This window comes from Leucopleurus acutus (genome assembly GCF_964270905.1).
Source record: "Leucopleurus acutus genome assembly, chromosome: X".
NCBI lineage: Eukaryota > Metazoa > Chordata > Mammalia > Artiodactyla > Delphinidae > Leucopleurus > Leucopleurus acutus.
Window position 1 is genome coordinate 44,450,141 of NC_139148.1, and position 72,089 is coordinate 44,522,229.

Consider the following 72,089-nt stretch of genomic DNA (forward strand, 5'->3'; position numbering starts at 1 on the left):
TCGCAAAGAGGCAGCACTCCTTGATTTCTCCTGCTTCTTTGATCACTCCCTCTGGTCCCCTGACTGCTGTATCCCTGCTCTTCACTGATACTGTCCTCTGTACAGACCTCTAATTCAGCAACTAAACCCTTCCTAGCGCTGTTCCGTTCATGGCTCAGAGTCAAATGCGAAACCCTCAGAAAGGTGTACGAGGCCCTACAAGATCTGGCCCCATTTCCTCTCTGACTTTACCCCACCAGCCTCCCTTCAGTCACTCAGGTCCAGGACTCTGCAGTTTCTGGATCTTGTCAGCCAGGCTCCCTCCTCAGGGTCTTTGCTCTAGCTCTTCCCTTTGCCCGGATGCTCCTCACCCACATCTGCCTGGCTGACTTCCTCATTTCCCTGGAGGCCTTGCTCAGTTCTCGCCTTCTCAGTGAGGGCTAACCAGGCCACAGAACAGCATATTGCCAAGTGCACCCGTCTTTCCCACCCTCCACCCTATCCCTGATCCCCTTTGCCTTGGCCTAAATTGTCCTTTTGTTATAACACTTATCAACTAACAGACTCTGTTATTTACTTCTTTGTTATGTTTGTTGCTTATCTCTGTCCTCCCCCAGAGCTCCCAGCTGTGAGGTCCTTGGTCTTAGGGATCTTTGTCTCTTGCTCACTGGTCAATCTCCAGCAGCCCAGAACTTTGCTGAGCACACATTGTAGTCATGCAGAGGATATCTGTTGATGTAATGAGTGTGTCTGCCTCCCTTGGTACATTGTGATACCCTTGAGGGCAAGGGCCATGTTTCATTGGTCTTTGTCAGTCCATGATCCAGGACACTTTCTGATACAACTGGGAAGGCACTACGGAATATTCATTGAATTAATCAATCCGTTAATTAATTAATTTGTGAAAGCGATACTAACAGGGAAAACATTCTGTTTACAAACTGCAGTTATTCCAGTAGGTGCCATCTGTGTGAGCACCATGTCTGTATCAGCTGCCATGCAAACTCTGCTGGTCGGCGCGGCCAGATGTCTGACTCATTTTCCGTGGATCCCTCCTAGGCCAGCCCTGTGCTTACTACACAGCATGACTTAGGGTGGCGTTTCCAGACCTCAGGCCTTCGTCACCTAAATAGACTTTGCTTTATCTGCGCAGAACATGTACTAATTTACATAATATATTTTCTTCAAATAAGAGTGTATCTTTGAGAATAAAAGGTAATCATACAGTTAAACGTGGTGAACGCAAAAGAATGTAATGAGCTAGTTGAAATGAAAGTTGAGATTAATGTGAAGTAATAGTACATGCAGCGATGGGCACCAAGCTAGGCTCTTCATTGATCTTCTGTAGTTGAATCCTAGGACTACAGGATTTGTAGTTGAATTCCTTCAGAGGAAATATTGTCATTCCCACTTCGTAAGGGAGACTGTTGAGATGACGGACATTCTGTAAGTTGCCCACGATCTGGCAGTAGATAGCCCAAATGAGAGGGAAACTCGGGGCTCACCGATGATAACACCCCAGAAAGAGTGCAGCATAGGCAGACCCCCGCTTAATTTGCTCCCAGCAGTCCTGTCCGGTTCCCTTCCTTTTTTCACTGATCCGGCTCTCCAAAGCTTTCATCCCATCTCCTAACACTTGCAGAAGCTCTTCATCCCAGAGATCTCGCCCCAGCTGCTTTGGCCAAATGTTGGTATATTCAACACTGATTCCTGCTGCGGCAGATGGAAGGTGACTATTCTGAGTCCTTGTGAAGGAACAAAGTAATTGTTGTTTACACTCCTTCATGACTTTTGATGATTGTGGATCCTGGGGAGGGTCCTTTGTTGCAGAGCTAGTTTCCTTGTGTGAGAATCCTGTTCTTGGCAGGATGCCCTTTTCTTCCACAAAGACATCCAACTGGCCCAGGAGGGAAGATCAGGAGTTTACTGATCAATGCTGCTGTGCACCCACAGGCCCAGGCACCGTGAGACCAGTTCCCTCAGAAGCAATACTACAGATTTCTCAGGGTTACCAAGCTGTTCTGCACATTTCGCAGGCTCCTTTGATGAAGACCACAAGCGAGGTATAGAATCAAAATTGGGATCAGGAAAACGGCCACATTCTCCCGGTACCCCCAGTAAAATCCACCTGTTCTGGTAAGGTGCACCATTAGTGAGCAGCATGGTAGGGTGGCTCTGACCAGGGGTTCTGAGCCGGGCATCATCCTCTGGAATTCGAGATTAGTAGGAAAACGGCTTTTCCTTTACTCTTTTCCCCCCATCTTCTCCTCGGGTGTTTATTATTTCAGGGCACATTGGAAAATAGGTGGTTTTCTTAGCAGTTTTCCCCAAATACGAGATCTCCTAGGAGAGGACACCAATTAGACTCTTAGTTTCTGAGCTTCGCTTTAACTTTGATCAGATAGCTTTTAGTACCAGCCTACGTCTCAAAGGAGGTATCCTTGATTTGTTGCTTCGGATGAACTTTCTGCTGTGTGTAATTCCCAAAATTCTTGTAAAGGAACCCTGTTTTTCTGTTGTTGCTTTTTCCTAACTACATATCAGAAGAGATGATAAAATCTCTTTGAGGGCCTACCATGTGTCAGGTATTTACATATCTCACTGACAATTTTCATAAAATCCCTGTGGCATAAGTACCATTATTCCAGTTTCACAAATGAGGAAACCAAGGCCCAGGAGGGTAGATACCTTGCTCATCACAGAGCTAGGAAGTGGCAGAGCTGGGATTTAGGAGAACTGCTGTCACAATCCATTGTCTGCATATCTCCACATTTTTTAAAAGTTTTTGAAAAAAATTCCTGTGTTCTTGAGAGTCACCAATGTAAATTTTAAAATTCCACACCGTTGCTATGTCATCATTCTATTTATTTTTCGAGTTTTTCTCATGACAAATAGTACCTTCCTTTACAGAAAACATTAAGCTTATAACATTAGAGTTGGGGGTGGCAGACATGGAAAGGCTTACACATGGCTAAGTTCTGGGAATTGTTGCTTTTAGCCATATTGTGGGCTAAAGACCGTGCCACGTGCTGTGTAGAGGCACATGGACAAATGAACCAGATCTCGTCCTCCAACACCTCCTAGGTTCTAGAAGAGTTTGCATGATACTCAAAAACCACACACATGCTACCTATATAGAATGCATCTACTGTCCTACTCCCAGATTGCAAGTGGATGCTTTTGCTGTCAGAGTTTCAGTATGAAAGAAATGCCTTCAGCAAACCTTCAGCAATGCCTACCATGTTTCATGCAGTGTACGTCGTACAGGATAAGCAAAGAGCAAAGAAAATATGGTACCAGCCCTTAAGGATCTCACAGGAAAACAAACATAAAAAAGAATGTAATTTCTGAATTAGAAGTATCCACGGAGTACATTTACAGTGCAAGAGAGGAAAAGAGGAAGAGGAGACACAGACTTGGGTGATAAAAAACAAATAGAGGCAATAGGATCAGGAGTCAGATCAGGGGAACTGAGACCTTGTGACTGTGAACATGAAGGCCTCTATCTGAAAATTCGACTGTTTGGGGGCTCATGGATGTGATTCCTTAATCCCGAATATTTGTGATTTTCAGCAAAACAAATAATCAAATTACCAGTCTTATATTCACTAATTAATTTCTGCAGTTAAATTTCTTTAAATGATTTTTATGCTTCAGTCACTTTTCACTTGCAAAGCCTAGGGGTGAGGACATTTCAGAAACTGAGAGATTGTTAGAAAGGCCAACACTGATCACGAAGCCAGGAAGTCAGCAGTGCACTGGTACTAGAAGCTGCTGAATACAGGGAGCTGGTGTAAAAGTCAGAAAATGCGTATGTTCCACGTGCCGTGGTAGGCTCTGGGGTTAGAGGGATCAGGCAAGCTGATCCAGCTGTCTTCGTACAGAAAATCACGCAGGCAGATCTTAAACCCAGTGGTCTGTAAAGATTTGTCAGGATTATCGAGGAGGCCTCTCACCTCCGCACACACGCGCGCACACACATACACACACTCACACACAGTTAATAACTTAGAATTCTGAAACACAGCTAGGATCACAGAGTGTTGGAGCCAGTCTGTCTACCTCTAAAGCCTCAAAGAATGTCTATGGCACCAAACCCTTTTTCATAAAACTTTATTTCCATTTAATTCAGAGCCACTACCTGCAGTTCCCCTGACTGTGCTTGCCTGCTGTTGCCCTGTAGGGAGCCTGGGAACTGAGTGTTCTGCTTTATCTGAAGTGCAGGGACTGAGTGGGCAGCTCCAGTGTCCAAGCCCTTCACACTGAGTATGGCCCTATCTTACCAGGACGTGCCCTCATGTTGCTGTCACACTGCAGGCTGTCTGTTCTTGCCTCTGTATTGCAGTTAATCTTCCACTACACCAGCGTTAGAATTCTCTGCCCTGCGACTTTGGTGGCGCTTATTTTAATTTGCACCTTAGAGGTTCATGTGGTTATGGCTGGGCCAGAAATGATTCCTCACCCTCCCCAGTAGGTTGGATACTACAGAGAATTACCTTACGCACAACAGATTCAATATGCTAATGACCTGAATACCGGTATGTCAGCTTTCTAGTGCTGCGTAACAAATTGCCGCAAATTTGGCAGCTTAAACCAGCACGTATTTATTATTTCACGGTTTCCACAGGTAACACGTGTGGCATGCATCAAGTGAGTTCTCTGGTTAGGGTCTCACAAGGCTGAAATCAAGGTGTCAGTGGGCCTGGGACCTTACCTGGAGGCTCCGGGGAAAAAGCAGCTGCCAAGCTCATTCATCCAGGTGAGTGGCAGAATCCAGCTCCTGTGGTGGCAGGACTGAACTATGTCCTTGCAGGATGTCGTCGGGGCTGCTCTCAGATCCTAGAGGCTGCCTGTGTGTGGTTCCCTCCATCTTTAAGCAAACAGTGGTGTGTCAGATCCTCCTTGGGCTTCAGATCTCTGTTGCTTCCCTCTGCTGCAAGCCAGAGAGAACGGTCTGCTTTTAAAGGGCTCCTGTGGTTAGATTAGGCCCTTTTGGATAATCCAGGATAATCTCCTTATTTTAAGGTCAGGGGTTTAATAACCTCAATTACAACTGCAAAATCCTGTTAGCCATGCAGCATAGTGCAAATGTGCACGTGATTCCTCCTCTAATTCGCAATACCTGGGATTATGGTGGGATATGTTGGGAGACCAGTTTTAGAATTCTGCCTACCACAGCCTTTACTAACCATCAGATGATTATTTGTTAAAACCCTGTTTTGCGACCCTGATGGGGTATCTGTAATTCCTGTGATCATACTGCCCACTCTTTACTGAGTTCCATCATGTCATCATGTAGTTTTACTTGCACCAGGTGCTTGTGCCTTCCCAAGTGTATTGGTCAGGGTTCCAGAGGAACAGGACCAATAGGATATTTAGAGAGAGAGAGAGAGAGAGAGAGAGAGAGAGAGAGATTTTTTTTATTAGGAATTGGCTCCCATGTTTGTGGAGGCTGACAAGACCCAAGACCTGCACTTGGCAAGGTGGAGACCCAGGAGAGCTGATGGTGTAGTTCCAGTCCGAGTCCAAAGGCCTGAGAACCAGGAGAGCCAGTGGTGTAAGTTCCAGTCCCGAAGTTGCTGGCATCGTCTCAAGAAGATGCGCTTTTTCAGTTCAAGTCCGCAGGCAGGGAAAGACCAGTGTCCCCCCTCAAGCAGTCAGGCTTGAGTCCCTCCTGCTTGAGGGAAGGTCAGCTTTTTTTTGTCCTATTCAGGCTTTCGAGTGATTGCCATGGGACACTCCCACTAGAGGGCCACCTGCTTTACTCAGTCTACCTATCCAAATGGTGATCTCATCTAAAACTCCCTCACAGACACACTCACAATAATGGTCGACCTAATATCTGGGCATCCTCCGTGGGCCAGTCACGTCGACACATAATATCACACATCACTCCAGGCACCTTGACACAGTCCATAATTTAACATTTATTTAAAAATTCCTATTCTATCTCAATTAACTGTTCGGTTTCCCAGCTTCGTCGCCTATAAGACGGAGTTGTGAATAATTTCACTTTGTTCGTTGCATTTAAACTAATTACCTTTAAGGTTATATGTGTGAAAGGGAAAAACGGATCAGGAAGCAGCTTACATTCTTTACCGTATAGGAGAATTCTGCATCATGTGGCATGCAGATTTAATAATACCTAATATTTATGAAATATTTACCATATTTAGCAAGTCCTTTTGTAAGCTCTTTAAATGCTTTACCTCATTTGTTCAACAAAACACCATGAGATACATGCCATTGTTAGTCCCCTTTCCGTATGAAGAAACTGAAGCACAGAAGTTAAGTAATTTGTCCAAGATGACAGCTGGTAAGTGGCAGGCCCAGGATTGGAATCTATGGCTTCAGAACCAATGTCCCTAACTAATTAATGTGACCATATAATTTGTCATCCACACCAGCATGAGAGCACTATTAAAAATTATACCTCAGTGGGCATAAAACAGGAAAGACTTACACGTATGAAGACACTGCTCACTCTGTTAGTGAACATTCTTTGGGTTGCAAGTAGCAGAAAATTCTTTCCTAGATTGGCTCAATTCAAAAGGAAGTTCATGATCTCAGAGTATTTGCAACATCAGCATCACTTTTCCTCCCTCTGCTCGATTATTCCTGTCAGCATACAAACTGGTGTTGTTATTTTTATTATTATTATTATTAAAAAACAAACACAAAACGACGTTCTTTTTGCCTCACTCCCTCTTACCTCCTATGGGGCCTTTTCTCCTCCCCTTGGTAGCAGACCTCCCATAAGGAGCGTCTACCCTCGCTGTCTCCAGTTCCCCTCCTCCCATTCTGTCTTAATCTCACTCTGATCGAACAAGTACACCTTTACCTAAACTGCAACTGTTGCGGTCAACGTAAGAATGACATTGATATTTCTAAGTCAATGGCTGTGTCACAGTCCCCTCCTTAAGTGACCCGTCCATAATTTTGGACCCAGTTGATCCCTCCCTCCACCTGGAACTACTTTCTCCTCTGATGTATTATTCAGCATTCTCTAGAGACGTGGAAACAATAGGATATGTATATGGGAAGTGATTTATTAAAAGGAATTGTCTCACGCAGTTGTGGAGGCTGAGAAGTCTCCCAGTCTGGTGCCTGCAAGCTGGAGACCCAGAAGAGCTGGTGGCCTAATTCAGTTTGACAGTGGCCCGAGGACCAAGAGAACCAACGATGTAGATTCCAGTCGGGGTCTGAAGACCTGAGAAACTGTAGTGCCGAGGACAGAAGAAGATCAATGTCCCAGTTCATTCAGTCAGGCAGGAAAGACTCAGTTTTTCCTTCCTCCACGTTTTGGTTCTGTTCAGGCCTCGAGGGATTGTTTGATGTCCACGTGTGCAGGGAAGGGCACACTGCTTTCCTGAGTCCACAGATTCAAATGTTAGTTTCACCTGGAAAGAGCCTTATGGACATACCCAGAGATGACGTTTAGCCAAATATTTGGACACCCCGTTATCCAGTCAAGTTGACACATACACACCTGCGTTCCAGGACAGTACTTTCCTGGTTGTTCTCTGATGTCATGCAGCTGTAGCTCCTCAGTCTTCTTGGCTGTTTCTCCTCCTGTTCCTGTGACCTCTTGATACCGACAAACCTCAGAACTGAATCCTTGTCCTCTTCTCCTCTCTACCTACACTCATTCCTTTCGTGATCTCATCCAGTACTGTGGCTTTCTATGCCATCTGGACCCTCTTCTTTCCCCAGTTTAGATATCCAACTTAGACTCCAGCGTCTGTTGCCACTGTCCACTTGGAAGTCCACGTGGATGTCTAATAGACATTAGATTTTAGCCCTGTAAAAACTGAACTTATTTCAAACAGTCGAGTTCTGTTCTTTGTCATCTCAGTTAACATTATCCTTCTAACGACAGCCTCTTCAATAAGTGGTGCTGGGAAAACTGGACAGCCACATGGAAAAGAATGAAATGAGAACACTCCCTAAGACCATACACAAAAATAAACTCAAAATGGATTGAAGACCTAAATGTAAGGCCAGACACTATAAAACTCTTAGAGGAAAGCCTAGGCAGAACACTCTATGACATCAATCACAGCAGGATCCTTTTTGACCCACCTCCTAGAGGAATGGAAATAAAAACAAAAATAAACACATGGGACCTAACGAAACTTAAAAGCTTTTGCACGGCAAAGGAAACCATAAACAAGACGAAAAGACAACCCTCAGAATAGGAGAAAATATTTGCAAACAAAGCAACGGACAAAGGATTAATCTCTAAAACATACACGCAGCTCATGCAGCTCAATATCAAAAAAAAACAAACAACCCAATCCAAAAAATGGGAGGAAGACCTAAATAGACATTTCTCCAAAGAAGACATACAGATTGCCAACAAACACATGAAAGGATGCTCACCATCACTAATCGTTAGAGAAATGTGAGTGAAAACTACAATGAGGTATCACCTCACACCAGTCAGAATGGCCATCATCAAAATATCTACAAATGGGCTTCCCTGGTGGCGCAGTGGTTGAGAGTCCGCCTGCCAATGCTGGGGACACGGGTTCGTGCCCCGGTCCGGGAAGATCCCACATGCCACGGAGTGGCTGGGCCCGTGAGCCATGGCCGCTGAGCCTGTGCGTCCGGAGCCTGTGCTCCGCAACGGGAGAGGCCACAACAGTGACAGGCCCGTGTACCGCAAAAAAAAAAAAAAAAAAAAAAATTTACAAAAAATAAATGCTGGAAAGGGTGTGGAGAAAAGGGAACCCTCTTGCACTGTTGGTGGGAATGTAAACTGATACAGCCACTATGGAGAACAGTATGGAGGTTCCTTAAAAAACTAAAAATAGAACTACCATACGACCTAGCAATCCCACTCCTGGGCGTATACCCTGAGAAAACCATAATTCAAAAAGAGTCATGGCCCACAATGTTCATTGCAGCTCTATTTACAATAGCCAGGACATGGAAGCAGCCTAAGTGTCCATCGACAGATGAATGGATAAAGAAGATGTGGCACATATATACAATGGAATATTAGCCATAAAAAGAAGCGAAACTGAGTTATTTGTAGTGAGGTGCATGGACCTAGAGACTGTCATACAGAGTGAAGTAAGTCAGAAAGAGAAAAAAAAAATACCGTAGGCTAACACATATATATGGAATCTCCAAAAAAAAAAAAAAGAAGTGGTTCTGAAGAACCTATGGGCCAGAAAGGAATAAAGACACAGACGTAGAGCATGGACTTGAGGACACAGGGAAGGGGAAGCTGGGACGAAGTGAGAGAGTAGCACTGACATATGCACACTACCACATGTAAAATAGATAGCTAGTGGGAAGCAGCCGCATAGCACAGGGAGATCAGCTCGGTGTTTTGTGACCACCTAGAGGGGATGGATAGGGAGGATGGGAGGGAGACGGAAGAGGGAGGAGATATGGGGATAGATGTATTATGTATAGCCGATTCACTTTGTTATACAGCAGAAACTAACACACCATCGTAAAGCAATTATACTCCTATAAAGATGTTGAGAACAAGCAACAGCAACAAAACAAGCAAACAGAAAAACACGTTATCCTTCTAGATGCTCACTTAGAAAGATTGGGGTCAGTCTTGCCATTATATCCATCCAGAAATCCTGTTGCTTCCATGGTCTAATGCCTCCTCCTGTGCTACCACTTGATTCTAAGCCACTACACTTTATTGCCTTAGAACAACAACAACTTGCAACACCTTTGAAGTATTTACGTGGTCTACCATTTTCTACAAGATTTGCTCTTGTGTTACTTCTCTGAAATCCAACTACACTACCACTAGATCCCTCCACACCTACCTTAACCCTAGTAGTTACACTTTAACTGAAGCCTCTTGCACTGGCTGTTCTCTGTGTTGCAAAGGTTCTTCCTCCACATATTTAACAGCTCGCCCCGTCAACTCCTTCAAGACTTTACTCAAATATCACTTTCTGAGGAAGGCCTATCCTGACCGCTTCACAAAATTTCCAGTTTCTCAGCATTCCAGACCTAGTTTGCTTTTCATAACAGTGTAATCTTCCTACGTACAGTATAATTTAATCATTTATTTTATTTATTGTTTATACAGTTACCCCAAAATATGAGTTCTATGAGGGCAGAGACAGATGTCTGTTTTGTTGACTACAGTATCTTCAGGGTCAACAGGAGTGCCTGGCAGTTAGCTGGCAGTCACTACCGTTTGGTCCATTTCCCAAATAGACTGGAAGTGCAAAGTAGGGTGGGTTCTAGACATGGCGAAGTCTAGCTCAGGGATGTCATCAAGGGTTCAGATACTTCCCCTCTCTTTTTCTCAGCCACCTCAGTGTCCTCATCATTCTGGTCCCCAGATGTCTGTAGCAGTTCAGGGCTCGTATCTAGGCATGGTAATATTTAGGCAAAAAGGGAAAATATCTTCCAGTGTTCCTTTTCAAAGAGAAAGAAAACTGACATGATACTTTCCAGAAGATATCCACCCGCATCGACCCAAACATATGAGACTGAATCTGGTCACATGACCAACCTAAAATCAGAGATTGTCAAGGATATTGGATGCATCGTGACCGGCTTAGATGAACATGAGATGATGAGGAGTTTATCACAGTGTTCCCTGAAACACATCTGTGCACTGGTGTGATAAGATGAGAGCGAGGTCAGGGGCGGGGCGGGGAGAGAGAGGAGAGAGAGAGAGAGAGAGGTTGTGTGTGTGTACTTGATAGGGGGCGGAATTCTGGTACTCAGTGGTTTCAGATTGTAAAGAAACAGATTATGGTAATTCAGGAGGCAGAAGATGGGGGAAAGTTGACGTCTTGCATACAAACTCCTGGTCTGTTAATGGCATGAGGCTAACATCATCTGATATGTCCATCTCATACTAGGTAATGCTTTGACAGAGGCACCAGAAATGCTCACAGTCAAGTTGGTAGAGACACTTTTACCCACACAGTGTTTAGATAGGCATTAAAAGTGTTTTATTTCATGGATGAGTAACCAACCCTTTCTGACTGATAACATCTTCACGTAGCCATGTTAATACCTTTATTCAAATCTCAAGGCTTCCCTGTCTTGGGACCTTCCTATTCTCTTTTGTTGGGTTCAGTTTTGAAATAATATATACGTGCATACAAGAGAAGCGTAAAACATATATACAGAGATTTATAATGAGCAATTATAACGTGAAAACCTATGTGACCACCACCCAGGACAATGAGTCAGATAGTATGAAAACCCCAGAGCCCCTGAGGCTTCCCTCCCTGACCACAACCGTGTGTCTCCTCAGTAGAGAAATCTGCCATCCTAATCGTTGTTCAGTATCTCTCTTCTTTTAATTAATTAATTCATTCATTCATTTTGGGCTGCGTTGGGTCTTCGTTGCTGCGTGCACGCTTTCTCTAGTTGTGGCGAGCGGGGGCCACTCTTCGTTGCGGTGCGCGGGCCTCTCATTGCGGTGGCTTCTCTTGTTGCAGAGCACGGGCTCTGGGCCCACGGGCTTCAGTAATTGTGGCACGCGGGCTCAGTAGTTGTGGCTCACGGGCTCTAGAGTGGAGGCTCCGTAGTTGTGGCATGCGGGCTTAGTTGCTCCGCGGCGTGTGAGATCTTCCCGGAACAGGGCTCAAACCCGTGTCCCCTGCCTTGACAGGCAGATTCTTAACCACTGCACCACCAGGGAAGTCCCCAGTATCTCTTCTTGTTGCTCATTGTAGCTTCACCTACCACCTATGTAAACTACACTAAACTATCTAGTTTCATTAAAGAACAAAAACAAAAAGCCCTTATGGCATCAGGCATCCCATGTCTGCTTTGAGTTTTTAGTGTACACTCAGAAAACCACCTCATGTAACTTGTGTCTAGAGGCTCCTTGAAATGTATAAAGAAATCCCTCTTCCCAGGTTAAAGGGACAAACCCTCTTCCCAAATATGTGCTTGGGGGTGAATTCAATGCCAGGGTATACATGAGAGCTAAACGGTGTTCTCTACCTCCAGTGAGTCTATAGTCTAGGTAGGAGGATGGTGCTTACCGACGCTGTGCACTGGCAGAGCTGAAGACAGCTCAGGTTAGCAGCAAGGCCATGGGTGAGATATTCTCTGTGCCACCTCTCCCTAGTTTGTGATTTGGGGCGAGGCTCTCTACCTCTCTGAGCCTGTGTACTTACTTCTTAAAGAGAGATTTAAAACCTGCTCCCCAGGGTTGCCATGTGTGGAAGTTTGTAGCTCTCTGCTGTAACCCACTGCACTGCTCCGAAGGAAGGGTGAACAATATTTCGGTTCTCCCTGAACAGTCTACACGGCATACATACGAGCCTAGTGACTTTAGTACCTACTAGGTGTTAATGTGAGGATTTCTGTGGCCCCAGGAACACACCAAGGCAGCTAAGTGGAGTGGTAGGAGGCTGGACATTAAGATCAGAAATATCGGGCTTAATGATGATAATCATGGTGAAAGCTAACTTGTATTGTTCACTGTAAGCCCCCACAGGCACAGGGAGTGTGCCTCGTAGCGGGCACCTCAGTGACACAGTAAGATCTGAGTACTGAGACTAGAAGCGTCTAGGTTAATGATGTACTTTACTTTTTAAAGAATCAAAAACGTTAGAGAGGCTTAAGTTCTGTTGAGTATTCCCTGCATCCAATCTATTGCTCAAAACATATTATATGCACCATCTCATTTAATCCTTACCATGGCCTGAGGAGGTAGGTATGCTCAGTGATTACCCCTATTTACCAGTCAAAAACCTTGAATTCAGAGATTAAATAACTTTTCTGTGATCACACAGTTAATAATGAAGGACACAGGAAATGATCCCAGTCGGTATCTAGAACCCACATTACTTTTTGTGAGGGAGATACTTTTGGGGGGAAATAATTTCAAACTTAGAGAAAAGTTTCAAAAATAGTGCAAGGAACTCCCATTTCTACTTCACCCAAATTCCACAATAGGTAATAGTTTCCATATTTGTTCTCTCTCTCCTCCACCTTTCTCTTTCTGTCTGTCTCACTGTCTTGTTTTCCTGTCGATACACACACCACACGCAGGCGCACATATGTACAAACTTTTTCTAAATCGTTTGAGAGTAAGCTGCAGACATGTCCTTTGACCCCTAAATACTGCAGTGTTACTTCCTGAGAACTAGGGCATCCTTTGGGGTAAGCACTGTACAATTATCAAAGTCAGGAAGCTAACATTGATACAGTACTATTATGTATCTCATCACAGACCTTATTCAAATGTGGCAATTATCTCAACAATGTCATTTATAGAAAGTTTTATAATTTTCTCTTCTCCTCTTCAGTCTAGAATGACGCTTGTATGTATTTGTTGTTTCACTTTAGTCTTCTTCAGTCTGGGACAAGTCCTCAGACTTGCTGTCTTGAACGACCATAAAAGTTTTGAAAGTATGAACCATGCCCCTCAATTTGGGTTTGCCTGATTTTCGATTCTCATGACTAGATTCAGCTTGTGTATCTTTGCCAGGGAAACGACAAAAGTGATAGTATATCCTTCTCAGTGCATTATATCAGTCGGCACATGCTATTTATTTATTCTGTACTGGTGAGGTTAAAGTTGATCACTTGGTTAAGGTTGTATTCACCAGGTTACCCCAAAGTAAAGTGATTATTTTCCCTTTGTCCACTTAAATATATTGTGGGGGGATACTTGGAGACTATGGAAATATCCTGTTCTACCATCATTGATGATTCTTCCCTAAACCCACTAATGAATGGTGGTTGAAAAATCATGCATTTCCAACTCCATCATTTCCCCCCCATTTACTAGTTGGGATTCTTCTGCAATGAAGAGCTTTTCTCTGACCCTCATTTGTGAATTATTCATGTCTTCATTGATATCCTATGAGCTCATGGACATATATTTTATTCACTGGCTATATAAACCCATTACCGTCGCGATTCAGTTTGATGCTCCAATTTGCCCAGATTTGGTCAGTGGAACAATGGAAGCCCCGTAAATCTTGTTCCTGTATCCTTTTAGGTGTACCCCTATTTTTCTTTGAAAATTTCTTTTGGTACAGCAAGGTATTCCTGGCTCTTCTTGTACTTTCCCTGTTCCGGCCCTGGAATCAGCCATTTCCCAAGGAGCTCTGGTTTCTTTTGTGTAGAATGGTATTTAGAATCAAGTCTGTGCTTTTAACTATTGTTCTCTTACTGGCAGTATGAATTTACACCCCCCTACATTTCCCTTAACTTCATTACCCAATATGTGGAATTGGCATAAAAATAGGAATTTTTTTTTTTTTTGGCCGTGTTGCGCAGCTTGTGGGATCTCAGTTCCCTGACCAGGGGTCAAACCCAGGCCCCAGCAGTGAAAGCACTGAGTCCTAACCAATGGACCGCCGGGGAATTCCTAAAAACAGGGGTTTTGTTATTGGTATGTTGTAAGGTTTAGATACAGTAATGAAGCATGTAGTACAGTGCCTGGCACACAGGTAGTTTTTAAAAAATAGCATAATTTCGGCATCAGAAAGAATAACAACAATAATAATAATAATGGTTTATCACCCAGTGAATAAAATAAGAATCTATAAGTCCATTTGAAAATAAGTGGTAGCTATTTTCATCATCATTTTTGTTACTACCAAGTACTTCTGACTGTCAATAAGAGATACCTCTGGGAAAACCCTCAGGTTTACAATAGTAGCCTTGTCAAGTCAAGGCCAACTCAACAGCATCACAGAGCTTGCAAAAACAGAAACATGAAGAATGATCGCAGAAGCAGGCCTCAGGCCTTGGTGACTGACACCACTTCAGTATTAGAAACAAAGGACATGAAGTGAAGAGCACCAGCTAGTCCTACAGCCTGCTTCTGGCACCCAGGACCTCCCTTATCATGGCCCTAAGAGCACTGTGCTGTGAACAGTTGTTTGTCTGCTTCATTCATTAGACTGTGAGCTGATGGATGTAACTTGTTTATGACTTATTCTCGGCACCTAAAACAGTACCTGTCCGATAGGAGACATTCGACAAATGTTTGCCGACTGAATGAATGGAAGTGTTGAGCAGTTTCAAATATCTCATTAGGATAACTAAGGAGAGGAGGAAACTAAGGCTCAAAAAGGTAGAAAAGCGTCCCCAAGGTCATACAACTAGTAAGAGATAGAGGTGGAATTCCATCCTGGTCTGACTCTAGAAGCCTGAAGTCTTAAGTTGTATTGGCCTCTTTGGACAGTGGGCCTTCCCAGAAAGATTAACTTGTCCAGTTTCCATGTTTCCCAGAGTCAGGTGGGAGACCTGTAGGCACCAGATTGCATATCCGAGACTGCTTCAAGGATCAGGCATTTAATTCAACAAATATTTATGGATCACTTACTATAGGCCTTTCCATCTCGGGGGACAGAGCTCTGAGCACAATAGTCAGATCCCCTGTGTTCATCAATATTTCATTGTAGTGTGAAAAGACAGACAGTGAAGAAAGGGATAGATAAGATTTAATATGGTGGAAAAGTTATAGCTTGATTATCAAATAGGTAATCATCCATCATGTGTGTGTGCAGAAGAGAGAGTGGATGTGGAGGTGAGAGAGAGCTTGCTGGGTTCAGGGAAGTAGGAGTAGTTTGTAATGGCTGGAGGTAGAATGAGATGTAGACTGGGGACTGAGGTGGGAAATTGGAAAGCAGAATCCACAAGAAGGTGAGTCACTTAACTTCCCTGAGATGAAGTGTTCTTTTCAAGAAAATGGGGATTTGAATATCTGAGAAAATGCATGGAAATGTCTAAGGCTGAAATCTAAAAACAGTAATTTTATTGTTATGAAGTAATGTACATTTAAGATTCTTTCATGTCTTTTCATATCTTGAGAGTTCATTTCCTTTTAGCTCTGAATAATGTTTCATTGTCTGGATGGACCACAGTTTATGCATTCACCTACTGAAGACCATTTATTGCTTCCAGGTTTTGACAATTGTGAATTAAGTTGTTATAAACATTTGTATGCAGATGTTTATGTGTTTATAAGTTTTCAATTCAGTTGGGTAAATACCAAGGAGCATGATTGCTGGATCATATGGTAAGAGTATGTTTAGTTTTTTAAGAAGTGCGAAACTGTTTTCCAAACTGACTGCACCGTTTTGCGTACCCACCAGTAATGAATGAGAGTTCCTGTTGTTTGACATCCTCGCCAGCATTTGGTGTTGTCAGTATTTCGATTCGGCCATCCTAATAGGTGTGTAATAGTATTGCATTGTTGTTGAACATCTTTTCATATGCTTATTTACCATTTGTACATCTTCTTTGGTAAGGTGTCTCTTCATATCTTTTTTTTTATATTAGGCTATTTTTTAAGCTTTATTGAGGTATAATTTGTATACAAAAAATTGCACATGTTTAATGTATATATTTTGATGAGTTTGGTCATGCGTATACACCTGTGATATCATATCTGCAATCAAGGTATTAAACATATCCATCACACCCCAAAATTTCCTTGTGCTCTTTTGTGTATTTTTTATCGTTTTGTGTGGGGTAAGAACACTTAACATAAGATGTATCCTCTTAACATATTTTAAAGCACACAATATTATATTGTTAACTATAGGTACTGTGTTGTACAACAGATCTCTTCTTGTTGAGTTTTAAGAATGCTTTGTATATTTTGGATAACAATTCTTTATCAGATGAGTCTTTTGCAAATATTTTCCCCAGGCTGTGGCTTGTGTTCTCATTCTCTTGACATTGTCTTTTGCAGAGCAGAAGTTTTTTATTTTAATGAAATCTAGCTTATCAGTTATTTATTTCATGGATCGTGCCTTTGGTGTTGCTAGCTACCATGTAGGGCTGCTAAAATTTTTTTGTTGATGAGATTCTCCCAGAAAGGCTCACAGTTGCAGAGTGGTCTGCTTGGAACCTGATCTCAGAAGTCGTAGAAATAGTGTGCAAAAATAACATCTACTGTATCAAGTCCCTATTGGAAGTGGGTATCTTTCCAATCTGTGGTCTCTATAAAATATTAATTTGTTATGACAGCAAATACTCAGTTATTCCCACCATATTTCCAGAAGTGTTCTGTACCCTGGATATGCAAAGACCAATGAAATATGGTATATCATAATCATGGATTTCACCATCTTGTGTGGGAAACAGACAGACAAATGATAAAAGAAGGAACTGTAGACTCTGAGATATAAATCTGTACATACTACAGTGGAAATACTAAGGAGGGACACAGGAAAAGTGGACCGGAGAAATGGGCAGAGAAGGAGTATCCCAAAATAAGGGCAGGAGATAAGGGCAGGAGAGCTGTCTCTTCCTTGTTAAGGTCAGAGACTTCACCTTTACATGACCATTGATTTCTTCATTGAATTCACATCCTTGTTTTTATCTGTATAAACCTGAATGAAATATATCTTTATTATGTGAAATTAAATAATTTAATTATCAGACACGTATTTGTTCAACTGTTTCTCCATCCAAAAAGTAAAAACTACTTGAGAAGCTATGTTAAAAATTAATCAGTTTATATTTGATAAGTTTTTGGAGAATTACCAAATCAAGTCCAACTGTAAGTTCAGATCAGACGGTCAGAAAATAACAGACTGTCCCAAGTACATTGTGAAATCATACGTTAAGAAGTTCAGAATGTGCTGGTACTAGATATTTCTCAAAACAGAGCAATGATCAAGTACATAAACTTTCTCTAAGTGAGGGTAAACTGAGTACAGTGATATCCTGTATTCAGTAATTTATCATGGATTTTCCCCAATGAACAAATGGCTCATAAAAAATAGCCATGTTTTATTGGGTGATTATCAGATCATGTGTCATCCACATTTATACCACGAATGTTTATTGAGCACCTGCTGGACACATTTCCAGGCTATGTGCCAAATTCTGTGAACACGTGTGACATGGACTGAGTCCCATTTTTCAGCGACTTCTCAGATTAATGAACATAAAAACACAGAAACAGATAATTTCTGGATTATTATCAAGACAACATGACAGAAGTAAGCACAGTGGACATTAAAAACAGAGAATGTGATGCTAATTCAAAATTTCTAAACTGCTTCTCATTCTTTATTAGATAGTTGCTATTATTATCATTCCCATTGTTCAGATAGGGAAACCTAGGAACAGAGAGAATGGTGCCAGGAAGATAGCAGACACTCATAATCTGTGGAATGCATGAAAGTATTTGACCAACATTTCAGAGACAGATACTGTATGGAAGTAACTTTTTATATTAAAAAATTAATAATCTTTTTAGAGCAGTTTTAGGTTTATGAAATATGAACAGAAATTACAGAGTCTCCATATAACCCCTCACAACCCCCTTCCCCTGTTATTAGCATCTTGAGTTAATGTGGTACATTTGTAACAATTGTTGAGCCAATATTAATATACTATTAATAACTAAAGTCTCTAATTTTTTTTTTTTTTTTTTTGGTGGTACGCGGGCCTCTCACTGCCGTGGCCTCTCCCGCCGCGGAGCACAGGCTCCGGACGCGCAGGCCCAGCGGCCATAGCCCACCGGACCAACCGCTCCGCGGCATGTGGGACCCTCCCGGACCGGGGCACGAACCCGCGTCCCCTGCATCGGCAGGCGGACTCCCAACCACTGCGCCACCAGGGAAGCCCTAAAGTCTCTAATTTATATAAAGTTTCACTCTTTGCATTATACTGTTCTCTGGGTTTTTGTAAATGTATTAGATTTTTCTACCATTACAGCATCATACAGAGTAGTTTCACTGCCTGAAAATCCTCTGTGCTCCACCTGTTTTAGCCCTTCCTCCCTCCCCCCTACAACCCAAACCCCTTGCTGCCACTGATTTTTTTACTCTCTCCATAATTTTGTCTTTTCTACAGTGTCACATAGTTGGGATCATACAATATGCAGTCATTTCAGATTGGCTTCTTTAACTTAGCAATTAGGGATCCTCCATGTCTTTTTATGGCTTGATAGCTCTTTTCTATCATTGAATAATATTCCATTTTATAGATGTACCACAATTTATCCATTCACCTTTGAAGGATATTTTGGTTATTTCCAAGGTTTGGCAGTTATGAATAAAGCTAGTATAAACATCTGTGTGCAGATTTTTGTGTGGATATAATTTTCAATTCATTTGGGTAAATACTAAGGGGTTTTGTAAGAAACTGCCAAACTGTCTTCCAAATTGGCTGTACTATTTTTCATTTCCACCAGCAATGAATGAGAGTTCCTTTTGCTCCATATCCTTGCCAGCATTTGGCAGTGTTTTGGATTTTAGCCATTCGAATAGATTTATAGCGGTTTCCCGTTGTTTTAATTTGCAATTTCCTCAATAAATATGATGTTGAGCATCTTTTCACATGCCTACTTTCCATTTGCATATCTTGTTTGGTGAGATATTTGTTCATATCTCTTGTCCATATTTAATTGGGTTGTTTTCTTATTGTTGAGTATTTTCTTTGTATATTTTGGATATCAGCCTTTTATTGGATCTATGTGTTTTGCAAAGATATTTTTCCCAGTCTTCAGCTTATCTTTTCATTCTCTTAAGAGTGTATTTTGCAGAGCACAGTTTTTAATTTTAATTAAGTCTAAGTTATCAGTTTTTTCTTTCATGGATCATACATTTGGTATTGTATCTAAAATGTAATCGCCAGGGACTTCCCTGGTGGTCCAGTGGCTAAGACTCCATGCTCCCAATGCAGGGGGCCCAGGTTCAATCCCTGGTCAGGGAACTAGATCCCACATGCCACAACTAAAGATCCTGCATGTGGCAACGAAGATCCTGCATGCCACAACTTAGACCCAGCACAGCCTAACTAAATAAATAAATGTATGTATGTATGTATGTAATCGCCAAACCCAAGGTCACCTAGATTTTCTCCTATGGTTTCTTCTAGGTGTTTTATAGTTTCATGTTTTACATTTAGATCTGTGATCCATTTTGAGTTAATTTTTGTGAAAGATATAAAGTCTGTGTCTCCACTCATTTATTTTGCACGTGGATGTCCAGTTGTTCCAGCATCATTTGTTGAGAAGACTTCCTTTGTCCATCAAATCGCCTTTGATTTTTTTGTCAAAGATCAATTGACTTGGGCGTCCCTGGTGGCGCAGTGGTTAATAGTCCGCCTGTCGATGCAGGGGACACGGGTTTGTGCCCCGGTCTGGGAAGATCCCACATGCCACGGAGCGGCTAGGCCCGTGAGCCATGGCCGCTGAACCTGCGCGTCCGGAGCCTGTGCTCCGCAATGGGAGAGGCCACAACAGTGAGAGGCCTGCGTACCGCAAAAAAAAAAAAAAAAAAAAAAAAGATCAATTGACTATATTTGTATGGGTCTGTTTTTGGGCTCTCTATTCTGTTCCATTGATCTATTTGTTTATTATTTTGCCAATATGACAAGGTGTTGATTATTGTAGGTTTATAGTAAGTCTTGAACTTGGGTAAAGTCAGCTACCAACTTTGTTCTTCTTCAGTATTGTGTTGACAATTTTGGTATTTTGTCTTTCCATATAAACTTTAGAATCAGTTTGTCAATATCCACAAAATAACTTGCTGTTACTTTGATTGATCTATAGCTAACATCTTGACAATGTTGAGTCTTCCTATACGTGTACATGGAATATTTCTCCATTTATTTAGCGCTTTTCTGATCTTTCATCAGAGTTTTATAGTTTTCCTCATATAGATCTTGTGCTTATTTTGTTAGATTTTTTACTTAGGCACTTCATTTTGAGGGAAATGTTACTGTATATGGTGCTGTGTTTTTAACTTCCAGTTCAAATTGTTCATTGTCTGTACATAAGAAAGCAGTTGAATTTTGTAAATTAGCATTGTGTCCTGAAACTTTGTTATAATTACTTATTCCAGTTTTTTTTGTTGTTGTTGTTGATTCTTTGGAATTTTCTATATAGACAATCATGTCATCTGTGACCAAAGATAGTTTTATTTCTTCTGTCCCAATCTATATACCTTTTATTTCCTTTTATGTCTTATTCCATTAGCTAGATCTTCCAATATAAAGTTGAATAAGAGTGGTGATAGTGGACATCCTATCTTAGGGGGAAAGCATCTAGTTTCTTGTCATTGATGTTAACTGTAGGATTTTGTAGTTATTCTTTATCAAGTTGAGGAAGTTCCACTCTCTTCCTTGTTTGCTGAAGTTTTTAATCATGAATGGGTATTGGATTGTTTCAAATACTTTTTCTTTATCTACTGATATGAGAATATTATTTTTCTTCTTTACCTTCTTGATGTGATGGATTACATTAACAGATTAGTAAATATTGAACCAGCTTTGCATACCCGGAATAAGTCTCACTTGGCTGTTGTGTGTAATTTCTTTATACTTGTTGGATTCAATTTTGTAATATTTTGTTGAGGATTTTTGCATCTATGCTCATGAGAGATATTGACCTGTATTTCCATTTCCTATAATATCTTTGGTTTTGGTGTTAACGTAATGGCTGGACTCATAGAGTAAGTTAGGGAGTGTTCACTTTGCTTCTATTTTCTGTGAGAGATTATGGAGAATTGGTATAATTTCTTTCTTAAATGCTTGGTAAAATTCACCAGTGAACCAGTCTGTGTTTGGTGCTTTCTGTTTTGGAAAGCTCTTAATTGTTTATTCAATTGCTTTAATAGATGTAGGCCTATTCAGTTTATCTAATTATCCTTATGTGAATTTTGGTAGATTGTGTCTTACAAAGAATTGGTCCATTTCACCTGTGTTATCAAATTTGTGGGCATAGAGTTCTTCATAATATTCCTTTATTTTCCTTTTAGTGTCCATGGGATCAGTAGTAATGGCCCCTCTTTCATTTCTGATACTAGCGATTTGTGTCTTCTCTCTTTTTTTCTTAGTTAACCTGGATAGAGGTTTAACCAGGTCAATTATTTTGGCCTTTTCAAATAACAGATTTTGGTTTTGTTGATTTTCTGTATTGATATCCTGTTTTCAATTTCACTGATTTCTACTCTAAGTTTTATTATTTTTCTTTTTATTTTGAATATAATTTGCTCTTCTTTTTCTAATTCCCTAAGGTGGAGACTTAGATTATTGATTTTAGGTTTTTCTTCTTTCTAATATATGCATTCAATAGTATGAATTTCTCTCTAAGCACTGCTTCCACTGCATCGCACAAATTTTGATAAGTTATAGTTTCATTTCATTTAGTTCAAAATGATTTAAAATCTGTCTTGATATATCTTCTTTGACTCAGTATTTATTTAGAAGTGTGTTGAAGAAGTGTGTTTAGAAGAAGTGATCTCCAAGTATTTTGGGATATTCCAGGTATCTTTCTGTTATTAATTTTTAGTTTAATACCATTGTGGTCATTTTCGTTTAATTCCATTGTGGTCTTTGTATGATTTCTATTTGTTAAAATTTGTTAAGGTGTGTTTTAGGGTACATAATGTGGTCTGTCTTGGTGAATGTTCCATGTGAACTTGAAAATAATTTGTATTCTGTATTCTGGTTTTGGATAAAATATTATATAAATGTCAGTTCATTCCAGTTGATTGATGGTGCTGTTCAGTTTAACTAAGTCCTTACTCATATTTTGCCTGTTGGATCTGTCAGTTATATGGTCTCCAACTATAATAGTGGATTCATCTATTTCTTCTTACAATTCTGTCAGTTTTTGCCTCACATATTTGATGCTTTGTTGTTAGGCACATACACATTAAAGACTGTTATGTCTTCTTTGAGGATTGACCCCTTTATCATTAGGTAATGACCCTCTTTATCCCTGATAATTTTCCTTGATCTGAAGCCTGCTTCCTTTGAAATTAATATAGCTGTTAATATAGCTATTAATATAGCTATTAATATAGCTACTTAAGCTTTCTTGATTAGTTGTAGTTTGGTAGACCTTTTCCCACCACTTTACTTTTAACCTGTGTCTCTATATTTAAAGTGGGTTTCTTGTAGACAATATATAGTTGTGTCTTGTTTTTTATCCACTCTTTTTATTGGTATATTTAAACCATTGACATTTCAAATGATTATTGATATAGTTGGATTAATAGCTACCATAAGTGCTACTATTTTCAAAACCAGGTTTTTATCTTATTTTTTTAAAGAATGAATACTCTTAATCATTTCATCTCCTTTACTGCACAGATACTAGCTACATTTCCTTGGCTTTGCTTACCTATAAATTTGAAAACTAAATTTGCTCAGGATAGTATAAAATTGACCAGGAGAAAACGTTCAAGGCAAAACAGCTAAAAATCTCTGTTTTTGCCTGATGCCTAACTTAATCTTCATGGGAACATTATGAACTATTTTCTGACATATGGTATGTGCAATGATTTTCCTAATTCCACAATAGAGGAAGCAGAGGCACTTGAGGCATCTCAGGTCACTTGCTGAAGGTCCCACTGCCAACAATGGCTGAAGCTGGAATTTGAACCCAAGTGGTCTGGCTCATTACCCATGTTCTTTAACTTATTCACATTAAGCAGTTGGGGCCCTGATAATTTTGAAGGGGGGTGCGCAGCTGCATACACCAATATCTTCTGTCATCTGCTACTGGGGCTAGTGAAGAAGATTGCTCCTTCAGTGCTCTCTCTGTCCCCCAGGATCTCATTCATGCTGTTCCCTGCCTGGACAACTCACCACCCACTCTCCACTGGGCTACCTCCTACTCATCCTTTAAATCTGAACTTACTGGTCACTTGGGGAGACTTATACCCTTAAGCAGCATTATAGTCCCCTGCCATATGCTGCTAGAGCTCACCGAATTCTGCTCATCACAAAGTGCACTTATCACAGTTGAAGATTATTTGTGGTCTGCCTCCCCTCAGCTGACTGTGAATTCCCTAAAAGCAGAGTCTATGTCTGCCTTTCTCAGCCGAGAAGCCCCAAATCCTCACTATACAGGAATGTGAGGTCCATAGATCTTAGAGGAATTCTATTCCTGCTGGGACCAAATGATTGGTTGAGGGTGGGTGCTAGCATATATATGAATAATTCAACATCTTTTTCCTATTCAACCAGGAAAAATTTTAAAATGGATAAAAAGATGCAGCTAAAGATTGACATTTTGATGGAATGCAAAATGATGGATTTCTAGGGAAGAGACTGGTTAGGTTATTTTATTATAACATACTTATGTGTGTAATACACACATGAGATTATATATTTGAACCATTAATGTATTAACAAAACAAAATGCTCAAAGTATTTCCTATATATTATATGTAGTATATAACATATATAATATGTTAATGCAGTATATATATAGGCAGATACCTAGATAAAGGGAAATATTCACTTTACACAGTAATTAGTACTAGAACAGCCATTTAGGGTTTACAAAAGTGAACAATCTAGTACACTAAGTGAATGAAGCAGAAATTAGTAACTGAAATTAAAGTGTCTCTAACAGAGTGCCTGTTATATACTGGGTGCTCAGTAAGTATTTGTTGTGTAAATGAATCTGTGCATCCTTTTCCCTTATAGTTGGCATTCATGGAGCACTTCTTATGCGCTTCACCTAAATGCCGCCTGGAAGGCCTTCTGCTTTTCTGTAGTAAGTACTCTCTTCCATCCTGCACATAGCTTTTCAAAACTTCTCACCTCTCATCAGACCTTTCCTTTCACTAATCACCTCCACCTAAATCGTAACATATAAGCCTGACTACTTAATCAAGGAAGGAGGAAAAAAATCTAGTAATTTTTTAAACAGTTCTACTGCATTATAGTTAATATACCAAAAAATTTACCCGTTGTAACTCTAAATTTAGAGAACTTATAGGAAACGTTTACAGTTGTACAAACATTACCACCCACAATCCAGTTCAAAAACACTTACATTATGGATAAAATTCCCTCATACTTATTTTTTAACAGCTTTATTGTGGTATAATTTTCATATACAAATCAAATATACAATTTGATCTTTTTACATATGTATATACTTTTGCAACAATTACCACAATCAAGATAGTGAATATATTCATGTCTCTTTCTCACTCCTCCCACCACTCCTTATCCCCATGCAACCATTGATCTGATTTCTATTATTTTTTATTAGTTTATATTTCCTAGTTTTATATAAATGGAATGACACATGCAATTTCTTTCTGGGTTCTTTCACTCAGATAATTATTTTGAGATTCATCCTTGTTGAAATATTTTGAGTTATTTCTTTGTGGTTGCTTTGAGGATTACAATATGCATTTTAATTAAACCAATCTACTACAGATTAATACTAATCTAAATGCAGTAGTGTATAGAAAGTTTGCTCCAGTATAGCACCCTTTTGTCCTATTATTTCATATGTATTACCTTTATGTTATAAACCCAAAAATACAACGTTGTAATTTTTCATTAAACAGTCTTATATTTTCAAAGAAACTAAGAAAAAAAATATATAATATATGTATAAATACTATGTATAGTATTTACTCATATATTTACTATTTCTGGTGCTTCTCATTGCATCTTATGTTTTCAAGCTAATGCCTGATATAATTTCCTTTCAGTTTATAGGACTCCCCTTAGGATTTCATATAGGGCAGGTGTGCTAGCAATAAATCCTCTTAGTTTTCATTTATCTGGGAATGTCATTATTTCCATTTATTTTTAAAGGATAGTTTCACTGGATATAGAATTTTGGTTGACTTTTTTTTTTCCTTTTAGTACTTTGAACATGTCATTGTACTATCTTCTGGCCTCCATGGTTTCTGGTGTGAAGTCAGCTATTATTGTATTGTTATTCCACTATAAGTGGTCATTTTTCTCTTGTTCCTTTTAAGATTTTCTCCTTGTATTTTAGACTTCGACTATGATGTGTCTAGGTAGGGATACCTTTCTGTTTATCCTACTCATGGTTGGTTGGGCTTCTTAGATCTATATATATTGTTTCTATTAAATTTCAAAAATGTTGGCCATTATTTCCTCAAATGTTTTTCCACCTTTCTCTCTCCTCCCCTTCTGGCATTCCCATTAAATATATATTTAGGTGTATAACATGTTGGTTCAAAACTCTCTGAGGCTCTGTTAATTTTTCTTCATTTTTTATTCTCTCTGCTCTTATTTTAAATTTTTTATTGACGTATAATTGACATACAACATTGTATTAGTCTCAGATGTATAGCATAATGATTCAATATTTGTATATATTGTGAAATGATCACCACAATGTCTAGTTAGCATCTGTCACCATATATAGTTACAGAATATTTTTTTCTTTGTGATGAGAACTTTTAAGATCTACTTTCTTAGCAACTTTCAAATATAGAATACAGTATTCTTAACTACAGTTGCCATGCTATAAATTATATCCCCAGGGCTTATTTTATAACTGGACTCCCTTCACTCATTTTGCCACCAACCAAGCCATGCCCCAACAACCAGCAATCTGTTCTCTGTACCTATAAGCTTTTTTTTTTTAAACATCTTTACTGGAGTATAATTGCTTTACAATGGTGTGTTAGTTTCTGCTTTATAACAAAGTCAATCAGCTATACATATACATATAATCCCGTATCCCCTCCCTCTTGCATCTCCCTCCCACCCTCCCTATCCCACCCCTCTAGGTGGTCACAAAGCACTGAGCTGATCTCCCTGTGCTATGCGGCTGCTTCCCACTAGCTATCTATTTTACATTTGGTAGTGTATATATGTCCATGACACTCTCTCACTTCGTCCCAGCTTATCCTTCCCCCTCCCTGTGTCCTCAGGTCCATTCTCTATGTCTGTGTCTTTATTCCTGTCCTGCCCCTAGGTTCTTCAGAAACTTTTTTTTTTTAGATTCCATATATATGTATTAGCATATGGTATTTGTCTTTCTCTTTCTGACTTACTTCACTCTGTATGACAGTCTCTAGGTCCATCCACCTCACTACAAATAACTCAATTTTGTTTCTCTTTATGGCTGAGTAATATTCCATTGTATATATGTGCCACATATTCTTTATCCACTCATCTGTTGATGGACACTTAGGTTGCTTCCATGTCCTGGCTATTGTAAATAGTGCTGCAGTGAACATTGTGGTACATGACTCTTTTTGAATTATGGTTTTCTCAGGGTATATGCCCAGTAGTGGGATTGCTAGGTTGTATGGTAGTTCTATTTTTAGTTTTTTAAGGAACCTCCATACTGTTCTCCATAGTGGCTGTATCAATTTACATTCCCACCAACGGTGCAAGAGGGTTCCCTTTTCTCCACACCCTCTCCAGCATTTATTGTTTGTAGATTTTTTGATGATGGCCATTCTGACTGGTGTGAGATGATATCTCATTGTAGTTTTTTTTTTTTTTTTTTTTTTTTTTGCGGTACGCGGGCCTCTCACTGCTGTGGCCTCTCCCGTTAAGGAGCACAGGCTCCGGACGCGCAGGCCCAGCGGCCATGGCCCACGGGCCCAGCTGCTCCGCGGCATATGGGATCCTCCCAGACTGGGGCACGAACCCGCGTCCCCTGCATCAGCAGGCGGACTCTCAACCACTGTGCCACCAGGGAAGCCCTCATTGTAGTTTTGATTTGCATTTCTCTAATGATTAGTGATGTTGAGCATCCTTTCATGTGTTTGTTGGCAATCTGTATATCTTCTTTGGAGAAATGCCTATTTAGATCTTCTGCCCATTTTTGGATTGGGTTGTTTTTTAGATGTTGAGCTGCTTGTATATTTTGGAGATTAATCCTTTGACTGTTGCTCCATCTGCAAATATTTTCTCCCATTCTGAGGGTTGTCTTGTTTATGGTTTCCTTTGCTGTGCAAAAGCTTTTAAGTTTCATTAGGTCCTATTTGTTTATTTTTGGTTTTATTTCCATTTCTCTAGGAGGTGGGTCAAAAAGGATCTTGCTGTGATTTATGTTGTAGAGTGTTCTGCCTATGTTTTCCTCTAAGAGTTTTATAGTGTCTGGCCTTACATTTAGGTCTTTAATCCATTTTGAGTTTATTTTTGTGTATGGTGTTAGAGAGTGTTCTAATTTCATTCTTTTACATGTAGCTCTTTAGTTTTCCTGAGCTTGTTTTTTTTTTGTAGATTCCACATATAAGTGAGATCATATGGTACTTGTCTTTGTCTGATTTCACTTAGCATAATGCCCTCGAGATTTCATTATATTTATGGCTGAATAATATTCCATTATATATATATATCACATTTTCTTTATCCATTTATATTTTGATAGATATTTTGTTTATTTCTGTATCTTGACTATTGTAAATAATGCTGCAGTGAACATGGGGTGCATGTATCTTTTGGTTTTTTTAACATCTTTATTGGAGTATGATTGATTTACAATGTTCTTTTTGAGTTAATGTTTTCATTTCCTTCAGATAAGTACTCAGAAGTCGAATTGCTAAATCATATTCTCTCTGCTCTTTAGATTAAGTATCTCTCTTGGTATATAGTCAAGTCCACTGACTCTTTCTTCTGACATCTCAAATCTGCCATTGCACCCCTGTAGTGAATGTTTAATTTTATTATTGAACGTTTCAACTCCAGAATTTACATTTGGTCCTTTTTAATAGTTTCTCTTTATCTGTTGAGACTCTCTATTTGTTTTGTCATTGCCATCGTATTTTCCATTGATTATTTTAGTATTGTTTCCTTTAATTCTTTCAGCATACGTGCATACCTTGTTTTATTGTGCTTCCCTTTATTGCATTTCGCAGATACTGCATTTTTTACAAATTGTAAGTTTGTGGCAACCCTGCATTGTCAGGGTTAGAATTTTTTAGCAATAAATTATTTTTTAATTAAGGTATGTACAGTTTTTTAGACATAATGCCTATTGCACACTTAACAGAGTGTGGTATAGTATAAACAACTTTTATATATACTGGGAAACCAAAAAACTTGTGTGACTTGCTTTGTTGTGGTATTTGCTTTACTGCAGTGCTCTGGAACCAAACCCGATCTCCATTGTATGTGTGTAGTTATATTGGGTTGGCCAAAAAGTTCGTTCAAGTTTTCCATAAGATGTTATGGAAAACCCGAATGAACTTTTTGGCCAACCCAATAACTGCTTTGAATGATCTGTCTGCTAAATATAACATCTGGGCCAACTCAGAGTAAGTTTTGCCTATTTTTTTTCTCCTATGTATGTGTCACACTTTCGATTTGGTTGTCTCAAAACTTTGGGTGGTAAACTGGATATTTTAGATAATATATTGTAGCAATTCTGGATTTGGTTTTAAATTTATGAGTTGTTGTTTTTTTTTTTTCTGGAGAGTTGCCTAGCTTTAGCATTGTAATTTCTCATTCCATGGTAAGCAGCCACTGAGATCTCTGTTCAGTTTTTAATTTTAATTTTTTATTCTGTCTTCCTGTTGGTTACCCCTGTGCCTATATAGTTTAGTGGTCAGGCAATGATTTGGGAAGAGGTTGTTCTCAAATATCTTGAGGTTGTAAGACTTCCACTCTCAGCTGCTCTGGGAAGCACCATCAACCAGATGAACAGGTTTTACCATTTGTTTCCTAATGAGTTTACAAGCGTTAGCTAACGGTGACCTGTTTTTTCCCCATCTGACCCAAATGGAATTTACTTCCTCTCAGAGTAAAGCTGCTAATTTTGGGGGGCCAGCCCATAGTTTGGTAAAACTATCCTTTTCACCTTCATAGCTGAAGGGGAATGAAGTAGATGCTGTATGGGAATAGCCTCATGCAAGGCCACAGACTCCTATTCCTATACACAGCTCTAGTAGTTTTTCAAGGCAGTGTCTCAGTAAGTTGTTTGCCTTCAGTAGACTTTCAGAGATGTAAAATAGTTGCTTGTTCTGTATCGGTCTCAGCCTATCAATAGTGATGCTCTCAGCTACAAATGCCTGGGGGCACTCATCTGGACCCCTACTACTTGTGGGGAGCCCCCACAGACATTTCCCCAACCAGAGCCAATCTGGCCCTTGTGATGCTTATTATGATAGCAAGACACATCTCAGCAGTAACCATCATGGAACTTCGAAAAATACAAGGTTTATTACTTACAAATCCTGGAGGGTACGTGGCATACCCAGGGCCACAAAGGGAGGTCATGAGGAGAGACAGAGAGAGAGAAAGAACCTGAACCTGAAGTTCTGCCTTTATTTGGGGTTGAGGGTGAGGCACCTAGGGTTTCGGGGGTTCACTCTTTATTGGTGAATTTAAAAGAGGAGAGCAGGTATTAAAGCATGGGAAGGGAGAAGCAGGATCACTCAAATTGTCAGTAATCTAGGTCAACCAGGGATTTCTAAAATGGGTGAGGTGGCCTGGCTTCTTATCTAGTTGTGTATTGGGCAATGTGCTTGTTGGAGATGGATGTTGGAAATAGATGCCTCAGCAATCAAAAGCTTAATGTCAGGCAGTTACATTACAATCAGCAAAGCTAATTGTCTGGAACTTACTACATTACTTTTGACAATTTTTTCCAGTTTTATACTTGATTTTGGCAGAGAGGATTAGCCAAACTCTTCAAGCCACCATAACCAGAATTTTCACTCTATCAGGTAGAATTCTTCTCATTTTCTCACAACCAAACCTAAAAACTTTGCCACATTCACTCTTGTATCAGTTTGTTATTGCTGTACAACAAATAACCCCTATACTTAGTGGCTTAAAATGATACCCATTTATTTAGCTCTTCTTACTCTGGGTGAACAATTAAAGCTTAGCTCAAATAATCAGTTCTTCTGGTCTCAGTTGGACCCATTCATATTCCTCTGGTGAACTGACAAATAAACCAGGAACTGGATTTTTTAAGATGGCCCCAGAAGGGATGGGTTGTCTGTCTCTGCTACATGTGGTCTCTCATCCTTCAGCCAACTGGCCCAGGATTATTCACCTGGAAACTGATCAGAGTTCCAAGAGTGAGAGCCGAAGTACTCAAGTCTTCTTTAGGCCTATACTCAGAATGAGCACAATACCATTTATTCAGCACTTTATTAGTCAAACCAAGTCACAAGGCTAGCCCCAATTCAAGCTGTAGAGAAATAGACTACACCTCTTGATGTGAGGAGCTTCAGAGTCACATTGGAAAGGGATGTAACCCAGGGAGGGGTAGAGAATTCCATTTTTTTTTTTGAAATTGATCACAGCATCCATCTTCCCTTCCTTTCAAGTACAGTGGAATAGATGTTCTTTCTCCCACCTAAGATAAATCCATCCACTTGTGCTCTGTATGCTCACTTCTTCTACCTTTTAACTCTCTAGAGGGAAGGTATCATTGGAGCAATCAGGCAAAAAGAAGATGGTGGTTTTATTTACAGGTATTTCTTTGAGAGATCATAATAATGGATGGGTTTGTCCTTTATGTGTGAATTTCCAGGTACTCCCTTGTTCATTTGTAAGTATGAAAATGATGTCCTTGCTAAATATGGATGTTTTGTGTTACTAGATATTTTCCTTCTATTCAAGAATAGTCAAGGGTAGTATTGATAAACATGCATGTTCCCTAGGTCCTGATTACATTGTTGCTCTAATAATTATTGTTGGCCCCATTTTACAGTTGAAGAAAATGAGGCAGCAAGGCACTGCTCCGAGTTTAAGAAATGGGTAAGTACATATTTCAATCCATATATGCTCTTCCAGATTTTGTGTTTTCTCCATCACACATTTCAAGTGATATATTCAGGGTTCGGAGAAAAATGATCACAGCTGAAGTCCATTTTGAGGGATGGAGGTAACGTATAGAAATAAAGACTTTGTCACATTCCTTTTCTTGTTCCAGATTTCATTTGCTGCTCATCACATACCGCTTTTCATACAAGTAAAAGCTTGAAATTTCACTGGCTGGAGCTTGATGGAGGTTCATTATAACTATCTAGAATGGACCAAGGTCTAATTCCTCTTCAAACAAAGATCACTGGAAATAAAGTCTGTTAGCGTGATTAATATATGTAGTCTAAAACATTACATGTTAGCTTTTTTTCTGTTGCAGCCTGCCAGATTATTGAGTTGCGAAAGATACTTTTTGTTTGACTGACTTAGTATTATTATTTTAGTAGCATTTTTAGTTGTGAGAATGGAAAGTCATTAATGTATTTAGAAATGGGGGAAAAGAAAGCAACCACTCATAACATTTTCACATATTTCCTGTTCAGTCATTTTTCTGTTTATTTATATGGGTAAATATTTTTATATTTTACATTTTTAGCAAATACGAAATATATAGTTTTTGTCTTGGGTATTTTAGTTCATTTTTCTGATTAAAAACATAATAACTTTTAAAGTAAAACATAAACAGTAGAGATTTGGGGGAAAAGTAAACAGTCTGTATAGGGTCCCCTACAAAATTAAAATGTACACTAACAAGCATAACACTGGTTAAACAAATAATTCCTTATTTATAAGCAATTTGATTGTATATCTAGAAAAACAAAGAGAGTTATTGGTGAAAATAAGTCTTTTAGTCAAAGTGCTTGGTAAATCATCTATATGCACAACTCCTCCCAGATTGGTATTTCCCAATATACCATAAATAATGACTTATTGACACTGGTAATAAAAACAAAATACCTTAAGAATAATATAAAAGAGAAATGGGTCCTATATGAGGACAAATATTAAATGGAGTGAGAATAAAAGGTGATTTGAACAAGCTGAAATATTTGCTGTGCAACTGGATTTGAAGACTGTATTATACAGATATAAATTATTTATACACTCAATAGATTTTCCAAATGCACTCAATAATAATACAACACCTATTCCCATTTTTTAAAAATGTATATTTTAAAAGTAGATATGTAGTAGGCTATATTGATGTGAAGTTTTGGGTTTTTTTTCTGTAAAAAGACACAAAATGATTTTATACCACTGGAGGAAATTCCATTAAAATTAGGACCAAGACAAATATGCTCATTATCCCTACTACCTAATACTGCTTTAGAAATTCTCTCCACCATAAAAATATGTTAAAAAGAAATAAGGGGGCTTCCCTAGTGGCGCAGTGGTTGAGAGTCCGCCTGCCGATGCAGGGGACACAGGTTCGTGCCCCGGTCCGGGAGGATCCCACATGCCGCAGAGCCGCTGGGCCCGTGAACCATGGCCACTGAGCCTGCGCATCCGGAGGCTGTGCTCCGCAACGGGAGAGGCCACAACAGTGAGAGGCCTACATACCGCAAAAAAAAAAAAGCCTATAACTTTCAGGACAGAGAAAAAATAATCATTGCTTAAAGATGAAAGCAGTGTATTCTTGGAAAACACATTAGAAACAACATAAAATGCCTTACTATACGTGAATTCTATAAAAAGCTAGAATAAGCAGTGACTATTTAAGATATCAATAACTTTTACATGTATCAGCAGGAACCACATACAAAACATAATGAGAGAAATGATGGCATTCACAACAGTTAGTTAAAAAGAAATGATAAAATTGAGAGTTTTGAAAGAAGGTTTGAATGATAAATGGAGAGACAGTTTTGCAGAGCTGGGGATGATTGAGGTGGTAGCTGGGGTGATAAGGAAGCAATCACAATGCCCCTCTCAGATTATAAAGTCCCCAGGTTCTAGCCGTGTCACAGGGATCCCTTGTAATCATTAGGCAGGATTCCCATGTCTCATCTATGTGTCCTTTTGTATAATTCATTATAATTGAATAATTCAACACTTCCACAATGCATTATGCCCTTCCAATCTTTGCAAAGACCTGTGTCAAAGGGAAGGGGAAAGAGGAGAAAGGCGTGCTAACACAGGAGGGGAGTTATGGGATAGGTGGTCCCCTAATGATGATGGTAGACAAAACTTTATTTCTAGAGTGCAAGGGCCATAACTTACAGGCTTAATACAATCCCAATCAAAATGTCAATGGAATTTTATTTGCAGAACTCAGCATAACCATGTTAATATTCACCTATTAGAATAACATTGAAAGAATGCATAATTTAAGATGAGTAAAATCATTTTCAAAAGCTTGGCGTTCCAATGTCTGAATTTGCAATAATTATTAAATAATTAGCTAATGTTGCTTAAATATTATTTGCTAACTGCTTTGAACTTTAACTCCCATCTTTTAGCTTCACCACAAGGGAGAGAGACAAAAATAACACAAAACTTGCTTTTGTAGTAGAAATTAAATCTATGATCGGGGGGGGGGTAAATGCTTAACATTGCCTAAGTAGAAGGAAAGGGACGGGTTTAAGTCATCCAACACTGGTTGAGAACAATCTATGTGCCAGGTCCTGTGCTAAGCACTTCATGTTTAATTCTCATAACATTTTGCTATTGATGCTAATTATATTAAAGGAGACCAAAGATTAGAGTGGAGTTGGGATTTGAATTCAAGTTTTTCTGGCTCCCTATCCTGTGCTCCCTATCCTGTGCTCCTTACACCACCACCATGACTAATCTAAAGAATTATTTCACTGAGTACTGTTTTTTTGGTTATGTTCAGTTTTGGTGGTGTATAGAGTTTACAACTTAGATAAGTTCCTCATCTACTTAAAACACTAGTTCCCTGGATGGTGTTGGCTGTGTTGGATGTTTCCTTCTTCTGCAGGATATAATGAATAATCTTGAGTTTTATCGTAATACAGATCTGCATTCCAATTACATTCCCAGCAGTTAATAGCTGTGTAACCTTGGATAAACTATTTAAAATGTTGGAGCCTCAGTTCCCTCAACATACATAAAACTTCAAGTAGTCACTCAGAAAAGAGGATAGTCTACTTTGCCATCACTCCATACAACCATTTTGATAAAAATCTTCATCTTCACAAGGGATTCTGTGACATTTTGGGTAACGATGATATTGTCGAGTTGCCTTTATTGTACCTTAACTGTTGGGTGTGTTTATCACCCAGCCTAGTGTAGAATGTGAAGAAACAAATCTGGTCCACATCTAGAAACATCCAAATCAAAGCCTCAAGTAAAAATAACCAAGTTAAAAGTCATAATACAGGAAAATTTGAATTTTCTGTTTGGTGGGTTAGTAGTTTTCATAGAAGTGTTGGATACACTTTCAAATGGAATCACATTATCTTGCAGAGGAATAGACCAAGAATGTATTTGATCAACTAGAATACCCTGACACCAAGTATGTTAGGAGCTGTGCTAGGTATGGAGGTGCAGAGATGAATCATATAGAAGTCCTTCCGTCAAGATGTTAAGAGTCTAGTTGGGGGAGAAACATAGATTAATAAATCATAACCTTTCTTGATGATCTTCTCTGTGCCATGCAAATTTATATATATATATATATATTTATTATATATAATTACAATGTATTATATATGTATATATATAATATATACATAATATTTTTTTCTCAATGGGGTTTTCTCAATGTTGCTGAGAGGGTAAATAACTAAATAGTGCTAAAGCTGGGACTTACACTAAGTATTTTGACACTAAAGCTGATCCTCTTTCCACTCGTTATGGCAACACTTATTTCATATGTAGTAGCAGGTATAATTCCCAATGAGACAGTCATCCTGTTCCCAGTAGGATTCATGTCTGGAAAATCCAGGCATACAGCAAGGCTTAGCTTCCCTGTAAAGAACCAGATCACTCTCAGTCAGAGCACAGATAAGAAATGTGCTTTGTGTTAGTGTCATCTTAAAGAAAATTGCACAATGTAAAAGTTGTGAATTAAGTTTTATTCTGGGACTTACTGAGGACCATAGCCCAGGAGACAGCCTCTCAGAGCTCTGAGGAACTTCTCTGAAGAGGTAGGGGAGGAGCCAGGATACATACACATTTTTTTGGCTGGGAAATACATGTAGTCAAGCATACATCTTGGTAAAAAATGACTGCTAACTACAAAGAACATATACTTCAAGTTAATGATTCTAGTGCTTTTCTATGTATAGGAAGATGCAAGGAGCAGGGGTCATTGAAATTCTTCCTTAGATATGCATGTTAACTATCTAGGGGCCCACGTATCCAAAGCACAGAATGTTCCATCCTTCCCCCACCCCCACCTCATCCCGAGTTCCCTTAGGGCACACTGTCAGTGGGCTACTGCAGTGGGTTGCAACTTAACCCTTTGCATAACTAGATGATGAGCAACACTCTTTGTTCTTTTTGTTTACATTAGGAATGAGTGGAGAGCTTGGAAAGTGAGAGCCACAATATTGGGCCCTTCTGTGGAAGGTGGGTTTTACCCAGTATAAAGGGCTGTGAAGCTACAGTTGCCTCTTTGTTTCTGCCATCTCAATGGGGTCCAATGCTAAGAGAACAGTTCTTCAGAAACAATTGTTCCATTGTATATATGTGCCACATCTTCTTTATCCATTCATCTGTTGATGGACACTTAGGTTGCTTCCATGTCCTGGCTATTGTAAATAGAGCTGCAATGAACATTTTGGTACATGACTATTTTTGAATTATGGTTTTCTCAGGGTATATGCCCAGTAATGGGATTGCTGGGTCATATAGTAGTTCTCTTTTTAGTTTTTTAAGGAACCTCCATACTGTTCTCCATAGTGGCTGTATCAATTTACATTCCCACCAACAGTGCAAGAGGGCTCCCTTTTCTCCACACCCTCTCCAGCATTTATTGTTTGTAGATTTTTTGATGATGGCCATTCTGACCGTGTGAGATGATATCTCATTGTAGTTTTGATTTGCATTTCTCTAATGATTAATGATGTTGAGCATTCTTTCATGTGTTTGTTGGCAATCTGTATATCTTCTTTGGAGAAATGTGTATTTGGGTCTTCTGCCCATTACTCAGCCATAAAAAGAAACGAAATTGAGTTATCTGTAGTGAGGTGGATAGACGTAGAGTCTGTCACACAGAGTGAAGTAAGTCAGAAAGAGAAAAACAAATACTGTACGCTAGCACATATATATGGAATCTAAAAGAAAAGTGTCATGAAGAACCTAGGGGTAGGATGGGAATAAAGACACAGACCTACTAGAGCATGGACTTGAGGATATGGGGAGGGGGAAGGGTAAGCTGTGACAAAGTGAGAGAGTGGCATGGACATATATACACTACCAAACGTAAAATCGATAGCTAGTGGGAAGCAGCCACATAGCACAGGGAGATTGGCTCTGTGCTTTGTGACCACCTAGAGGGGTGGGATAGGGAGGGTAGGAGGGAGGGAGATGCAAGAGGGGAGAGATATGGGAACGTATGTATGTGTATAGTGGATTCACTTTGTTATAAAGCAGAAACTAACACACCATTGTAAAGCAATTATACTCCAATAAAGATGTTAAAAAAAAAGAAACAATTGTTATTTTGGAAAGGGGCAGTTAAAGGCCTGGCTCAGTGCCTTCAGCCACTCAGAGCTGGGCAGATCTTTCACCTCCAGGGTTCCCCTATGAGAGGTAGCAGAAAAAGTTTCTTTAGAGAGTTCAACAGATTTTAAGTAGAACCAAAAGAGCCATGGGACATGTTTTGGAAGACAGAAATGAGAACATACTGCAGGTTGGAGTCAAGAGACCCAGAATTGAAAATTGACTTTGCTACTAGCTAGCTGTGTGATACTGATTATAGAACAGTTCCTGACATTTGTATTCACTCAATAAATATTCATCCATTGAATGAAGGTCTTTGTTTCTCCCACTAGATTATGAGATCCTTGAGGGCAAGGGCAAGATTTCGTTGGGCTTTGTAAACCCAGCATCCAGTTCACTGTCTAAATCCTGTTAAGCACCACTAAATTTTGAATTAGTTATCCTTTTGTGAGTAACATTGATAAGAAAATCATTCTCCCAGTGTGGACATTATACAGAAGATATTATTGATGTAGGCACCACATATTTTGCTCTTGCATACAGGTACCAAGCAAATTATTCTTTCTAATCAGCTGAGTTTTTGAGAGCAAAGAAATCTGACTCATTATCTTTGGTAGTCCACACAGAAGCTAGTATTTATAGTACATGTAATGATTTACTGCAGCTTTTCCTTAATCTCAATCATTCAAGTGTCAGTCGTACGGTTTTTGCTTTATCTGTGCACAATCTGTACTTTTATTAAAATGTTTTCATTTTTTGAAATAAAAAAGTATCTTTTAAAGTGAAACATAACTCTAAAAATTAAGAACACAAAATAATGTTATGAAATATCTTAAAATGAAATTAAGATTCTGTACAAGTAATAGTAAGCTAGTATGTGCATTATACTAACTACTTTACATATCTTCTCTTTTTCAATACTCATAATAGCTCTTCTAGAAAAATGTTCTTCCCGTAAGCACAGATGAGATTAAGACCCAGGGAAGTTAGGCAACAGCCCAGGGTCACACAGCTAGGATAAGGGAGAACCTGAACTCTAACTCAAGGTTTTTAGATGCTAACGCCCACATGGAGTGCACTGTCACTAACTTTATTATTCCCAAGTACTTCCCCCTGAATCCTTTCCCCTTTTTCTCACTGATACAGACTTCCCTGGTTTTCAGGCCAGCTCCTCTTCACACTTTCAGCAGCTCCTCATCCCATAGGCCACTCCCCAGATCCTGTGGCCCACTGCCTGTACAGTCAACACTGAGGCTTGCTAGAACAGAGGAAAATGAATATTTTAAAGTCTTTCTGAGAACATTAAATAATTGTTACCTACACCTTCCTGAGAACTATTAAGGGGTGAGCGTCTGAAGAGGGCTCTTTGTGATTGAGTTTCTTGGAGTGAGAATGCAGATAGGGGCCTGAAGGAGAGATAGAAATTGTCCTCATTGTGCAAAGGACTGGGGGAGGAGATGGAGTCTGGAGGATCTAGAGGCTGCTGTGGAGGGAGGAAGGGAGAGTGAGCTGCTGATCTGCAGGAAATATAGGAGACAAGGGAGGGCTCATGGTGGGTACCCAGTAAATGTCCATAAGTTTTAACTAGAGAGAGATGTGGTAAATTATGGGGAACCATATCAGGAAATTGCCTTCCAAATTGAAGCTGTGACCAGGAACTTTGCCTTTGGGTTCACAAAAATCTTTCTTCTGTTTCAGAAGCTGAGTAGCCAGATCAAGGAAATGAGGCAGCAGTGATTTGAGGTGAGATGGGATTCAAGGAATAATGAATCTGGAGCTCGTAGCTAAAGCCAAGGGATAGAATATGTAGTAAGAGGAAGAGGGAAGGGAACTATGTTGCTTATTGGCACCTTTCCTCCACCATGTCAGGTAATTAATGTATATTACTCCATGAAATCTTCAGAGCCAATCTGCAAGGCAGTTGTTGCCCCCCACACAACAGATGAGGAAATAGGCTCAGAGTGATTGAATGTCTCGTTAAAGGTCACACAGATTGAAAATGTCAGAGCCCAGGGTGTTACTTCTAGTTGTTTGTGCCCCAAAGAAAAAGTTTATGAGGACTCCTGGATTCTAGAGTAGGAACATGTGTTTGATAAAGGCGTCTCTACACGCTTGGTAGACAGCAGTGTGGTTCCCTGGAACAGACCCTAGAGCAACCACAGGACTGACCCAGGACGTGTCCAGTTTCCTTAGACTCATGTAATCATGGTCCAAGCCACAGCTTCCAAACCTGGTGAAGCTGAAGCAAACTCTGAGTGAGTGGACCATGGAAAGAAGCTGTGTCCTTATTCTTTAGTCAAACTCAGAGCAGGGTGACAGTTAAGACTAGTAAATCATCACTTTTCAGAATTATCTTCATACTAGAATCTTCTAGGGGAGTCATAGATCTTGGGGAAAGGCTGACTTGGGTCAGGACTATGTGTCAGAACTGCTAGGGTAGTCTTTGGATTTAGTGAGATTACACTGTGGGTAAAGAATGTCACCTGCCAGATCAGTAAACAAAGGATGTTGTGGCCATTAAGCCATCAGCCACTGTACCCCCCCTCCCCATGGTGCACCCTGAGGGCATTCAGGATGTAGAAAACAGGATATTGGCCCTAGATAGCTAAGGTGCATATCAAAGGAATGATTTCAGTGAGCCCAGACTCTTGCATTTTCCCAAACATAGAAAAGTGCTAAATTCATTAACTTGAGATATCTGGTTTTTCTTTAATTAACAGTAATCCTTTGATGTTCCGACTACCTGGTTTTTTTTTGTTTGTTTGTTCTTGTTTTGTTTTGGTTTGGTTTGCAGAAACTCCTATATATATCCTGGCTCTTCCCTTACCTCTTTGGAACAGTCCCTCAGAGCTATCTAAGAGACTGTCTCTCAGGCTTAAGTCCTCAGCATGTCTGCTGAATAAAACATAATTCTCAGCTTTTAGGTTGTGCATTTATTTTCCAGTTAAGAATACTATGTCACTGAACATCTCTGAAGCTCAGTTTTGTAAAATGTGGATGCTCTTATCTACTGCCAGGATCTTGTGGGGAATGGAGATAATATTAGACAAGAGTTTGCCACAGCAGGTTAAGACCATGATATTAGCAGCTCTGGTTTTCGGAACATTTAAAAAATTCCAGCATACTTTGTATATAACTATGTGTGTATTTGCACATTAAAAAATATAAAGGTCTGTAATTCGTAGGCAGTAAGTAGTTTTTGTTTTCAGTTTTTTATAGTTATGATGAATGCTGCAATAAATTCATTCATTACAAAGGTGTTTTTTTTTTTGCGGTATGCAGGCCTCTCACTGTTGTGGCCTCTCCTGTTGCGGAGCACAGGCTCCGGAAGCACAGGCTCAGCGGCCATGTCTCACGGGCCCAGCCGCTCCGCGGCATGTGGGATCTTCCGGACCGGGGCATGAACCCGTGTCCCCTGCATCGGCAGGCGGACTCTCAACCACTGCGCCACCAGGGAAGCCCCATTACAAATGTTTTAATAAAACTCCTTTGCCAGCAAAACATCTAATAGAGTTCAGTTTATGTGTCAGTTTTTATGTGTGTATGTGTCATATATACATCCTAGTTATTCTATTTGAACATATCTAGATACATCAGAGATGCCTACTGAATACTTATACATTTTTTTATTCAAAAAAATAAAATTTATTTCCAAATCCTTAAACGAATAAATAAGACTTATGGAAAATAAGAAAAATTTCAAAAAAGAGGAAAAATTCTTAATTTTTTGCTACTTTAAGCAACGTCCAGTGTATAACGTAATTAAGACTTAGGCCACAGAGTTACATTTCTGGAATTATGGCAGAGACCAAGTCCTACTGAAAACAGCACAAAATGCTATGTTAACACTGTGATCTATCCTTTTGGGAGTATTTTGTCTGAAATTATTAATTGTTCCTATAAGAAAATATGAATTGATTTTTGTTTTGTTCTAACTCAACAGTCATCATTCAGACAGCTCCAAGTCATTCTAATATTTTGTGGAAAAGGGCACTTCCTTGGCTCAGGAAGGAGGGGATTAGCAGGTAGCATACCATTAATATCCATTTTAAAGACAGTGGTTCTGACAGATACTTGGTAAATGAGTGCTTCAGGTGCTCCTCCTCTGTAATACAGTCTCTTCCTCGTGACTTTAGCATGCCATATCCACTAAATGCACAAAGTCTTTTCTCAAACTCTTTTTGATGATAGATTTTTCTAGAGAAAGTTGAAAAATCATTATTATTTATAGGATGTTAACTATATTCCAGGAACTGGCTTAATTTACCCCCAAATCCAAGGGAATACAAACTGTTAAATCCACAAAACAACATAGACAATACAGACAATTAATTACTGATTTTAGATATAAGGAAAGTGAAGCTCAGGATAAGCAACTTATCCAAGGTCGTATAGTTAGTAGCTGAAAAAACTAGAGTTGGTGTTAGGGGAAATACTGACTGAAACTGCCTGCCCTGGCCAGGCAAAGACAGTAACAATTTGCATGAGTAATTTTATGACAGGAGATCCTGGTAAGGAACATGGAACTAACAAGCCACCACCAACCAGAAGAATACGGGAAAGGTGAAAAGGAGAGGAGACACCAGTCCATCTGTTCTACCATCCCCCCAGAATCCTCCTCGCAGGAATCCATCTTGGCTGGGTGGCTGTGCACACCACCAGGAAGGACCCTGAGTCAGAATGATTGGCTAGAGACAACCCGGAAACTAACCCCATTATCATAAAACCCAAGACTGTGAGCCACGTGGCAGGGCAGTTCTCCTGGGTTCCCTTACCCTCCTGCTGTCTGCCCGGGTGCCCCTTCCAAAGTCTCTTGCTTTGTCAGCACGTGTGTCTCCTCAGACAATTCATTTCCAAATGTTAGACAAGAGCCCACTCTCAGGCCCTGGAAGGGGTCCCCCTTCCTGCAACATTGGAACCTAACGTGGTCAGTGGTATGCTGGTAAATGTTTAAAAACCGTCAAGGGAAGAAGGAGAGGCCTAGGAGTACATATTTTGTAGAGTTTTCTGATTTCTGTGGTGGAAATAATCCACCATAACCAATTTCAAGGGAAGGATGCATACAATCAGCTCTCAAGAGCCAGTGTGAGCCAGCTCCAGCATACCACTACAATGGGTCAGGCAGTTAAACAGTCAGCATCATAATTTCCTCACTGTAAACTGAGAATGAGAATAACTTCACTGAAGGAATGCTCTGAAGGCTTACTGGGATAACAGTGGGAGAGTGCCTAACACTGGGATTGGCCCACAGGTACTATAATAGTGACAAAAATAACTGCTTTCTCTGTAACGATAAAACAAGATCATTACCACTATCCTTAACTAACTCCTGAATTGAATCTACTCTTTATGAGCAATAACTAACATATTTACCAGAATATTCCTGTGTGGGCCTTTCCCTAGAGATAAATTTAAAAATTAACATATGAACAATAATTTATAACATGTAGCACAGAAAACTGTAGACTGACTGGGTTCTGTGTGGCACACCTTAACTCTTAGTTATCTGACCTTTCTGAGTTATAGCTCCTAATTAAACAGGCATCATATGAGTTACACTTCAAGTCTGGTAGGATAGTGAAAGAATTTGGTGGCATATCTGGCACGGAGTCTGGTACATAGTGCAAGCACTTATATATGGTACCTGCAGACTCATATAATAATTCACACCCTGAAGCTTTCCCTGATATAGTAATTTTCACCCTGAAGTTAGGGAGGATGTTCTTCTTTCCCCCAGGGACACTGAGAAATGGAATATTTCCTGCCATATCAACAAACAAAGGATGTCACAGTCGTCAACGATTTCAGCCCTCCAATGTGAGCAGTGAGCCAAGGAAATTCAGGGCTGAAAAGAATACCTGCCATCTAGCAACCATCAGACTGCAGCCACTCCCTGTGGTGAGCCCTGAGGAAACTCAAGATGTGTCTGGATACTGGCCCCAGATAGCTGAGGTGCATATCAAAGGAATGATTTCAGTGATCCCAGACTCTTATATCTTCCCATACATAGAAAAGCGCTAAATTCCTTAATTTGGGGTGTCTGGTTTTCTTCAATTAACAATAATCTTTTGACATTCCCGACTACCTGTCCTTTGTTGCAAAACTCCTATACATCCTGGCTCCTCCCCTCGCCTCCTTGGAGCAGTTTCTCAGAGCTATTGGAAATGCTGTCTCCTGGGATGCAGTCCTCATTTTGCCCCAAATAAAACTTAACTTGCAACTCTCACGTTGTGGATATAGTTTTTTAAGTCAACACACCAAACAAGACTAGGAGAAAAGATTGTTTCCTTACCAGTAGCATAGTGTATGCTATCAGACAGAGACTCCATGGGACCGGTCCCCACACAGGATGCACGTACTTCCCAGGGTCACCAAGCAGCTTCAGAAATCTCACAGATTCCTGAGATTGAAAAATAAAAAATAAAAGCTCACACAACTATCTTTTTGGTCTCAGAATGTACAGTCAGTAAGTAAAATGGCTTGCATTTCCTGTTCATTTGTAGAAGCTTTTAAGTGCCTTTCTGTACAATCAGCCTATTCTGTAGTGATGCCTCATTAGCCGGCACCAGTGGTAGAGAGGTTATGACTGCAGGCTCTGATTCAGGCATTATTTTTTGGAATCTGTCTGGAAGGAAAACAACTTTTTCTTTCATTTTATTTTATTTCAGGTTGTGTATTTCAGGACCATTTTTTCCAATAAGTAGCTGTATTTTAGTTTTACCAAATTACAGTAATGCTCTGTAGGAGATACCAATTAGATGTTTAGTTTATGAGCTTCTCTTTTGCTTTAATCTGATAGCTTTCAATATCAACGTACATCTCAGAGGGAATCATCCTCAACTTAAAAAAATTTGTCTGTTTTTGCAATTACCAAGATGCCTATTTAAAAATTCCAATCATATGACAGACACTTTATGGATATGTGGTGTAAGACCAAAAATGTAGGCTCAATATTATGTGTTACCTTGACATGTGGTGAACTGAGGAGGGTGTTGAATGACCTAACCATGAGTTCCCCTCCCCAGTTATACCATGGATAAGGTCCTTTAATCAAACAGCCTTCCTTATCAGGATGACCAGGCACAGTTCCTGCTTATCCCTGAGTAGCAGGTTTCACTTCCCTGAATGCCTAAGGAATTATTCAAACAAGCCAATCAAATCCTCCCATGGGAAACAGGGGCACCTCAGCCTCTTAATACTACAAAACCTGCTTTACACAACACTAGTTGTCTACTCTGCTCCCAAGTGCAACCACTGTGTGGCCCTGCATGGCATGAGGTGTCCTTCTCCCCCAGGTTGTGAATATAGGTGACTGATAAACTACTGTTGATTTCATCTGTTCAGTGTTGAGTGTCATGTGTTTGGCCATCCCCATCACCAAAGCGCAGGAATATCTCCCTCAGCAAAGTAGTGAATAGAAGGCAATCTTACTGCTAATTATCACTAAACCCCTGTGACATAGGTGTTTTTATTACAATTTTACTAATGTCAAGAAATTAAGATTCAAAAAAAGATAACTTTCTCCCAGTCACACAGCTAGGAAGGTGCCACACTAGGGTTTAACTCAGTCCTTTCACACATCAAAACTTGTGCTTGTGTTAGCTAACTTATCTCAAATGTCCAAAAAATTGAGAAAAACTCTGCTTATTTTAAATATCCAATGTAATAAACTTATTTTAAAGAGTCCGTATTAAAACAAGGAAGCAAATAAGCTAGATACTAGGTGCACGCAGTGTAAGGTAAGCTCTTGTCAAAATGAACCCATATTTGCATGTGAATATATTTCCCAAAATGCTTTGAAAGAGGTATTGTGTTTTCCTTGCAATGAACATTCATTCCCAGTCATTTCTATTTTTCTCCCCTGAATCTCAGTGGCTGGAGACCTGGAAAATATATATTTTTCCTAGACCTCGACCTCCTTGTCAGCAGGAATGTCAATGTTTTTATGTGTTCAGCTAAAAAGATGACCTCTTATGAGATTTGGAAGGTGTAGGGGAAGCAGCAGCCATTTCTTCCCCAGCTACAGTGGCTTATACATTGGTTTTGGTAAACATGGGTTTTGCAGGGGCTTCTGTTTTCCCTTATCAGTCATCTGCTTCAGAAATGCAAAGGATTAATGGAGTTTGCTAGTTTTCTGTTCTCTGGGTGATAGCAGAAACTTCTGTTTTCTCAATTCTGTGGCAAAGAACCTAAAAACTAGAGATGAACCCTGTATCGATTTCACTCACCTAATTCCACATATTAAATATCATCCACTGATAGCTTCATTCTTTTCCCTATATCCACTGCATCTTCAGGACTTTTCACTCATCTGTTAATAGATGACCAATTTATGTCTCTGTCTAAGCCCCATATTGCATGATCACTTCCCAAACTAGGTCTTCAACAAGGGATCCTTCTCAGAATCTTTACTTCTTATAGGAGGCACCTGGAAACATAATTCTTTCTCACTCTCACAAAAGTTCAAAACAAATTTCCCTGACACAATATAACTAAAACACTGATATGGTTCAGGTTGAAAACTAGTTTAAATTAACCAGATAGTTGCTGGAGATTCTGAGAAGTTTCTGAAATAAAGAGCTGGTAGAAACTCTTAAGAGGAAATTAGATTACAAACTTTGGGGAATTTCTTAGAAAAGAGAAGGGAATCAAGGCTAACTGTTGGGACAATAATCAAGATGGGGGCTGGCTATGCAAGTCTCGAGTACACAAACAAAAAATGGGATTGAATACTACTTCTGAGCATAGAGTTGATTACAATATTTACTTATTATCCCATAAACCCTATAGAGTCTGTAGCAATAGCCCCTCTTTTGTTCCTGATATTGGTATTTCGTGTGTTCTCTCTTTTGTTCTTGGTCTGGCCAGAGGTTTATCAATTTTATTGATCTTATCAGAGAACCAGCTTTTAGTTTTATTGATTTTTTAGTATTATGTTATCAATGATAATGATTTCTACTCTTTTTCCTTCCTTTTGCCTTCTATGAGTTTTATGTTTTCTTGCTTTAATACTTTTGAGGTATCATTTACTTACCATGAAATTCACTGATTCTAAGTGTCCAATCAGTGGTTCTTAATAAATTTACAGTTATGCAACCATCACCAAAATCAAATTTTAGAACATTTCTTCACACACACACCCCAAATCCCATGTGTTCATTTGCACTCAATCTTCATTCTCATTCCCAGCCCCAGACAACCATTAATCTACTTTCAATCTCTGTAGTCTTGCCTTTTAGCCTTTTAAGGTCCTTTCATATAAATTGTATGATACAATATGTATTCTTCTGTGTCTGTGTTTTTTTTACTAGCATAATGTTTATGAGATTTATCTATGTTGTAACATTTAACAATCCTGAGATCTTTTTATTGCTGAACAGCATTTTGCTTGGATATAATTCAGGTTGCAAACATTCACAGATTGATAGGCATTTGGGCTGTTTTCAGCTTTTGGTTATTAAGAATAATGCTGTTGTAGACACTCGTCAAGTCTTTGTAAGGACATATGTTTTCATTTATCTTGAGTAAATTCCTAGGGGTACAGTCATATGGTAAATTTATGTTTAGCCATTTAATAAACTGCTAAACTCTTTTCCAAAATGGCTGCTTCATTTTACATTTCCACCTACAATGTAAAAGAGTTTCAATTTCTCCACATCCTCATAAACACTTCTTGTTGTTTGTCATTTTGATTATAATCATATTCTAGTGGGTATGAAGTGGTGTAGATTTGTATTTCCCTAATGAGTAAAGATGAGTTTCTTTTTATGTGCCTATTGGATATTCATATATTGTCATCAGTGAAAAACTATTAAAATGTTTGATCAATTTTGGTTGGCTTATTTGCCCTTTTGCTATTTAGTCATATAAATTATTTATATATTTAAGATACAAACCCTTGTCAGAAATATGATTTGCAAATATTTTACCAGTGTGTGGCTTGTTTCTTCTTACTCTTCTGAAGTGCAGCTCTACTGATGTTGATGAAGTACAACTTATCATTTTTTTCTTTTTGTGGATTGGGTTTTTAGTGTTGTATTCAAGAGATCATTGCCTAACCCTAGGATATGAAGATATGAATCTGTTTTTTTTCCAAAAAACATTATATATAGTTTTAGCTATTACATGTAGCGTTAAGATCTGTTATGAGTTAACTTTTTGTACAGTATGAAGTAAGGGTCTAAATTTGTCTTTTTGCATGTGGATTACCAGTTGTCCCAGCACCATTTTTTCCAGCTCTGTTGAGGTAGTATTGACATAAAACGGTGTGTACGTTTAAGGTGTACAACATGATGATTTGATACACTTATATATTGAAAATAATTACCACAGTAGGATTAGTGAACACATCCATCACCTTGCATAATTACCATTTCTTATTTATGGTGAGAACATTTAAGATCTACTCTCTTAGCAACTTTCTAGTATATAAGATAGTATCATGAACTATAGTCACCCTGCTGTATTTAGCTCTCCGGAATTTATTCATCTTATAACTGGAACCGTATATTATTTGACCAACATTTCCCTATTTCCCCCTGCCCCCAACCTCTGGCAAGCAACATTCTGTTCTTTGTTTCTGAGTTCAGCTTTTTTAGATTCCACATATAAGTGATAGCATACGGTATTTGTCTTTCTCTGTCTGACTTATTTCATTTAGCATAATGACATCAAGGTTCATCCATGTTGTCACAAATGGCATGATTTCCTTCTTTCCCATGGTCTAATAACATTCCATTGTGTATGTATATATATAAACACACATCACATCTTCTTTATCCATTCATCTATAGACAAGACACTTAGGTTGCTTCCATATCTTAGCTGTTGTGCATAATGCTACAATGAACATAGGAGTGCAGGTATCTCTTCAAGATCCTAATTTAGTTTTCTTTGGATATAGACTCAGAAGTGGGTTGATGGATCATATGGTAGTTCTATTTTTACTTTTTTTGAGGAACCTCCTTGCTGTTTTCCATGGTGCTGTACCAATCTATATTCCCACCAACAGTGCACAAGGGTTCCTTTTTCTCCAAATCCTTGCTAACACTTGTAATCTCTTGTCTTTTTGATAATAGCCATTGTGAGGTGTGAGGTGATATCTCATTGTGGTTTTGATTTGCATTTCCTTGACAATTGGTGATGTTGAGCATCTTTTCATGTACCTATTGGCCATGTGCATGTCTTCTTTGGAAAAAATGTCTACTCAGTTCCTCTGCTCATTTTAAAATCACATTATTTGTTTGGTTTTGTTTTGCTATTGAGTTATATGAGTTCCTTATATATTTTGGATATTAATCCCAAATCAGATATAAGGTTTGCAAAGACATTCTCCCATTCTATAAGTTGCCTTTTCATTTGGTTGATTGTTTCTTTTGCTGTGCAGAAACTTTTTAGCTTGGTGTAGTACCACTTAATTATTTTTGTTTTTGTTGCTTGTGCTTTTGGTGTTGTATCCAAAAATTCTTTGCCAAGATCAGTATCAAGTAGCTTCATCCCTATGTTTTTTTCTAGCAGGTTTATGGTTTCAGGTCTTATGTTTAAGTGTTTAATCCATTTTGAGTTAAATTTTGTGAGTGGTATAAGATAAGGTTCCAACTTCATTCTTCTGCATGTGGTTATCCAGTTTTCCCAACACCATTTATTGAAGAGACTGCCCTTTTCCCATTGAGTATTCTTGGCTCCCTTGTCAAATATTTGTTGAACATATCTCTGGGCTCTCAGTTCTGTTCAATTGGTCTATGTGTCTGTTTTCATGCTAGTACCATACTGTTTTGATTAATATGATTTTGGTCAGGTTTGTTAATATTTTGTTGCTAATTTTTACAAATATATTCATCCAGGAATATGGATGAAATATTAAATGTTTGGTGAAATTCACCATGAAATCATCTGGTTCTGAGCTTTTCTTTTTGGGAGGTTTTTGATTACCAATTCAATGTCCTTACTTGTAACTGGTCTGTTTATAGTTTGTATTCCTTCATGATTCATTCTTGGTATGTTGTATGTTTCTGAGAATTTATCCATTTCTTCTAGGCTATCCAATTTGTTGGCATACAGTTATTCATAGTATTCTCTTATGATCCTTTGTATCTCTGTGATATAAGTTGTAATGTCTCCTCTTTCATTTCTCATTTTACTTATTTGCATCTTCTCTTTTTCTTAGTCTAGCTAAAAGTTTGTAAATTTCACTATCTTTTCAAAAAACAACTCTTAGGTATGTTGATCTTTTCTATTGTTTTTCTGGTCTCTATTTCATTTGTTTCTTTCCTGATGTTTGTTATCTCTTTTCTTTTGCTAACTTTCGGTTTAGTTTGTTTTTCTTTTTCTAGTTCCTTGAGGTGAAAAGTTAGGATGTTTGTTTGAGATCTTTCTTTCTTCCTAATGTATGTGTTTATTGCTATAAACTTCCTTCTTAGAAATGCTCTTGCTGCATTCCACAGGTTTTGGTATGCTGTGTTTTCATTTTCATTTTCTTCAAGATTTCAAGTTTCTCTTTTGTTTTCTTTGACCAATTGGTTGTTCAGGGGTGTGTTGTTTAATTTCCACCTATTTGTGAATTTTCCCGTTTTCCTTCTTGATTTCTAGTTTCATACCATTGTGGTTGGAAAAGATATTTGGTGTGATTTCAGCCTTCTCAAATTTGCTAATACTTGTTTTATGACCTATCATGTGATCTATCCTCAAGTGTGTGCTTGAGAAGAATATTTATTCTGCTGCTCTTGGATGGAATATTCTGTATATGTCTGTTAGGTTCATTTGGTCAAGTTCAATGTTTCCTTATTGATTTTCATCTGTATGATCTATCCATTGTTGAAAGTGGGGTATGGAAGTCCCCTACTATTACTGTATTTTTGTCTATTTCTCCTATTAGATCTGTTAGTATTTGCTTAATATATTTAGGTGCTCCAATGTTGTGTGCATATATATTTATGCTTATTATATACCCTTGATGAATTGACCCCTTTATCATTATATAATGACCTTCTTTGTGTCTTGTCACAGCTTTTGAGTTAAAGTATATTTCGCCTGGTATAAGTATTCTATTCCTGTGCTTTTTTGGTTTCCACTTGCATGGAATATCTTTTTGCATTCCTTCACTTTGAGCCTATGTGTGTCCTTAAAGCTAAACTGAGTCTCTTGTAGGTAGCATGTAGTTGGGTCTTGTTTTTTTGTCCAGCCAGCCACTCTCTGCCTTTTGATTGAAGAATTTAATCAATTTACATTTAATGCAATTATTGATAGGTAAGGACTTACTATTGCTGTCCTATTAATTGTTTCCTAGCTGTTTGGTAGTTCCCTTGTTCCTTTTTTCCTCTCTTGCCACCTTCCTTTGTGAACTGATAATTTTATGTAGTGGTATGCTTTGACTCTTTCTCATTATCTTTTGTGAATCTGCTTTAGGTTTTTACTTTGTTGTTACCAGGAGGCTTACATAAAACATCTTATAATAGTTATTTTACACTGATAAAAATTTAACTTTAATTGCATACAAAAACTCTATTGGTTTACTCCCCACCTTTTTATGTTACTGCTTTCACAATTTACCTCTTTTTTATTATGTAGTCATTAACAAGTTATTATAACTATAGTTTATTTTAAATATTTTGTCCTTTAACCTTTATACTAGAGTTAAGTGGTTAACACACTGTCATATTAAAACATTAAGGTATCTGAATTTGAGCATATACTTACCTTTACCACTGTGTTGTGTATTTGCATATGTTTTCATGTTACTGATTATTGTCCTTTAATTTCAGTTTGAAGAACTCCTTTCACCACTTTTTGTAAGGCAGGTCTAGTGGTGATGAATTCCCTCAGCTTTTGTTTGTCTGGGAAAATCTTTTAACTCTCCTTCCTTTCGGAAGGACAACTTTGCCAGATAGAGTATTCGTGGTTGGCAGTTTTTTTTTTTTTTTCCCTCTGAGCCCTTTGAGTATATCATTCCACTCTCTCCTGGCCTGTATGGTTCTACTGAGAAATCCTCTGATAGGCTGATGAAGGTTTTCTTGTAAGTTACAAGCTTATTTTTTCTTGATGCTTTTAAGATTCTCTCTTTGTCTTTGATTTTTGACTGTTTTATTATAATACGTCTTGGAGAAGATCTCTTTCAGTTGAGTTTATTTGGGGACAGTTGAACTTCATGAAGTTGGATGTTCACATCTCTCCCCAGATTTGGGAAGTTTTCAGCTGTTATTTCTTTAAATAAGCTTTCTACACCATTCTCCCTCTTTTCTCCCATGACTCCAATAATACACAGATTTTTAAAAATGATTTTGTATCAATCACATAGTGTTTCTTTACTCTTTCCATTGTTTTTTCTTTATTCTCTGACTGGATAATTTCAAAGGTCCTGTCTTCCAACTTACAGATTCTTTCTTATTTGATCCATTCTGCTGTTGATTCTCTTTATTGCATTTTTCATTTCATTCATTGTACTATTCAGCTCGAGAATTTCTGTTTGGTTCTGTTTTATTATTTCTATCTCTGTTAAACTTCTCATTTTGTTCATTTTGTTTTCCTGATTTCATTGAAATGTCTCTCTGTGTTTTCTTGTAGCTCATAAAGCAGCTATTTTGAATTCTTTATCAAATAAATCACAAATCTCCATGTCTTTTATGTCAGTTACTGGAAGATAATTGTGATCCTTTGGTGGTGTCTTGTTACCTTTATTTTTCATGCTCCTTGAAGTCTTGCATTTCTGTCTTCACATAGGAAGTAGCTGTCACCTCCTCCAGTCTTTCTGACTGTCTTTGGGAGAGAAATACCTTCCGTCTGCTCTGCTAGTGATTGTGAATTTTTCTCAGACCTTCTATGGATATGCCTGCTCCACACTTCTTGCTCCCTCTGTCACAGAATATTGAGCATATATGCTTTCTTTTAATTCTGCAACATACCAGGCTGAGTGCTGACATCCTCCCTTTGCTTTCTCAAGGGCAGTGCTAAATCTGAAGTTTGTGGTCTCTCCCTGGTTCACACATTTGGGCCATCTTTCTGTATGTGTTCACTAGCCATCTGCCAGGCTTGCTCTTGCCACATTCAGGCGTGCACACAGGGAGCTGGCCACAGGGTGGGGGATTGTGTACGTGAGGCGTGTTGAGTGCTGGAGGTGCCTGTGTTTCATGGGGGGAGATCAGCAAGTGAGGTTTCACCAGTGTTTCATACCCAGACTTCTTAATGGAGTCTGTAATGTAGTTAGTAGAATCTGTTCCTGTTTAATGCCCTCTGAGAGTCCTATCTGCTGCTCTCCCAGCTTCCTCCTTCCCACTCCCCTGCAGTCATCAAATTAACATCTCAGTGCTCTGGATGCAGCAAGAGAGAAATGGGCCTCTTTGGCAGCATCCAACACAGCTGGAGAAGCTGGACAGTTACTCACATGGTCTCACATTCCCCCATGGGAGAAATCACAAGCTGAGAAAGTCTCTCTTGGCACTAAATTGTGCTGCCTTAGGAGAGAAGGGACACAGTTAAAGTCAAACTGTTCCTCTTAATCTCTCCAGTGCATCCAAACTCATATATATATATATATATATATATATATATATATATATATATATATATATATATATATATATATATATATATATATATATATATATATATATTTCTCTAACATTGTGTTGGAACTTCTCTGCTGGACTCCTGCACTCATGGACTTCCATGAAGGCTCCCTTTCTATGCCTGATTGTCTAACACAGTGTATTCCAAGGGCCTATAAACTATGGCTGAGAGGGACTTGTGCCAGTTCATGGGCCACTGTAGGGTCCACAATCAGGACCAAGGTCTATATGCCTATTACCCAAATGCACAAATGGGCAAATACACTCTCAGGTCCCGTGGTGTATGGTGTTGGATTCTACAGCTCCCACAGAAGCACTCTTGTCTGTGGGTGGATGCCAAATTGTTGTTATTGAGGGGGGGATATGAGCAAGGGACATCTTATTCGGGCATTTTGCTGATGTCACTCTTCCCAGCACCATTTGTTGAGAAAACTATCCTTTCCCCATTGAATTGCTTTAGCATCTTTGTTAAAAATTAATCATAAATGTAAGAGATTATTTCTGAACTTTCAAAATTATTCCATTGAACTATATGTCTTTATGCCAGTAAAAGTGTTTGATGACTGTAGATTTATAAAAACCTTTTAAACTGAGTGATATAAATCCTCCAACTTTTTTCTTTTTTTTCAATATCATTTTGCCAATTTTAGATCTCTTGTTTTCTGTATTTTGAATCAGATTGCCATTTTCTGTAAAAAGGGCTACTTGAATTTTTGTGTCAGGGTAATGGTGGCCTAGTAGAATGAAGTTGGGAGTGTTCCCTCCTCTTCAATTTTTTGGAATAGTTTGAGAAGGATAGATATTAGTACTTCTTTATAAGTTTGGTAAAATTCCCCTGTGAAGCCACCTCGTCCTGGACTTGTGTTTGCTGGGCATTTTAAAATTACAAATTCAATTTCAATTCTAGTAATTGGTATGTTCAAATTGTCTGTTTCTTCTTGATTCAGTCTTGTCAGATAGTATGTTTCTAGAAATTTGTTCATTTCTTCTAGGTTGTGAAGTTTGTCGGCATATAACTATTCATAGTATTCTCTTATGATTTTTTTGTATCTCTGTGGTATCAGTTGTTATTTCTCCTTTTTCATTTCTTATTTTGTTTATTTAGGTCCTCTCTTGATAAGCCTGACTAAAGGTTTATAAATTTTATTTATCTTTTCAAAAAACCACTTCTTGGTTTTATTGATCTTTTCTATTGTTTTTTAGCTTTATTTATTTCCTTTCTGATCTTTATTATTTCCTTTCTTCTGCTGACTTTGGGCTTTGCTTGTTCTTCTTTTAGGTGATAGGGTAGGTTGTTTATTTGAGATTTTTCTTGTTTCTTGAGGAAGGCCTGTGTCACTCTAAACTTCACCCTTAAAACTGCTTTTGCTGCATCCCATAGATTTTGCAAAGTTGTATTTCCATTTTCATTTGTCTCAAGGTGTTTTCTGATTTCCCCTTTGATTTCATCATTGACCCATTGTTTTTTTAGTAACATGTTGTTTGGTCTCAATGTGTTTGCTCATTTCCCATTTTTCTTTCTGTAGTTGATTTCTAGTTTCATATCTAAGTCTTTCTTTTTTATCTTAGTCAATGTAAGTTTTTCAAGGTTGTTTATCTTTTCAAAGAACCGGTTTTGATTTCATTGATTCTCCTTTGCTTTCCTGTTTTCTCTTTTGTTTATGGCTAGTCAATCTTTATCATTTCCTAACTTCTGCTAGCTTTGAGTTTAGTTTTCTCTTCTTTTTCTAATTACTTAAGGTGGAAAGTTATGCTATTGACTTGAGATCTTTATTATTTTCTAGTATAGGTAGTTACAGCAATAAGTTTCCTCTCCGAGCACTGCATCCACTGCATCACTATAATTTTTGGTATGTTGTGTTTTCATTTTCATACATTTCAAAGTATTTTAAAATTTCACTTGTGATTTTTTCCTTTTACTCACTGGCTATTTAAAGTGTGTTGTTTCATTTTCAGATATTTATATATTTTCCAGTTTTTCTTGTATTAGTTTCTCATTTCATTCCATTATGGTCAGAGAGAGTACTTTGTATGATTTCAACCTTTTAAAATTAATTCAGACTTGTTTTTTGATCTAACATATTGTATATTCTGGAGAATGTTTCATATGCACTTAGGTTTATCCTATTCTGGGTTCACTAAGCTTATTGAATCTCTATATCTTTTGCCAAATTTGGGGAGTTTTCAGCCATTATTTCTTTGAGTACTTTCCAGTCCCTCTCTCTCTCTCCTCTCCTTTTGGGACTCTGATGATACAAATGCTAGCTCTTGTTTTATTGTCTCATAGGCCACTGAAACTCTCCATTTTGTCAGCCCAATGTCTCTCTGTTGTTCAGTTTGGGTAAATTCTATTGATCTGTTTTCAATTTCACTAATTCTATCTTCTGTCATCTCCACTCTAATTTTGAGCCCTGGAGGGACTCACTGAATGTGAGAGGTTTTTTAAAAATTTGTTTATTGTGTCTTTCATTTCTATAATTTCTATTTATTTCCTTTTCATAGATTCTATTTTTTTGCTGAGATTTTCTATTTTTTCATTTGTTTTAAGAGAATTTATTTTTTTGTTGTTGAAGCATCTTTGTGATGGCTGATTTAAAATTCTTATTAGAAAGTTACAAAATCTGGCTCATCTCAGTCTTGTTGTCTGTTGATTGTCTTTTCTTATTTGTGTTGTGATTTTTCTGGCTCTTGGTATGACATTTGATTTTCTATTGTATACGGAACATATTAGATATTATATTGTGAGGCACTAGATCTTATTTATTTAATCCTCCTCCTTTTAAACCTAGTGTAGCTTCTCTCAAGGTATAGCACAAGGGCCAGGTGAGTGTGTATGTTCAGCTCCTGCTGGGCCCTACTTATAGTACCCTGGCAAAAGTAAGTACTCACTAACACTGCCTCATTGCAAACTGCTGGAGTGGAAATTCAGCTTCCTCCTTTGATCCCACTAACTTCTTCATGATGGTAATAGGGTACCAACTTTCACTGTATCTGTTTCCTCTGAGTGCTGGTGTAAACCCAGATCCCAGTTTGGCCTTTTTGACACAATGTTATGGGTAGCAGGAAAGTGGAGTGCCAACTACCTTCACATCACAATATCATTCTGTCTCATTGATGCTGGGTAGGGAGGTGGAGGCTTCAGCTCCTCAGCCAGCCCTGCTGACACTGGCAGGAATGGCAGGTGAAGCATAGTGGTGACTAGCTCTACCTTGAACTCCCTTGGTAAGTCTCTTTGCTTCTGTATGTGGTTGGACATCCAGCTCACTACTGGACCCCACTGAGAACATCCTGGCAGGAGAGTCTGCATTGCCTCCTTCCACCAAGTGAGGGGTGGGAGATCAGCTCCCCTTCACACCATCCAGAAGTACAAGCCCTGCATGGGAATCATTAGAGCATCACAGCCTGCTCCCTTCAAATAGAAGTGGAGGATCATTTTACTTCTTGGCACACTGAAACTATTCAGTGGGGCAATAAGAGCACTACCTGCTTCTTCCAGGTGGGAAATGTAACATTAGCTCTCTGCTCAGCTTCACCAATACCACTGGGTTAGAGAATTACAGGACTGTCATTGTAGGGGGAGGTGGGTGCAGTTTTTTCTTTGATGCTTGGCTGGAGTAGTGCCGATATTGCCAAAAAGGTTTTCTATTGTTAGGGCACACTTTTCTGGTCCTTTGGATAAGAGGAACAGCTTTTTTCTTGAAGCTTTTTGTCTATGCCTGTTAGCAGTTCTGGGTTGGAGGCTTCTGCAGAGCTCTGTCTGTCTGGAATATAATGGAGGCAATAAGGAAACTCGGGAAATCACTACCTGTGTTGTTCCTTGAGTCTCAATGTCCCTAGGCAGCCTGATTTTTTTCCACCTTTCAGGTGTTTTCATATTTACAGTGTTACGTCTAGATATTTTTACTTATAAGAAGGAGAACCTTAAAGCAGTGGGGCTGCTCCATCTTGCATATATCACAAATTTTGAAAACATTATATTTTCATTTTTATTCAGTTCCAGATATTTTAAAATTTGTCTTTAAACTTCCTCTTTGACTCATGGGTCATTTATAAATGTGTGCTTTTGTTTGAATATAGTTAGAGATTTTCCCAGATACCTTTCTGTTATTAATTTCTGGTTTAATTGTGCTGTGGTTGAGGAATATATCTTATATTCTTTCTATTCTTTTAAATTTGTTAAGCTTTTCTCTTTTATGGCTCAGATGAAGGCCTATCTTCTTTAAATGTTCAATGTGTACCTAAAAAGACTGTTTATTATACTGTTATTAGGTGGAGCATTCTACAAATATCAATTAGGCCAAGTTGGTCAGTGATATTGTTTGGGTCTTTTACAGCCTTGCTGATTTTCAAACCACTTGTTTTATTGATTGCTGAGAGAAGAGTGCCAATACTGAAAGTTTAATTATGAATTTCTGTAGTTCTGCTTCATGTTCTATCAGATTTTGCTTCATGCACTTTGAAATTTTGTTCTTAGTGCACACATATTTAAGATTGTCATTCCTTCTTTGTGAATTAACCCTTTTATCATTAGCTACTGTTCCTCTTTATGTCTGATACTTTTTCTTGTTCTGAAATTTGCTTTCACTGATATTATTTTAACTCTTCCAGCTCTCTTTTGATTAGACTTTTTTTTTTTTTTTTTTTTTTTTTTTTTTGCGGTACGCAGGACTCTCACTGTTGTGGCCTCTCCCGTTGCGGAGCACAGGCTCCGGACGCGCAGGCTCAGCGGCCATGGCTCACGAGCCGAGCCGCTCGGCGGCATGCGGGATCTTCCCGGACCGGGGCACGAACCCGTGTCCCCTGCATTGGCAGGCGGACTCTCAACCACTGTGCCACCAGGGAAGCCCTCTTTTGATTAGACTTTGCATGGCATCTTTTTTCTATCTTTTACTTTTAGCCACCCATGTAATTTTATTTAAGGAGTGTTTCTTATAAAAGGCATATAGTTTAATATTTTTTCCTTTACCTAATCTGACATCTATTTGTAATTAATTTGTTTTGAACATATATATTTAATATAATTATTGTTATATTGGATTTAGCTCTACTATTTTATTGTATTTTTGTTGTTGATTTTCCCCTGCGTTTTAAACTTTTCTGTTCATTTCCTCCCTTATTTTATGTTATTTGAATAGTTTTCATATGACATTTTATTTATCTTTTGTTTTTTTTAACTATCTCCTTATATTAAGATTTTTAGTGGTTGTTCTAGGGATTCAAATGTATATACCTTACTTTAAAAAATCTACTTCAGTTAATGTTTTACCATTTCAGGTAAAATCACCTCCCCTTTATAGTTGTTGTAAGTCTTACATCTACATACTGTGGTAACCCCACCAGTTAATGTTACATGTTTTTGCTTTTTATAGCCATACATATTTTGAAAAATTTAAGAAGAGAAAAATAGTCTACTATATTCATCCAGAAATTTACCATTTCTATTTTTATTCATTCTGAAGTTCAAAGTTTTCTACCCCTATCATTTTCTTTCAGTCTAAAAACTTTATTAGCATTTACTTTAGACTTGTTTTTCTAGCAGCAAACTCTATTAGTGTTCTCTTTATCTGAGAAGGTCATTATTTAAATGTCATTCGTTTAAGGGTATTTTTTGCTGAATGTAGAATTCCAGGTTGACAATTATTTTCTTTCAGAATTTTCAAGGTATTGCTACACTCTATTCTGGCCCCAATGGTTTCCTAGGAGCAGTGCACTGTTATGTGAATCATTATCCCCTTATATCTGCATTATTATCCCCTTATATCTGCATTATTTTTTATTGGCCATTTTCAAGGTTTTTATTTTTTTAATCTTTGGTTTTTAGAAGTTTGATTTTGATTGTTCTGGGCATGATTTTCTTTGAGTTTATAATCTTTGTGGTTCACTGAGCTTCCTGAATCTATATATTTATGTATTTCACTTATTTGGGGAATTTTCAGAAATTATTTCTTGAAATGTATGTTCTGCACTAGTATCTTTTCCCTCTCCTTTTTAGAGTCCAATGAATACCACAATTTATGAGTCTCTGCTTATTTTATTTCCATCTTTTTTTCTCTTTGCTTATGTGGTTGGATGTTACTCAGTCTGTCTTTATCATTTCTGTTCTTCTACTGAGCCCATCTAGTGAACTTTTAAATATCTGATATTGTATTTTTGATTTATGAAATTTCCATTTGGTCTTTAAAATAATTTATATTTCTCTGCTTAGAACATCTGTCTTTCCTTTCATTTCAACAGCATCTACCTTCACACCTTCACTCATGGAAGATGGTTGTAATACCTTCTTTAAAATCTTTGTCTGACAACTCCAATATCTGGGTCACCTTGAGGTTGGCACATGTTGAATTTTCCCTTACACTTCTTTTCAAACTTTCCTTGTTCTTGATATGTAGTATATTTTTGGATTGTATTCTTGACTGTATAGTTGTATTGTATTCTGAATATTATATTGTTTGACTTTGGGTCCTATTAATATCCTCTGGAGAATACTTTTTTGTTTGGTTGGTTGGTTTAGCTAGAAATCACCCTGGTTAGGTTTAAAGTAAAAATCCTATCTCACCTTTGGATGATTATTCCATTTTAAGTTCAATTTGCAAAGAAATTGCTATGCTGTTTTGACTGTCTCACACATGCACCTCTCAGGATTTAGTCTGAGACTTGAGTGGTGGTTTATGGCATAGTTAAGTTCAAAGTATCTTACTATGCTGCTTTGGGTCTATGCTGTGCATGTGCAACTTAACAATAAGCCTGAAATGTATAGAAATTTCATTCACAGAATTAGGATATTCCCTTCTTGCACACTGTCCTCTCCAAGATTCCCCTCTCCATATTCTATGGCTTCCAAAGACCCCTGTAACTAATCTTCTGTCCAGAAAGATAGAGGTTCTCTTGGGTTTTTAATTACCCATGCCACCACAGGGGAATTCTGTGGATGACAATTCTCTTTAGCTGTGAGTGGCACAGGGCTTTCAGGTAAGACATGACCTCTTCTTTCCCAGATAACAGCTGTTATTGAGAAGCTGCTCTCTTTGAAGAATGGACCCTATTTGAAGGGCAGAACAGAAGAAGTGGCTCTGTTTCCCAAGTTCTTTAAACTCCGTAAGGTACCCATCCATCTTGTACTGTCTTTTACTTTTGTTGTTTAGGTCACATGCTCCATCTTCACCAGTGGAAATTTAGAAAGATAGAACCCAATCTTGTTGGTTTCACAGAAGAGCCTTTTAGTTTTGGTCAAGAATACTTTATAGGGATGCTATGCCCTGTGAGGTGCCTATATTTTTCAGGAAAAATAGTATTGGAAATGGATGACTATCTTAGGAACAAAGACATCTGTATCTCAGCAATTCTAATATAACTGAATTGCTTTTATCATCCAAAACTGAATATTTATCTACATGCTGTGAAATGGAAAATGGTCCATTACACTCAGGTTCTTAACTGCATGACAAAAAAATTGTATCTAGCAGTATAATAAAATCTGTTTCCATTTTTAAATAACTAAATATATATTTTTAATTTCCTCAATATTAAAAGCTAATTTGGAAAAATATCCCCTTACATGCGTCTACAGCAGATATCTCCTCCTCATGCCTAAGTCCTTGAGCTAGAATTTAAACTCTGTAACCTCTCCCCCACCCACACTCTCTACAATAGCCTCTTTGAGAATAATCCTGATGGTCACTACTTTTGGATATATTGTAATTTAAAATCTTTATCTTTTTCTCTCTTTCTGGAACACGCTATCTACAGTTAGTCATCAAAACTTTCTTTTTAAACAAAATAATCTCTTGTATCCAAGGGCAAGATGCAAATGGAAATCAGTGGCTAAGCATAAAATATACTTTTAAAGAACAATATAGTTCTGTTTCCCAGTATCCATTTCACTTCACCAAACTTGGAATCCAAGGTTCCACTATTTTTCCTAAATATTATGCTGGAGCATAGAAATTTTACTGACAAAATGTGTAGCTCCAGGACAGACTTGGGCCGGAGGCACAGAAATAATTTTTAAAAATTTAACATTGTCTGTTCATTCATTCCAGACAGCCTGGATGGACACACACACACGCATGTGCATTACAGCAAAAGAATCTCATATAAATTCTACGTTGGGAATGTTTGTTTATGGAAGATGCTGTGTTAAGCAAACAGGGATGTTGGAAACCTCTGAACACTGATTTTAAACCAATTACCTCTGAACTGATTTTCACAGAAATATTGATACTAATACTTATTGACTACTTAGGATGTGCCAGCACTGCTTTAAGTACTTCATGTTCAGGGACTGACTTAATCCGTACTTCAATGTGGGCACTATTACTTTTTAAATATCACACATGGGTACATGGGGGACCTTAGTCAATTTACACAGCCAGCAAATGGTGGTGCTGAGATATGAATCCAAGCACTAGTCTGGTCCCCATATCCACAATCTTAGCCTACTACAGGACACTATTTCCTTCTTATTTGTGAAAAGAAGAAACTGAAAGACATTTTAATACAGAAATACAGACATGGTAAGAACATAACACTTTCTCTTATTAAACCATTCTCTTTCCCTCCCCTTTGCTGCCACAGTCCATCAAATCCATGCTATGTGATATTGCACACTTCTAAATTCAAGTGCTCCTTTGACATTCTTTGACTACAACCTCAAAATAAATGGATACTCTGGGAGAGACACGGTTAATACCAGAGACAAAGAGTCCTTTTGGCATGTTAAAGGAGCTGTAGCCCTTGGAGGCTCTCCAGAAAGTGGAAGTGATTGACTATAGCAGTTTCTCCTGAAAACAAAATGTCTTGGTTGTCAGATAACCTGCAAAGGGTGTATTAGGGAAAATGGATCCTAAATTCATTCTTAAGGTAGGGATGGATAAAGGAGCAGGGATGGAGGGTAGAGCGTGGGGGGCAGACATAAAGGGAAGGTGGGCATCTCTGTGTGAGGGCTTAATTGTTTCTACCCCACACAAAATACATCACTACTTCTTTGGATTCCAAAAATACTAGGTCCCTTAGCACTGGACAGTGTCTGCACAGTAGAGGGCTGCCACTCCCGGGGTGGTGATTTGTGATGACAGGTGATTCGTGAAGAAAAAGTACAGGAGGTTACAGGGTACTGGACATGGAGTTACAGCAAAGGGACAGGTTGGAGACCCTGTTTTGTTTTTTTTTTTATTCTTTGGGTGGCAGGCAGGGACTTTGGGAGGCAGAGGAGGGTGGGAGGGTTGAAGGGGATGGGCTTCTCTGTGTAACTGGCATTATAGGTTATTTCTGTTTTACTATGCTCATGTGGGAATAAATGACTCTTCATTTGAATTTTTATGGATTTTCACAAATAGTTTATAATATTCACTTGGTAAAGAATTTAGTAATTTTCCAAGGGAATTAAGTGTATTGATCAATAGATTCTCCATCCATTTTTACCTAAGTGTAGCACATTGTACACACTGTTCTGTACCTTGCTCTTTGGAATTAGCACTGTAACCATAGACAACCAGAAAAAAACCCCTAAATGTTTACCAGTGTGGGTGGTGATTAAATGAATTATATTATAACCATGAAATTGGATATCATGGAAACATTAAAAATGATGATGCAGGCATATATTACTTGACATAAAAGTATATTCACCTTCTAAAGCCAAATGAAAAAAGTGACTTTTGAAATAGAGAAATGTGTTTGTGTATGTGTGTGTGTATGTGTGTGTGTGTCTGTGTGAGTGTGCATGCATGTGCATAGCCAGAAGTTTGGAAAGATACACAAACACAATCATGGCTGACTGTGGACATCTCTGAGTGAAGGCATTATAGATGCTATACTTTGCCATTTTTATGTGCATTTTATTATGTTTATGTTTGCTACCATGTGAACAAATTGCATATTTGATTGTTTTACTTCTGATTATAAGTCTTTCACAGAATTAAAATATCAGCAAATAAGACCAAGATCTTATTCGGGCTCAGAAGAATTAAATTGGAAATAGAATTTGGGATTTCTGTGAAGGGTTTTCTTGCTCCTCAGAAAGGACACACAGGAGAGAGCAGCCTTCTTTTTCTGCTGAATGTAGTTGTGCCTAGATTTGATGCCTGGAACTCTTATGGCAGAGGAAAGCGTCATAAGTGAAATATCTTTTGATGTCAGAAGGCTCAGTTCTTTGACCCTCTGGAGACAGAAACCATCTATCTGCCAGCTTCAGGGAATCTTTCCAGACTTGCTGAAAAGGAGCCAGCCAAAACTTTGGCTTCACAAGGAACCTATCCAGGATTGTACAATTCCCCCCAATATCCACTGGAGGTCGCTACTCCATTGCTGCTATCATTTGCCATTTTCCAGTGAGAGTAAATGTGAATCATTTAGAGCCTATTATTTATTATAAGTGCTCATAGCACAGAGCACATAAATGTAAAATAAAATAGGTCCAGGATTTAGTTATATGGACAAAAAGATAAAATAGAAATTGTAATGTTCCTGCCACTGGCCTTATTTCCCCCATCCCTGGCCTGAAGACTCCTGGGGTCCTGGCATGCTTCCCTCCACACTCATGCATGGCTGACAGAGGCACAGTGTGAATGCTCTTCCTGGAATGGCGCGTACTATTCAGCAACTCTATGTAAAGGATGCCATAATCCAGGACTGAGGGATTATCTCCAGCTGTGAAGTGCAAAATGGCTTATTCTAGACAAGATTATTAACTGTTTGCTCACCTATTCCACCACCTTCATGTGTAACTTTTCAATCCAGGCCTAACTGCAAAGCCCTTTCTCTTTCCTGAAAGTAAGAGCTCTCAAAAGTGTGGAACACAGAAAACTGGTGACACCCAGAATAATTTTAGTGCTACTTGGACACTAAAAACTTAATAGTAGGGCTTCCCTGGTGGTCCAGTGGTTAAGACTCTACACTTCTACTGCAGGGGGCATGTGTGTGGCATGGCCTAAAAAAATTTAATAGTAATATATGTGTTTTATTTGGCAGTAAACATATAGCTAATCACAGCCACTTCAAGGCCTTGGTGGGATGATGAGGAGTGCGTTGACATTACACACTCCATGGAATATCACCATAAATTTTCCTCTAAATATCTCTGCTCTTTCCCCCAGATTTCTTCCTTTATTGGCAATTGACCAGTTTCTCTCTCCCCACTCTCACTCCTTCTCCCTGTCTTCCTCTCAATCCTCCATCCCTTATCATACTTCTTGATTCTCCAGGAATAGAAGCTGCCTCTCCTTCCTTCCCCTCTATCATCTGTTTTTCCAGAAGCCAACTCTAAGCGTCTCATTTGCATACTTTCTACCAGAAACCATTTCTGCAATAAAGGACTCTCCTCAGAATACAGTTTTTTGTATGACAGCAGGACAACTGTAAACAGCAATGAATTTTCCCTCTTAGAAAGTGTTCAAATAAATTACCCTGTCCCCAAAAGACAGAAAACATAACTACATTTCAGGAAGAAGAATGCCATACTTAATCTCATTGGGGTGTCATGAACATCTTGCCACAGGACCTGGGGAGATGTCTCAGGGGTGATAAATTGGCTGATAGTATTGAGAGGAAATGGGATGTAAACTCCATAAAACTATGTCAGAGAGAAAAGGAAAGGGACAATTTTTGGTAGATAATTAAGCTGAGGAGCACCTGCACGGCCTGCTCAGCAGCCTTTGTGGGCCTTGGCATGGTATGACTGTGGGTTTCCATCCTAAGTCTGTGACATAGCACTTCTCTTACTTTGTGCGTGTCTCCAAACTTCTCAGATCTCAGTTTACTCATCTTGAAAAATGGAAATGGTATTATGCATTCTTGATTGTCTTATGAGAATTAGATGAGAGAATACATATGAAATGTTAAGTAGTATGGACATCAATTCATTTCACTCTTTTTATTTCAGTTTAAAATTTAAAATGAAAATGTAAAAAAAACTTTTAAACATCTTATTGTATTTATTTATTTACAACTTTATTACAGTATAATGGCTACACAATGGTGTGTTACTTTCTGCTTTATAACAAACTGAATCACTTAGACACATACATATGTTCCCATATCTCTTCCCTCTTGCACTTCCCTCCCTCCCACCCCTCCAGGCGGTCACAAAGCACTGAGCTGATCTCCCTGTGCTATGCGGCTGCTTCCCACTAGCTATCTACCTTACATTTGGTAGTGTATATATGTCCATGCCTCTCTCTTGCTTTGTCACAGCTTACCCTTCCGCCTCCCCATATCCTCAAGTCCATTCTCTAGTAGGTCGGTGTATTTATTCCCATCTTACCCCTAGGTTCTTCATGACATTTTTTTCCTTATATTCCATATATATGTGTTAGCATATGGTATTTGTCTTTCTCTTTCTGACTTACTTCACTCTGTATGACAGACTATAGTTCTATCCACCTCATTACAAATAGCTCAATTTCGATTCTTTTTATGGCTGAGTAATATTCCATTGTATATATGTGCTGCATATTCTTTAGCCATTCATCCGATGATGGACACTTAGGTTGCTTCCATCTCCGGGCTATTGTAAATAGAGCTGCAATGAACATTTTGGTACATGACTCTTTTTGGATTATGGTTTTCTCAGGGTATATGCCCAGGAGTGGGATTGCTGGGTCATATGGTAGTTCTATTTGTAGTTTTTTAAGGAACCTCCATACTGTTCTCCATAGTGGCTGTACCAGTTCACATTCCCTCCAGCAGTGCAAGTGTTCCCTTTTCTCCACACCCTATCCAACATTTATTGTTTCTAGATTTTTTGATGATGGCCATTCTGACTGGTGTGAGATGATATCTCATTGTAGTTTTGATTTGCATTTCTCTAATGATTAATGATGTTGAGCATTCTTTCATGTGTTTGTTGGCAGTCTGTATATCTTCTTTGGAGAAATGTCTATTTAGGTCTTCTGCCCATTTTTGGATTGGGTTGTTAGTTTTTTTCTAATTGAGCTACATGAGCTGCTTGTAAATTTTGGAGATTAATCCTTTGTCAGTTACTTCATTTGCAAATATTTTCTCCCATTCTGAGGGTTGTCTTTTGGTCTTGTTTATGGTTTCCTTTGCTGTGCAAAAGCTTTTAAGTTTCATTAGGTCCCATTTGTTTACTTTTGTTTTTATTTCCATTTCTCTGGGAGCTGGGTCAAAAAGGATCTTGCTGTGATTTATGTCATAGAGTGTTCTGCCTATGTTTTCTTCTAAGAGTTTGATAGTTTCTGGCCTTACATTTAGGTCTTTAATCCATTTTGTGCTTCTTTTTGTGTATTGTGCTAGGGAGTGATCTAATCTCATACTTTTACGTGGACCTGTCACGTTTTCCCAGCAGCACTTATTGAAGAGGCTGTCCTTTCTCCACTGTACATTCCTGCCACCTTTATCAAAGATAAGGTGACCATATGTGCGTGGGTTTATCTCTGGGCTTTCTGTCCTGTTCCATTGATCTATCTTTCTGTTTTTGTGCCACTACCATACTGTCTTGATTACTGTAGCTTTGTAGTATAGTCTGAAGTCAGGGAGCATGATTCCTCCAGCTCCGTTTTTTGTTCTCAAGATTGCTTTGGCTATTTGGGGTCTTTTGTTTTTCCATACAAATTGTGAAATTTTTTGTTCAAGTTCTGTGAAAAATGCCAGTGGTAGTTTGATATGGATTGCATTGAATCTGTAGATTGCTTTGGGTAGTAGAGTCATTTTCACAATGTTGATTCTTCCAATCCAAAAACATAGTATATCTCTCCATCTATTTGTATCATCCTTAATTTCGTTCCTCAGTGTCTTATAATTTTCTGCATACAGGTCTTTTGTCTCCTTGGGTAGGTTTATTCCGAGATATTTTATTCTTTCAGTTGCAATGGTAAATGGGAGTGTTTTCTTGATTTCACATTCAGATTTTTCATCATTAGTTTAGAGGAATGCAAGTGATTTCTGTGCATTAATTTTGTATTCTGCTACCTTACCAAATTCATTGATTAGCTCTAGTAGTTTTCTGGTAGCATCTTTAGGATTCTCTATGTATAGTATCATGTCATCTGCAAACAGTGAGAGCTTTATTTCTTCTTTTCCGATTTGGATTCCTTTTATTTCCTTTTCTTCTCTGTTGGCTGTGGCTAAAACTTCCAAAACTATGTTGAATAAGAGTGGTGAGAGTGGGCAACCTTGTCTTGTTCCTGATCTTAGTGGAAATGCTTTCAGTTTTTCACCATTGAGGATGATGTTGGCTGTGGGTTTGTCATATATGGCCTTTATTATGTTGAGGAAAGTTCCCTCTATGCCTACTTTCTGCAGGGTTTTTATCATAAATGGGTGTTGAATTTTGTCAGAAGCTTTCTCTGCATCTATTGAGATGATCATATGGTTTTTCTCCTTCAAGTTGTTAATATGATTTATCACATTGATTGATTTGTGTATATTGAAGAATCCTTGCATTCCTGGAATAAACTCCACTTGATCATGGTGTATGATCCTTTTAATGTGCTGTTGGATTCTGTTTGCTAATATTTAGTTTAGGATTTTTGCATCTATGTTCATCAGTGATATTGGCCTGTAGTTTTCTTTCTTTGTGACATCCTTGTCTGGTTTTGGTATCATGGTGATGGTGACCTCGTAGAATGAGTTTGTGAGTGTTCCTCCCTCTGCTATATTTTGGAAGAGTTTGAGAAGGATAGGTGTTAGCTCTTCTCTAAATGTTTGATAGAATTCACCTGTGACGGCATCTGGTCCTGGGCTTTTGTTTGTTGGAAGATTTTTAATCACAGTTGCAATTACAGTGCTTGTCATTGGTCTGTTCATATTTTCTATTTCTTCCTGATTCAGTCTTGGCAGGTTGTGCATTTCTAAGAATTTGTCCATTTCTTCCAGGTTGTCCATTTTATTGGCATAGAGTTGCTTGTAGTAATTCCTCATGATCTTTTGTATTTCTGCAGTGTCAGTTGTTACTTCTCCTTTTTCATTTCTAATTCTGTTGATTTGAGTCTTCTCCCTTTTTTTCTTGATGAGTCTGGCTAATGTTTTATCAATTTTGTTTATCTTCAAAAAGAACCAGCTTTTAGTTTTATTTATCTTTGCTATTGTTTCCTTCATTTCTTTTTCATTTATTTCTGATCTGATTTTTACGATTTCTTTCCTTCTGCTAACTTTGGGGTTTTTTTGTTCTTCTTTCTCTAATTGCTTTAGGTGCAAGTTTAGGTTGTTTATTCGAGATGTTTCCTGTCTCTTAAGGTAGGATTTTATTGCTATAAAGTTCCCTCTTAGAACTGCTTTTGCTGCATCCCATAGGTTTTGGGTTGTCGTGTCTCCAATGTCATTTGTTTCTAGGTATTTTTTGATTTCCTCTTTGATTTCATCAGTGATCACTTCGTTATTAAGTAGTGTATTGTTTAGCCTCCATGTGTTTGTATTTTTTACAGATCTTTTTCTGTAATTGATATCTAGTCTCATAGCGTTGTGGTCAGAGAAGATACTTGATACAATTTCAATTTTCTTAAATTTACCAAGGCTTGATTTGTGACTGAAGATATGATCTATCCTGAAGAATGTTCCATGAGCACTTGAGAAAAATGTGTAATCTGTTGTTTTTGGGTGGAATGTCATATAAATATCAAAAGTCCATCTTTAATGTATCATTTAAAGCTTGTGTTTCCTTATTTATTTTAATTTTGGTTGATCTGTCCATTGGTGAAAATGGGGTGTTAAAATCCCCTACTATGAATGTGTTACTGTCGATTTCCCCTTTTATGGCTGTTAGTATTTGCCTTATGTATTGAGGTGCTCCTATGTTTGGTGCATAAACATTTATAATTGTTATGTCTTCTTGGATCGATCCCTTCATCATTATGTAGTGTCCTTCTTTGTCTCTTGTAATAGTCTTTAGTTTAAAGTCTATTTTGTCTGATATGAGAATTGCTACTCCAGCTTTCTTTTGGTTTCCATTTGCATGGTATATCTTTTTCCATCCCCTTACTTTCGGTCTGTATTTGTCTCTAGGTCTGAAGTGGGTCTCTTGTAGACAGCGTATATATGGGTCTTGTTTTTGTATCCATTCAGCCAATCTGTGTCTTTTGATGGGAGTGTTTAGTCCATTTACATTTAAGGTAATTATCAATATGTATGTTCCTATTCCCATTTTCTTAATTGTTTTCAGTTCGTTATTGTAGGTCTTTTCCTTCCCTTGTGTTTCTTGCCTAGAGAAGTTCCTTTAGCATTTGTTGTAAAGCTGGTTTGGTGGTGCTGAACTCTCTCAACTTTTGCTTGTCTGTAAAGGTTTAATTTCTCCATCAAATCTGAATGAGATCCTTGCTGTGTAGAATAATCTTGGTTGCTGGTTTTTTTCCCTTCATCACTGTAAATATGTCCTTCCAGTCCCTTCTGGCTTGCAGAGTTTCTGCTGAAAGATCAGCTTAAGTTTATGGCGATTCCCTTGTGTGTTATTTGTTGTTTTTCCCTTGCTGCTTTTAATATGCTTTCTTTGTATTTAATTTTTGACACTTTGATTAATATGTGGCTTGTCGTATTTCTCCTTGGATTTATCCTGTATGGGAATCTCTGTGCTTCCTGGACTTAATTCACTATTTCCTTTCCCATATTAGGGAAGTTTTCAAGTATAATCTCTTCAAATATTTTCCATTCCCTTTCTTTTTCTCTTCTTCTTCTGGAACCCCTATAATTCGAATGTTGGTGCGTTTAATGTTGTCCCAGAGGTCTCTGAGACTGTCCTCAGTTCTTTTCATTCTTTTTTCTTTATTCTGCTCTGCAGTAGTTTTTTCCACTATTTTATCTTCTAGGTCACTTATCCGTTCTTCTGCCTCAGTTATTCTGCTATTGATCCCATCTAGAGTATTTTTAATTTCATTTATTGTGTTTTTCATCATTGTTTGTTTCATCTTTAGTTCTTCTAGGTCCTTGTTAAATGTTTCTTGCATTTTGTCTGTTCTATTTCCAAGATTTTGGATCATCTTTACTATCATTATTCTGAATTCTTTTTCAGGTAGACTGCTTATTTCCTCTTCATTTGTTAGGTCTGTTGGGTTTTTATCTTGCTCCTTCATCTGCAGTGTGTTTTTCTGTCTTCTCAGTTTGCTTATCTTACTGTGTTTGGGGTCTCCTTTTTGCAGGCTGCAGGTTCATACTTCCCGTTGTTTTTGGTGTCTGTCCCCAGTGGCTAAAGTTGGTTCAGTGGGTAGTGTAGGCTTCCTGGTGGAGGGGAGTAGTGCCTGTGTTCTGGTGGATGAGGTTGGATCTTGTCTTTCTGGTGGGCAGGTCCACGTCTGGTGGTGTGTTTTGGCGTGTCTGTGGACTTATTAAGATTTTAGGCAGCCTCTCTGTTAATGGGTGGGTTTGTGTTCCTGTCTTGCTAGTTATTTGGCATAGGGTGTCTAGCACTATAGTTAGTTTGCTGGTCGTTGACTGAAGCTGGGTGCTAGTGTTGAGATGGAGATCTCTGGGAGATTTTCGCCATTTGATATTATGTGGAGCTGGGAGGTCTCTTGTGGACCAGTGTCCTGAAGTTGACTCTCCCACCTCAGGGGCCCAGCACTGACTCCTGGCTGCAGCACCAAGAGCCTTTCATCCACACGGATCAGAATAAAAAGGAGAAAACGTAGAAAGAAAGAATTAGTAGAAGTAGAAAGAAAGGAAGAAAGAAAGAAAGAAAGAAAAGGAAAGAAAGAAAGAAAGGAGGGAGAGAGGGAGGGAGGAAGCAAGGAAGGAAGGAGGGAAGGAAGGAAAAAAGAAAGAAAGAAAGAAGATAAAGTAAAATAAAATAAAGTAAGATAAATTATAAAAAAGTTAATAAAATAGAAAATAATTATTAAGAAAATATATTAAAAAAAAAACGGACGGATAGAACCCTAGGACAAATTGTGGAAGCAAAGCTGTACAGACAAAATCTCACACAGAAGCATACACATACACACTCACAAAAAAAGGAAAAGGGGAAAAAATCATAAATCTTGCTCTCAAAGTCCACCTCCTCAATTTGGGGTGATTCATTGTCTATTCATGTATTCCACAGATGCAGGGTACATCAACTTGATTGTGGAGCTTTAATCTGCTGCTTCTGAGGCTGCTGGGAGAGATATCCCTTTCTCTTCTTTGCTCGCACAGCTCCTCGGGTTCAGCTTTGGATTTGGCCCCGCCTCTGCATGTAGGTCACCGGAGGGCATCTGTTCTTCGCTCAGACAGGATGAGGTTAAAGGAGCCGCTGCTTCGGGGACTCTGGCTCACTCAGGCAGGGGGGAGGGAGGGGTACAGATGCGGGGCGAGCCTGCGGCGGCAGAGGCTGGCGTGACGTTGCACCAGCCTGAGGCGCGCCGTGCGTTCTCCCGGGGAGGTTATCCCTGGATCCCGGGAACCTGGCAGTGGCGGGCTGCACAGGCTCCCCGGAAGGGGGGTGTGGATAGTGACCTATGCTCGCACACAGGCTTCTTGCTGGCGGCAGCAGCAGCCTTAGCATCTCATGCATGTCTCTGGGGTCCGCGCTTTTAGCCACGGCTCACGCCCGTCTCTGCAGCTCCTTTAAGAAGTGCTCTTAATCCCCTCTCCTTGAGCACCAGGAAAGAAAGAGGGAAGAAAAAGTCTCTTGCCTCTTCGGCAGGTCCACACTTTTCCCCGGACTCCCTCCCGGCTAGTCGTGGTGCACTAATCCCCTGCAGGCTGTGTTCACGCCACCAACCCCAGACCTCTCCCTGCGCTCTGACCGAAGCCCAAGCCTCAGCTCCCAGACCCTCCCGCCCCGGCGGGTGAGCAGACAAGCCTCTCGGGCTGGTGAGTGCCAGTCGGCACCGATCCTCTGTGCGGGAATCTCTGCTTTGCCCTCCGCACCCCTGTTGCTGTGCTCTCCTCCGCGGCTCCGAAGCTTTCGCCCTCCGCCACCCGCAATCTCCACCCGCGAAGGGGCTTCCTAGTGTGTGGAAACCTTTCCTCCTTCACAGCTCCCTCCCACTGGTGCAGGTCCCGTCCCTATCCTTTTGTCTCTGTTTATTCTTTATTCTTTTGCCCTACCCAGGTACGTGAGGAGTTTCTTGCCTTTTGGAAAGTCTGAGGTCTTCTGCCAGCGTTCAGTAGGTGTTCTGTAGGAGTTGTTCCACGTGTAGATGTATTTCTGGTGTATCCGGCCCGCTGTCCCCGCGACTGTAGTGGCTTCGGGCGCCGGGGCCCCTCCAAAGCCGGCAGCCTCAGTGAGCCCGCCCTCCGCTCGGGCTCCGGGGCAGTTCCCTGACGGCGGAGGGAAGAGACCCCGAGCCGGGAGTTCCAGCTCTCTTATTGTATTTATTTTTATAGTCATCTTTCAATTACCATGATTTTTCATTTCAATCTTAAAAGTCATTCAATTTTCCTGAAAGTATTAGAAAAAATCAGCACAGTGGCATCCAGATATGTCAGATTCTTAAAAGTGGGGAATGAGTGACTGAGTTGTGCGAAATGCTAACCCATCTTATGCCCTGTGGTGTGGACTGCTGGCTACAATGAAGGATGACACTGAAAATGAGTAAGAATTCCCCTCTCTATTGTACCTCATAGCGCAATAGAGAACTTTAC

At 38.9% G+C, this 72,089-nt stretch overlaps 1 long non-coding RNA gene across 1 annotated transcript; it reads left to right on the top strand.

The window, feature by feature from the left end:
• The first annotated feature begins 4,703 nt into the window (after positions 1-4,703).
• Positions 4,704-38,764, top strand: LOC309978480. Its single transcript, XR_014327130.1, has 3 exons — positions 4,704-4,738; positions 31,337-31,383; positions 38,719-38,764. It is a non-coding gene; the product is annotated as an uncharacterized lncRNA (long non-coding RNA).
• The last annotated feature ends 33,325 nt before the right edge of the window (positions 38,765-72,089 follow it).